General features: G+C 39.5%; 2 long non-coding RNA genes across 2 annotated transcripts; both read right to left on the reverse strand.

Annotated features, from left to right (window-relative positions):
- Positions 1-11036: 11036 nt before the first annotated feature.
- LOC144792340 (uncharacterized) lies at positions 11037-33884 on the reverse strand. Its single transcript, XR_013602540.1, has 4 exons — positions 32903-33884; positions 20587-20721; positions 12589-14651; positions 11037-12533 (listed from the first exon to the last, which is right to left on the reverse strand). It is a non-coding gene; the product is annotated as an uncharacterized LOC144792340 (long non-coding RNA).
- A 91-nt stretch (positions 33885-33975) lies between these two features.
- LOC144792341 (uncharacterized) lies at positions 33976-43215 on the reverse strand. The gene is made up of 4 exons (XR_013602541.1): positions 43118-43215; positions 41988-42027; positions 34419-34479; positions 33976-34112 (listed from the first exon to the last, which is right to left on the reverse strand). It is a non-coding gene; the product is annotated as an uncharacterized LOC144792341 (long non-coding RNA).
- Between the last annotated feature and the right edge of the window lie 28874 nt (positions 43216-72089).

The raw sequence follows: 72089 nt of genomic DNA on the forward strand, positions 1-72089 counted from the left end.
TTCAATATACATTAAAATGACTATAACCTGCTACCCAAGCCATTCTTGAAGCTTTGGGGGACTGGATCAGTTTAGGTTGTCCCGCTTGTAGAAATGTGATGATTAGTAATTGTGTGTTATTATCATTGGCAGACTGGCAGGGACAATGTGTGGTGCAATCCGCAGCGGTCGCCTGACGCGAGCCCTTGCATTTATGCTTTTACAAATTAAGCATTTGTTATCATCACGGGGATCTAGTTTTTCATGTTCTTCTGCAGTAGTGGCTGGCAGGGGAGGGCAGTGAAAGGGCAATGTGGTGGGGGGAAGGAAACTAAAAAAAGAATAAAAAAATACCACTTACCTTTTTGATGGCTGCCGCCTCTCCTCCGTCTCGCTCAGCTTCCTTCTTCCTGCAGTACCGGCAGCAGGAAGCACTTAGCTGCCTGACTTCCCTGAGCCAATCATAAAGCTGCAATGCAGAGTTGTGATTGGTCTAAACACCGTCGTTCAGCGCTGAGATGGGGTCAGGGAGGCTTTGCATGTTCCTCACCAGTCTGTGTAATGCAGCCTGGTGGGGAACATGCAAAGTGTGCATGACTGTTTGGTCGGCCAAAGAATGCCGGCCAAACAGGCTTGTGCACTTAGGGAGTGTGCAAACCACTCCTCCCCCTGTGCCATCAGTTCGCCCCACCCTAACTCACCCTACAGCTAAAAAAAATATAAAGATAATAACAACGTTATTATCATTTTATTTTTGCTGCTCTGCTCTGAGAGCAGTGGGGCGATGCTCCTTCTATCTTGCAGAGGAGACGCCCCTGTCGTGCTGTCTTTCTAAAGTAGCATTTCTCATTTTGGCTTCCCTAACTGAGACTACACTGATGTTACCCAAAATTTTACAAAATAGAAGTGAAGCTGGAATTATGTTTCATCAAGAGCTGCAGGACAAAAAAAGATGTTTACGATGTTGAACATAATAAGAAGAACAGAAGCTGGAAGAACAATGTTGTTACTGCTTTTTGAATATTTTATTTTGTATTGCTGTCAATGTTATATCCCCACCACTTACACGGAAATAGAAAAATAAAATTGAACGTTAATAGGTTTAGCATTGCATCGATAATTCAAAACATCAAGCATTCAGCATGCATAGGCTTAGAAATATTCTATACAAATATTTGCATTAATCAAGGCTTCCAAACAATCTTCTAAAGACCGCAGGTTCAGCTAACAACTGTAAATGTAGAAATTGCACCCCTGCTTAAAGTAAAAGTTTTCATACAAGTCAGTCTTATTTGTATTAATATTAACTTTCTCTGTACCAGAAATTCTTTTTCCTGGAGAAATCACTTCACATTCATCACATTCATCTCATGAAATCACATATGGCACTGTTTGGGTGGTGTTATACCCAGTTTGCACGTAAGCCCCCACAGTCCTGATTTAGAGTTGGGTAGCAAAAGAAACACCTAAAGTTTCTAGGAGGAGGGGATTCTTGGCAATGGCAGCCAATGGAAAATCAATGATGGACGTCTCTTGAATGGCTTATGGCTATCTAGTTAAAGCAAGTAACGATTTGAATTATTGAATTCTGGATCTTTGAGTATCTGCATTAAGTAAGGTTTGATAGACATTAGATTTTGGCAGAATACTTAATCAAATGATAAAAATCTCCTGCGAACAATCTTGAATTATATGTGCTCTGATTACATACACCCTAATGATTTCATTTATGACTCACCAATGCTCTCAGCTAGGTTCTTGCTATTTAAATACCATCTAAATGTGCATTCATACAAGCAGAGATGTACTTTTCAAGAGTCATTAAGTTTTCGAATGTGCAATTCCTTTCCAGCTTTAGTGAGCTATTTCTCTCAAACATGTAATTAATCATGTAGAAGCCTATGAAATTTTAGAAATGTTTACACACACACACATATTTGTATTTGTTTACTTCTTTCTAAAACAAGTAGCTTAGATCTACCTTGCTGCAAATCGGAGTAGAGAAACGGTTGTTTGATGTTACTTTCATTTTTTATGACTTTTTATTTCCAGCACAGAGATCAGAATAGCAACGTCTACAATCATCAATTGCAACAGAGCCACTCCCTATTCAGAAACACTACTCTAAATTAATTTGCATTTCTATGGACATTTAATTTAATCCTATATCAAACACTGCTGTGCGCTGAAGGAACTTAATTTACAAACTAATTGGAACATCAAGACAGAAGAATTATCTATAAAAAATCAAAGCAATATTTAATTTTCTGGTTTCAGTAACATACAATGATAGATGTATAGAAATTCATTGTTAAAAGCGTCTGTTGGCTGGGAGGGTACTCCATCACAATGGCAACGGTGTACCCTTCCTGCCAAAACAGTTGTTCGCCCATCCAATTTAAATGTGGGTGAACCATAGGTTTCATCACAGCAGAGACTACTCAGTCTCCACCATGATTATACCCCTCCAACGGTTCTGTGGAGTAAGGGCCGTGAGAGGCAGACATCTAATTCCGCACACCTAATTTAGATGGGTGGAATCAGAGGTCAGTTTTGCCCGTCACTGCCAGAAAAGCCCTGGCAGTAAGGGACAGTGAAAACTGCTAAATGCTGCCCTTGCTATGTGAGAGTGCTCCCATGGTGAGGGAAGTCTTTTTTTCAATTTTCAAAAAGGAATTTCCGTTTCTTGTTTATCCTTTTTGAAAATTAAAAAGAAAACTGTTTAGTGCAAGGCTCCCTCATGTTGAAAAAAGCAAAAAAAGGAACCTCTGCAATGGGTGCTCCAGCCAATGCTTCAGAAATGAGCAGCTTGGTGGTCATTTCTAAATTAGGCGAGCATTCAAAGCACAGTTAGAATATTGTGACAAGCAAGTCTTTTAGATATGCAGGTATTTGCCTATACTTAGGACTTACGAAGTATTGTTGGATGCCATTGAAGGTAATAATCTCAACCTTATATTTCACTGCAGTAGTTATGCATACTTAACCAATGACTCTTACAGACAGCTTTGGTAAAAGGATCTCAAATTGTATGTTTAAGAATGCAGAAACTATTTTTCTAGTCACAAACCAAGTCAAAATTGATATTACCATACTTAGGCCCTCATTATGATTGAGGTCGGATGGACCGCGGACCCCCATCGTATCGGGCAGGTGACCGTCTGGCAATGATCAGCCGTACACCCGGGCCTATTACAATCACACTGCCATGCAAGCAGTCGGAAAGTGCATTTATCTTTTGGGACTTGTGCAGTAGAAAAAGCCCTTTTGAGCACATCCATGCACCATGTGCCACGTGCCAGGAGGTGCCTAGCACACAGTGCATGGATGTGGGGGGCACTACATGTGCCTCCCAGTCCACTTAGCAGTGGCTCACTGGGGCCCCCCGACGTCCGTTTCCATTTGCTTTTTCATGGCGGTGGGATCATTGTAGGGATAGGATTCTGAGCGCCACTTTGATGGGATCTTGGATCCTGTCAGGGGTGGTGGCTCACCCCCCCTCCGCCCCCCACCCCAATGTATGCGCTTCAACTGCCGGTACTGTAATTTGGCAGTCAGGCTGATGGCTGGGAAGTCAGACAGACCACCACTGACAGCCTGTCGATGCCAATACCCCCTTCGTAATGAGGCCCTTAGAGGGCTGTGCAAATCTAAATAAACTAATTCACTTTTTCCACTTCTCCATTTGTGAGTAGGAGTCCATATCACACAATTCTCCAAATTCTGGTCTTTCACTGTGGCCACAAACAAATGTCAGTTCTTGTGAAAATCTGCTGATATTTGACCTCGTGGGAAATGTTGCTTGGCAGCAAAATAGAGAGTAAATAATGAGCATTGGCTAATCTTTAGTGCAGAGAAGGGCTCTGTGAGTACACAAATGGTTACAGAACGTTTTGCTGATAAAGTGTGTGTCTAATATTTGTACATCGGTGAACCAGCTTCAGATTCATCTACAATTCCTTCCCATGCCATCCATAACTTGTGACATTCCAAATGAGAACAAAAACATCCAGGTAAATGATCACTCAAGGATGACTAAAGCATCAACATAATTACCATTTATCGATTTGTATTTCATTTCAACAATTTCCCTACTCCCACAACTGTTCACTTCACTTTATGCCTGGCATCATGCTTGGCCTTGACCGGCATTCAAGTATTTCAATTCATGTTATGGTGATGTTAGCTGGACAGGTTTTGTAAACACCTCATGCTGCAGATTAGTGCTTTAGAGAATAGTATACTGAGGAATACTGATCATATTATGTTAAGCATATAATAAAACTACACTTCCTTGCCAGTTTCTCTTCTAAGCAAATCAATGATGTAGTATCATAAAATAAAACATAAGTCAATAGGCAGACATTGACACACTGACACAAACGAATATGTTATTCACTTTTCAAACTCACTTTATGCAATTATAAAAAAAATATTTTACTGATTTCCAGCTGCTTTCAATAAACATTCTACAGATTGTTACAAAATAGTTTCAATATTCGGGATTCTCTAAATCAGTTTTCAAAATGTTTAGGTACATAGTTTATTGTGGAGAGCGATTAGGAATACATCATTATCACAAACCTTTTAGTAAAGCCTGCAATCGTCTAAATTTCAGCAGGGAATGTAATATGTCCCAAAAATGTATTACTGGTAGGAAAGGTGTTTTTGTAAACAAAGTAGAACATAAATGAGTACACGATGCAAAGGTTATTATGGTTCATTGACACTAATGTTCTGGAAATACTTTTGGCCAATGTCTCGTAACTTTTGTTCCTTTACCTTTAAACACATGCCAGTAAATACATCCTGAACACAAACATGGTTACAGACTTCGTTCTAAACCTTGCTTAAAACTTATCATACTTGTTCAAGTCAGGCATTGATGACCTTGTTATTTATTAATGCTTTGCCGATCATTGGGGTAAAGGATCTTGTTACTTGCCAGAGGCAGAAGAGGATGTCATAGGACAATTGCATAGCACGCCCAGCATGGTAAATAAACATTCTTTAATATCAGTAATAACATCTCAAATTGTGGCATTGAAGTTATTGAAGCCATCCATTTATAAACAAAAAAAACTGAAAATTAACTGACTTTCCTATTCAAGAGTAATAAAGAGATATTTTATTCAAATAAATAATTTGGTGTGAGGTAAGTTGTGTAAAGTTCTGTATTTTAACCGCGACATTACTTTTCTGTTTTCCCTTCAGTTCTATGGACCAAAAATACAAAAAACTTTCTACTCATAATTGATAAACCCACATATAAATATATTTTTCATGTACTTTGATGATTTCAGTCATTTTCTTCGGTTGTTTTGTACTGTCAGACAGGAGTTGATACTGGTTTCTTTTCATTTTATAAATTTTCCTTCTCGTCATTCCTGAGTTTTTTCCTGCCTCCCTTTTCCAGAACCAATTAAACACACTGACTTGACATGATCTTAAGCTGAGCTTCAATGAAGTGTAACGTAGCACTGTCCAAAATCAGATAAGAAAATCTTTCCCCAAAACTTTATTTTGAAGTTCATGGAGCAAGATATTTGACCTCATCAACCAAATAATAAATCGCAAAGATGTTCTCCCCCAGCCTTCACCCCTTGTTCGCTTTACAATTAGACATCATTCAACCTTGCTTAGTGTAATCTAATCCACTTTTCATGAATTCTACTTTTTTGCTCGCTCTTTCCTAAATGTAACAATTGTACCTTTAAATGCCACTAAACCAATCAGTGCTAAATATTATATAAATAATTGCCGCTACTTTATTAAATACCATTTATAGTCCCTACAAGTACAACCATAAGTGTCTACATACTTGCAACTACCATACAAAATTAAGTATTTTTAAAATAGTATTATGATTGTGGGTCTGTATCTACATAGTATACCTTATTATCCAAAACACAAATAAATATCAATAACATTTTCTTACAGACAGGATATAATAAAATACATTTGATAAATCTAGCATTATCAGTTTTAGTGATTTAAGTATTGTTACAATGAAAACAGATTAAATGTAACAGATACACTTATATAAAGTATTAAATGGTCAGGCCACTAGGATCTTAACTACATGTAAAATTATTTCTTTAGTAAGTACCATGTAAGCTAACAAATCCAAATGAAATTCGACCTAGTGACATACATTTCAATGCTTGGTAAAGAGAAAATATTAACTATTTTAATTTGCTTTCCAACTGAAGTATCAGTACAATGCTATTATATAAGAAATGCTGAGATCATTTTGACAGGATACTAACACTCATGTAGTTTCAGATGACTTATGGATCGGTTCTTCTTTATCCCATGGCACCTCTCCATCTAGTCTAATCTCCTTAATGCCTTTAGTTAATGGAAGAGACACAATTTGTTCATAAGCAGAGAAAGTAGAATCATCAATTCTTCCCTTTCTTCTAGCTATTACATCTTTACAGAAGCTAGTTGGTCTCAACATTCTCTATGGCTTTTTTCTATCCCTTTCATACATTTCAGACATTTTCATGCAAGTGTTTCATACCATCATCAACTCTGTTACTGTATCATGCCCCCCCTCAAAGAGGTAAAAGAGTTTTCTTTGTCAACCACAGTTTAAATTCATAAATACAACCATGTCTAATATCTCTGTTCCTTCCACCCTTCAGAAACATTATCTTCTAAGACCTTACTCTTTATTTTATTTAATGAAGTGCTCACATTCAAGAGTCACAAGACGTATTAAGCCTTCTATATACTAGTTTGGATCATACTTAAAAATGTGTCTATTCTTTATGCTTTCCATCCCTTATCTCCAATAGTTAACTTCACATCATGTAAGGCAATGAGGTCAGTGCAATGTTAGTAGTAGTAGGAGTAGTACTAGTACTCCATAAAAAAAGTTTAAGATAGATATTTAGTGATGTTAGTTTTCTTTATTAATCAGTAATATTGACAGGAAATACATTGTTAATCATGTTAGGACACCACACAATGTTAGATTGCTGTCACACATTGGGGATGCAATATTGTCCTGGAATGCTACAGTGTACTACATGGGTCATTGGCAATTAAAGAATGTTGATTTAAAGTAAATGTGTAGCAATATTATTTTTATTTTAGAGCTTAGTGAACTAGTAAATTGTTTTTTGTAATCCAAATAATTAATGTTATTCATGGAGTTGGAAAGTGTACAGATGTACAAATTACAAGAACATAACATATGCTTTTAGTTGGGAGACTATGGGAGGTGTTGTGCCATCAACTGATATCTCACATATTAGAGGTATCCAGTCTCCCTAGAATTCCAATGAACAACCATGTTGTCAGTACAGCTTTATGCACATGTCTGTGCAACCTGTGTCATAACACCAAATATATTGCTGTGGGCCAATACAGTAACCCTAGAGCATGAACAATTGTTGAAAAAGAAACAGAGACCATGCGAGCAGGACAGAGGAGCTTTAACATCAGCACACGTTTTACTAATGGTGCAACCATTATCTATAAGGGATATACAATAATGAATGGTTGGTTAATGTAATCAAAAAGGTTTTTGGGAGGTCACAGTGAAACAAAATCCAGGTAATATGAGTGAAATGGCCTCATTTCTTTAGACTCTGCTAACTAATGCTGTGCCTGACATCTTAGATTCAGAACTAAAATATAAACACAGGTCGATTGATCACAGACAGTCTGGTACCAGAGACAATGTTGCATCCCAAATTATGTTTTTAGCCAAAGCAGAAGGGAGTAGTTCATGTTAGTAGAAAAATACAAGCAACTAATTGAACCAAAAGCAAAAGTGTTAGTGTCTCAGACAGTAACATTAGTAAGAAGCATCCTTAAAACATACAATTATACCTTAAAAGGTGCAACAATTAAGAGGGCCTAATTCATAAAAGAAATCTTATAAAAAGTTGTAGAAACTTTATTTTTATAAGCAGATAAAAGTACACCTTTTTTCCACACTATCTGTAAATATTTTGAGGGCAAAACGGAGTGATTGGACCATGAGCCTGTGACTATGGAGCTCTGTCCGTGGCTGCCATTATTCTATATCTTTACAAGTGTCTTTGATCTTTTAGGGCCTATGCCCAAAGAGGTGCGCTTCTTCAGATTTTATTTCCATAGCTCAAAGATGAGCATAAAGATATGTAGGCAAAATGTACAATTGTTGATTTTTGAGTTACTACGCTTCGCTTTTTTTTTAGAAATAATCATTAAATCTTTTAGAATTTACTCTAGGTGATAGCGATCTAAATATTTTTCTCAAAAATGATATATCAGAAATATAACCCAATAGTTTTCACATTAAATTATTTTGCCTTTTTTTCCTGCTGGTGCATCACGGTATATAAAAATATTAATTGTTTGAGCACAAATTTGTAATGGTGCATGCATGTTTGAAATTCTGAAAACTTCTCTTTGACCTGAAGGAACTAATGGCAGATTAGATCATTCTGATCTTTTAAGGCTATACTTGCTTCTTAAAATCTCAGAACAAAGCCCTATTACACTAAACTGTTTACATAAAATTACTTTGATTGGCAAACTTAGAGATGTGGATCAAAAATGGGTTCACATCGGAAATCTTTACATCAAATGCTGGCTAGGCACAACTTGTCTAGTTGGAATACTGTGTAATGCTGCAATTAGATGTGCATATGCTATTGTCAAAAGGAAATCATGCTATGACTAATGAAGTTCTATAAATAAATGCTAGGATATGATATTGTAAACTGGCAGGAAAGCTGACAGCATGAACATTATATGAGATAGAGACTACTTAAGTAGAAATTCATGATTTCTGCATGATATGATAATACTACAGAAAACATTCACCCTGTTGAACATAACATGCAATTGAGGGCATATGCTAGTAAACACCATTGTTTTCTCGGTGAGCTTTGCTGCATAACAGCAGCATATATATTAAATGCTGCTTATGTTGCCATGGGTTTGACATTTCATTTCCAAACAGCTGCAGTGCTACATCATTACACAGAACAGTTTAGAGAATGGTTCTATCTGCTCTTGGTCATTTTTAATTAGCAATTTAGGTTATTTTTAAACTGAGCCTCTCCATTTATTTCCACATACAACAGTGAAATGCACTAGCTTCCCAGCACAAGGGAAGACAATCACATGAAACCTCGTTCTTCACAAAGAAAATATTATCATTGGACTGAAAAAATGCACACTGCACCTCAGAGGAAGCACAATCCCCATGGTTTTTACAGGCAGCAGAACAACCTTTGTAGCATCACAGAATTACTTTTTATGGATTAGGCCTTTCAAACAGATCTTATGGATAGTTAGGTGTGAGAACATGTTTTTTCTGTGAATTAGTGGTTAGTTTTCTGTTAGTAAGAAGTCATCCCTAAGGATTGTGAGTAAAAATTAGCTAGAGAAGCATGGTTACACTGTAAGTCATGGTTAATATTGTAAAATATACTACTTACCGTACACTGGAAAGAGTAGATTTGTTACTGAGGAATGCTTTCTGTCATTGGGCTTCACATATTTAAACTTAGGGGCCCAGAAACCCACATACATACATAAAAAAAATTATACATTTCTATATACTAAAACATGGATCAAATGCCACCAGAACCTGAAAGCACACCTCATAGTTTAGCGTTCTAGATGCACTGAAACAAAATGCTATTTCATAATACCATTGAACATTGGGCAACCTAGAGCTTTCAATAAAAAAAGCACAGTGTTGCAGCAAAGTTAAAACAGCAGCACACTTTGTTTACATGGGTAATGCTACTTAATGGTACATATGTGGACTATCACCAATGTGACAGCGAAAGGTGAGACAGTCTAGTTTCGCTTTTCTTCTGCCATGTGAAGATCAATGCCAATTGAGATGCCCCCAACCTACAAAGACCATTTTAATGATAGCACGAGAGTAGAGAAATTCATTTCATCATTTATTTTGCTAAAACTCAATGAGTGACATATAATGTATAACACGACACCTTAAAATGGTGTCTTTTACCAGAAAAGCCACTGATGAAAACAAACCAATTTACAGGAAGCACACCTAAATCAGGCAACCAGTAAGTAATGCCTTAATTAATTCAGAAAACGAGAATTTCACTTGTAAATGCACAAAAAGACCCTTCAATAATGTCACTGGCCATTGTTATTTTAGGCTTAAGGCTCTAAAAGGAGGGTCCTTGTATGATAATTTATTAGATAATTTATTTTGGCTGGTGTTAAATGTTTTAGGAAAAATAAGCTGTTCTGCAATTGGTAAAGTCATTGATTGATCTAATTATGTATAAACAGATTGTCTATTGAATGAGCAACTATGTGTTTTTTCAATCTTTGCGCCAATATTTCTTAGTGTGTTACCTTCATGCACATCAGTGTGTTTCAGTGATAACTTGTCTGGTATTAAAGACAGAAACAGCATGTTGCTGAGAAATGATAGGTAAAATTTCATTTAAAAAGTGTCATTTGTGTCATATTAATATTACAATCCCAAACTATTAAAATTATTCAGGATGGACTAATGGAGAATTTATAATAGAATAGGTCAAAGACTACTGTGATAAAAAGGAATAAACCAGTGTGTAGATATCACTTGTTTTACTGTTTTAATATTTGTAGATGATTGTGCTGCCATAGTTTTCATCCATTTAGATACCATTTATGGTTGGGCTGTATGTAATCTGATTTTCCCTTTGAGTCTAACACTGCACATACACTAACTGCAGTAGACCACACTGGTTTACTTACTTTTGATTACATGAATAACTAAATAAACCACCTGGAACGGCATAGAAATGATGAGGTCCCCATTGTTCATATAGCATTCAGAATAGCATATAATTGTTTACAGTGCATTTTAAAATGTGTTAGTACTGTGTTAAGATATTAGTAAACTGATTAGTAAAGTGTGTTAGTAAATAAAATACGTCTTACATTTCGATCATTTCCACTCAGTTAGAATACATACTGGACATATAAAAAAGGTAAATAGGAAAGAAAATGCCACAAAGTTAGTGCACACTCTAAAACAGCCAGTAGAATTAGAAAGGTGTTAGTAACAAAAAATAGAGAATTAAAAGAAGGCTTTATTTGCCTTCCAGGGTTAGTAAAAGTTCAGACAACACTGGTTAGTACAGCATGCTTTAGTTTCTTGTTAGTTGGTTAGTTCATTTACTTGGTTAGTCAGTTTGCAAGTGAAGCAGTAAACATTCCACATAAATTGTAAGTTTTGTTAGCCAGGGTTATTCATAAGGAGACTCAGTGAAGAATTACTGTGTGTCTTCTTTTGTTAGTATGTTAATATGCATGCAGTTCTCAAGAAATTAATTAACAGGTTTTATGTAAACGTACACTTTTTGTTATATTACAATGCTTTGGAAATGATGCTCTTTGAGAATAGGAAGTATAGGATCCTATAGGTTAGCCAGTTGAGTGAGCCACACTGTTAAAAAATTACTTATTTCATTTTTTTTAAACTAAAAATATCTTTTTTCCGGGTAGCTTTTTGCTTTGCTCACTTTACTGCTGTTACATTAATGGCATGACTTACTATTTCTTTCAGTGTATTTCTTAGCATTTTTTCCCAATGGCCCTGGCTGGTGTATAAATACATAAAGCAAACACTGTTTATATGAGGTGCAGAAAATTTCCTGGCTGGAAATCTAGACCTTTGTAAATGTTTCAAAAATACCAGGAAACCCATCCTTCGAGAAACAGAAACTAGTAAACCACACCACCAAAAACAGCAAAGAAGAGTAAGAAAAGCTCAAAAAAGGTAACATTTCAAATGTATAAGCAGGTTAGATAAGGCTTATCATATGTTTATATCATGAGGCGGGAAATTAAGTCAGTACCATATTATGGACACTGGGGTTTTTATAGTGATTTTGAATCTAATTTACTTTTAAAAACTAAAACTTTGTTTGGTGGTCTGAGCTCTATAGAGGTGTGGTGTAAAGTAAATAAAGAAACACAGTATGATCTCCCTAACTCACCAGTGATTATGTAGGGTGGACTAGTGAAATGGGGATCCTCCACTTTGATGTAAGAAGATCCTCAAAAGGCACCTGTGTTATGAGGGACTGTGAGTCAGACACAGTGTGGAAAATTCTTTCAAAGGGCTAGTTCTAAAGTTACAACTGTAGCAAAGATAAGTAACATATGAGTTGTCTAATGCATATCAGTTGTGATATTCGTTTTGTAGACAACCATAAAATTAAACAAGCAGTGGCTTAGGTGCTTATGTTGTAAACACACATTAACAAATCAATGGAAAATTACGTTCCTTTCATTAATTTCTATTGATCAATTTTGAATACCTGTCATGTTTCCTGATGACAAAATTAATGATCCAATAGTTACAAGCTTCAAGTGACATTTAAGCTCAACTTCCCCTGAGGTATTTAATAGTGAACCATCCAACAACAGAAAATGCAGGTAACTCTCTCTCTCTCTCTCTCTCTACATGGCACATTTCCACCAGCCACCATTAACCGCATGCGTGCGGCGGTTTTTCCCGCTGTATGCGGCATTTTTCAAATTACCGCGATTCATGACGAGCTCAGCTCGTCATCAGCACACGGCAGGTAATGCTGATGACGAGCTGAGCTCGTCATCAGCATGGAAGGGGTTAATATGATTGCTTGAGGTAATTTCGGCAATGCCATTAATTCTGAAAAGTGGGACTGACTGTGCTGGTAAGTGCATATTGTGATGTATATTTGATGGTAAGCAAAGTAAGATTCACAACACATCTCTTTAGTCCCATTATGTAAGAGGATAAATACATTGTGAAGAAAAGTGTCACTGTTGCAAGGAAAGTGCGGTAGAATGTATGACATATGTAACTTATTTTTGCTGTCGCACACTACATTCATTGGATTTCAGGTGTGTTTGTGTAAATCTACCTAAACATTATTCACTTATACATAATGAATTGAATTCTCAGATTCACTAGAATGAAATAGACAAACCGTATTCTTTAAATCCAGCAACTTGAATTCATTAAGGTATCAGAGAACTCACTGCCATGTGTATGATAAATTCTTCAGTGTTCCTCTATTTGTTGTGCTAGATTGCTTAGCTATATATTCCTATAGTTGGAAACAATTGTATATGGTAAGGTGAAATAATTTTTAGTTCAATGGGCTGTTATGAATGAAAGGTATGCAAAGCCTTGATGTACACTTGCCTGTAGAGTTTTTGGCTCAAGAAAACTAATGCTTCCTTTTAAATGAATTATTATGACCTGCAAAATCATGTCAATGAAATTCCCCATGCTTCAATCAAAGAATTTCTAAGAAAGATTGAATTGTTTGCTAACTCAGGGAGTGGTCTCTTTTTCATGTTTTATACCTTATTAATTGTAGAATATCGATCCATTTACTCCTTTAATATGGTCATGTAAATGTGGCTACACCTGATAATTTCATTTTCAAACTACTTGGGAAATTTTACAACTGTTTACTACTGTAATGTTGTGAAGAGCGACAGAGTTTTCATAAACTATCTTTCACACAACTTATCATGAAAGGTGGCATGTTAGTGAAGGGCCCTGTTGAATACATGCAGTCCTTGTACTGAGAATATAATCAATTCTGTCTTGCTTGATTTACCATGCATCCCCATACCTGATTACAACTATGAAGGCTGGCTTCAAAACTACTATATATTTGACTTTCCTTCTTTAAATACTAATGATCAATGTGAATGGCTTGAAGGCGTCAACACTTGATAATCAATCAAAATCGCCCTCAAACTTTATAGTGCAAAATTATACTCATCCTTCACCTCAACCTTTATAGTGGCAAATTATAATAAACGTCATCCTCAAACTTTTCAACGCATAATCATAATACAATCCCACATCAACCTTCATAGCTCTGAATCATAATCAGCCTAAATCTCCATCCTACCAAACCATAATAAAGTTCTCGCTCAACCTTCACAGTGCAGAATCATATCAACCCCCACCTCAACCTTAATCTTCATCCTAATGAATCATAATAAACTTCCTATGCAACCTTCACAGTGCAGAAACATAATTGATGTACTCTTCAATGTAATAGTGTGTAATCGTAATACACCCCCCTAAACCTTCATTCTGTGGCATATTAATTAATCACCAACCCAACCTCTGTACTGAGGAACCCGAATTACTCTCCAACTCTCGCATGTTTACAAGGTAGATCAACATATTCAAAAGAACTCCGAGAGAACAGGTGTATCCTTCAGGGCCTGTAGCGACTGTGTTTCAACAAAGGTGCAGCATTGCTGCCCAAATCATCTGCATCTCTCCATGAAAAGCACTGCATTAAGCTGTTGTTTTCATTCTCGTTCGGGATTTGTGCCAAAGGTTTTTTAAAATGCTTCCCACACAATATTATCTTGCTTTAATATATGTGAGCAATTTATACCAAATGGGTTACTTTCTCTTTGCGGTTTTTCAGGTGCATGAACTACTTTCATTGTGGTCATTCTCAAAAGGGCATTAACAGATAGAGCTCCTATGAACAATAGTAAAGACATCTCCTTAACATCAGGGAGAAGCATCCGATTGTGTTTGATATCCTGTGTGACTGATGACGGATTTCAAGTCTTTTTCACCTGAGTTTCATCACACTGGACCGCCAGAGTTCAGCACAATGGCTTCCGAAACAACTATCCACAGGAGGAGGGCATTTCTGAGGAAAGAAAACACAAACATGCAATTTATGGAGATGTATTTTTATTTGCTACAGCATATTTCTTTCACGTCTAGCTAATTCTCCATGCTTTTAATTTAATTTCCACTATCTGTTCAACACAGGCGTTCTAAACACGGGCTGATTGGTGAAAGAAGTGGCAATTAAATGTCACAAATGCGCAGACTTCCGTCCTGAAGCCTTTAATCATCGTATTGATTAGTGCTCCCTAGAAAAAAGATAATTGGGTTAGGGAATTCAGGATTCTAGCACTTCTCTTTTTCACATTTGATCGACAACAGGAAGAGAGAACTTGCGTTTGCCCTCCCTATTTAGTATGCTCGATGGAAAAAAAATGACACCTTCTAAATCAGCTATAAACATGCAATCTGGGGTAATGTGCAACTGTCAAGGCGCAAATTGGCAACTGATTAGAAAAATGCAGAGAAAGGCTCCAGGCTCTTTTGATTCTAAAATAAGAAAATTATACTCTGCAATGAGTCAGGCTCTCAGTACAATGGATGAAAGCTGCTTAACTGGGCCCTTAGGGAAGGTGAATAAGAGTTAAAAGGGAGACCGGATCAATGCATTGTAATAAAGGCATGCTCATTTAACACACGTTTTGCTAGGGAAATGTATTTTTAAAATGATTGTCAAATTAAATATTTAAATATATATTTGATAGCAGTGTTCAACGTTGATCAAACAACACAGAAACAGCCAAGAGACAAAAAGGGATTTTTAAATAGAATGATGGGCCATTATTTTGTTGCTTTTTTTAGTTTAACTAAAATACGTTAGCTGCTAAAATGGAATGTAGAATTCTTTTATACTTCAGGACCATCCCTAAATCAGTGACATGCAAAACCTTATTTGGCACATGACAAAATGTCCTCCTTTTCCGACGATCCAAGACATTTATCATGTGTCTGTGCCAAACATTACTAACTATACCAACATATGCATTAATTCACGGAAAACCTACAGTTAAAAACTGAGCTATGCTTCTGGCTCAAATGCCCACAAACACTGAAAATCACCACTTATGGTATGCAGTGCACACAACACACGACATAACTGATGTTTCCAGCCCTGTTTAACTCTTGCATTTTTTCAACTGCCATTGGAAAAGTTCATGTTTTGGCATGGCAGGCAGCAGCAATTACAGTGAGTGTTGTGTAGATTGCATTCTATATCTAGCAAATTTCAATGGGTTTGCACTTTGGAGCTCAATCTTTACCTCAGATTTTAGCTGCATTTTTTTCAGTGGATGTATTGGATTTTTAATGAACCACTTTATTTTCAGCATCTTTGCACATGGTCTTTTGGTGTGCACAGCAGAGGTTGGGCTCAGGCCTGGAGTGCAGCCATGCCCTACACCTAACCTGATGTGGGCGGTCATCTATTTTGCACTAAGCCTTTGTGCATGCACAGCAGGATTGGGTGCAGAGCATGTCCTCTTGCAAGGCCCTGTTGCTAAACACCTGTAGAGGGCCAATACCTGTTGTGCACAGCATTCAGATGTTAGCCGCAAGAGTTGAGTACAAAGCCTGGGAGGTTGCCAAGCCCTGTGCCTAACTTGTCATAGGTGTTAAACCCTTGCTGCATGGACTTCAGATCTGCGCAGTGGGGATTGCTGATAGCATGGTCTTCAGCCAGGCCCTGCACCCAACCTATAGTTGACAGTCATACCCTGCAGTGCATGGGAGTATCCCTACAAAGCCTGACCCTGTTTTTTTCTATTGAAAATTGAGTAATCACAGATCTCAGAGCTAGGTTTGCAGTCTCCCTATGACTCAAAAGTTCTATAAACCCTGATCATGTATTGATTACCGAGGTCAAGCTTCTATACATTAACTCTCTTTAAACAGGTTCGCAGTTCCAAAGCCACAACAGCGAACTCCCAAATTGTGATGCATGTGATAGTGAAGCTTGCTCTGGATTCATCAAGCTTGCCACCTAAAATGGCATACTGAGGCAGGTCCCATGGGATCCAGACAAAATTTTAGGTGGCAAGGTTTGCAAATCTCGAAAATTATTCATAGGCACCGCAAAATATTTTATTTCTACTTTTTTATTTAAACCATGGAGGTCCATTTGAGGCGCTTATTATATTCAAATTAAAACACAGCAGAAATGGCATTGAATTATGTTCTCAGGATCAGACTGAATATAGTTCTGCAGTCTCATATTTGAATGGCAAGAGCTCACAATGATTGGGTTTGCAGAGTTGTAAAAAGCTTAGAACAGAATTTGGGGGCAATAGAGGATAGTTAATATTCCCCAAAATTGTGGATCATTATGAACTTTTTTCGGTGTGGTTTAAAGGAGCAGAAATCCTGTATTTCAGGTCTACACACATTTTAAATTAAGAAAACCAGGTTCAAGAGTTTAGGGGGTTCCAATTCTTAGTACATTTCCACAATGTTTGCTTTATGAAAATGTCTACAGCACACTTTGTCCAGTGCCCACACATGTATTCTAATGTTTCTTATTCCTCCTGTGTCACCCGGAACTATGATTATTTATTTCTGACGGTTAAGCAACAACAGTTGTTTACCTTCTGATCTCCTATGTCCTCTCTGGGTCCACAGCTACTAACATCTTTGATTTGTGGCACTTTAGACTCCATAAAAGCAGGGCACATGGCATGAGCAGAAAACGTAATTTGTGGTTGTGAATGAAGGTATGGGAAGGTCAGGAAACTGCCTTATATAGCTTTAGAATGCAAGTGTTCTATCCCAGGAAACATCCTCATGGAAGTGAGAATAACTCTTCTCCTTTTGGAAAAGGTATTTACATATTCTTACTTCACACACTTAAAGGTCTGTGGGCGCAGCTTATCATTTTATAGAGAAAATCATTCCCATGCTGACATTCTCTGTGAGTCATACTCATATCCCAAGTAGTTTGGCTTATATCTGCTATAGCTACATACCTGATTTCCATATGTTTCAATACTGATCTTGAGATCACTTCCTGTTTGTGTGCTCTTTTCACTCTTCTGCAAGATTTAAGGCACATACAAAAATAATAAAACGGTGAAAGAAAGAACCAACCTTTTGTCAGTGACCTATTGCTGGTTTTAATGTGAAAAAAGAAGAATCCCATTTCAGGGTTGTTAGGACTGTGATCTTAGTGTACAGCACATCCCAGGAAGTCTCAAAGTGATGTCAATTATCTTATACATTGGAGCAGGGCCAGTACTGATTTACATAAGGTAGGCCAATCTCTAGAGTAGCATAGTGGGAGAAAAACGGTGGGTTGGAATGCTACTGTGAGTGATTACCAGTATTTAGACTATTTGCAAGCATTTCTTCCATCACTCATTTGTGTGTTTGAAGACATTGCTACAACACAAATCATATAATATGTGCTTTTGCATATGGGCTACTAGTTTAATCAATTGTAACAAAAATCACATAAGAATTGTAGCAAAGATATATGTATTAGAAGAAGTCTAAAATGGAAGCACAGTACAGACACTGGGGGTTTGGTACAGGCAGAAGATCCTCACATGCATAACCTCACAATGTCCTCATCTTTAAAATGTGGGAGCTCTACTTAGATCTGGGGTGAACATTCTTTCAAGGTAGAAGAATAATGAGAGCCTCTATATGTTTTGATGGACATTCCAAATCTTTATTTAACAGTAGAGCTTGCAACTTTTAAAGAAATGAACCTTACTCAAAGATGAAGGAAGTTACCTTGAATTCACAACCCCTGTGATCTGTATTCAATTGTAACATAAAATGAATACTACTAGCTCTCTAGTCTGAAGAAGAAACAACATCAGACTGTTAGAAATCAGGGAGTGAGGATAACTGAAGAACAAGTATGATTAGCTTATGGGTACCTCCCATTAAAAACAGCTGGCACCTGTGCAGCCCCTAGGAAATCCTGCTTTACCTGTTGGATGAAAACTGGAAGGTTAGATACAAACTCTATAATAATTCCCTCCCCCAGAGACTCTTTGAGGGACTTTTGGAAGCAGCTGGCATAACAGATCCTAGGGAACATTTGGGTCTTAGTCTGTTGGGGGTCTGCTCCCAATACTGTATTTTGCCTGGTGCCCATGTGCCTGTAAGCTGACAGTTAGCTTGCAACCAAGGCATTTCCAGCTGATATAAAAAGAAAGAAAGCATCAATGGACCTGTATCAGTTTGAGGCGGCTGTGGAAAAATACCCCCAAAAATGTGTTCAAGAGAACTTGTTTAGCCATGAACAGAAGGGAAATAACTAGCTCTTTGAAACATTAGTTTACATTAAAAGTTCGAATTTGTGGAGTAAAACAGGCAACGTGGCCAGCTGTGGATGACTCTGTGGACACAAGAGCATTCTTTCAACCAAAGCACAGCCTTGACAGACTCATGAACAGCATAATTCTGTTAAAAAAACTCAACTCTATAAAAGCTGCTGACTAAGATGTTGAGACAAATGTATCATACTTTAAGCTTCCCAATTCAGATATAGCCTTCTGGGTAAAAGTACTGACTCAACCGATACTTTAGAGCTGCCACATATAGAACTGATCAAGGGACAGTCTACCATGCATTTGAAATATCCTTTTCCTGATCATTGATCTTTAGACTTGATGTCTGGAGTTCACCAAAGGTTACTTTACAACGCATCTGAATGCTCTGTGGCACACCTTCAGTATAGCATCCAGATTTGCCTATCTGGAAGACTTTTTCATCCCAAAAACTATAATACATGCAAATATGCACCCAGTGACCAGTGCCGACTATCTTATTGTATCTAACCGAATACCCTCAAAACTGAGCATGAAAAGGTTGCTATATTACTTTTATACTCTCTGGAGTGGGAATAGTAATGTTTACCCCTACGCTATTCAGCGCTTTCTCTATTGTTGAACTCTCTGGAGTGGGAATAGTAATTTTTACCCCTACGCTATCCAACGCTTTCCCTACTGTTGCACTCTCTGGAGTGGGAATAGTAATTTTTACCCCTACGTTATCCAACGCTTTCCCTACTGTTGCACCCTCTGGAGTGGGAATAGTAATTTTTACCCCTACGCTATCCAACGCTTTCTCTACTGTTGCACTCTCTGGAGTGGGAATAGTAATTTTTACCCCTACGGTATCCAACGCTTTCCCCACTGTTGCACTCACTGGAGTGGGAATAGTAATTTTTACCCCTACGCTATCCAACGCTTTCCCTACTGTTGCCTTCACTGGAGTGGGAATAGTAGTTTTTACCCCTACGCTATCCAACGTTTACCCTACTGTTGCAGTTGCTGGAGTGGTAATAGTAAATGTTACCCTCCCGCTATCCTACGGTAAAAATATTGTATATTTTTTATTAATATTATGTTAATATACATGTGTTAATAAATTATATTGTATGTTTATTTTTTTTAACCTAAATTCATTTTTTAATAATTTTAAAGGTATTTAAGTATTTTTAAGTATGTTTTAGTTAATTAAAGTTATTATTTCATTAATTTTAAATTACCTTTAAGACGTTTGAAAAAAATTATATTTTGACTAACTATATACTTTTATTCGATATTTTTGTACTTACCTGTTTGTAGATAGGACTTCGATATTTTTGCTTTCTATATTTTTACTTTGATATTTTGGGTATTCTATATTTGTGTATTCTATATTTTGTCAGTGATCCGTATAGAGTATATAGGTCCCTCCCTGAGTACCCTCAGTCAGACCAATATACCAAGATACAGCCCTTAAATCAAATGTGATTTTTTTTTTAAATGAGCCCTTAATGTGTTCATAAGCTCAAGGAATTGGCATCTGTCTGGATGACATATGTCACTCAAAGTAGTCACCATGGAGCCTCACTTTCACAGTAGTGCTTTTTGTTACTATAAATACTGAGCTGAACCAAACAAAACACGATCAGCCACACCTATGACTAGCATTTTAGCAACATCAAATCTGAAGCAATACCTTACCTTATATGACTTCCTCTGTTTCTTGCTCTTCACAGCTTAGAAGACAGATTCACTCTTTTAGCAACCAGTCCTTCTTGGTATCATGCGTTGTATGAATGAGGATGTCATCTTACTCTTCTTTCTTTTCAACTGCCGCTAGAAGTAGAATCATATCACCATACGTTACACACTTTGGCATGAAAAACACTAAGGCTGCCAAGAGTTCTTTAGAGCAATGAGGAATGTTAATCATTTAACCAATTGGCGGAGAAATTTTTTACTAATTACAGTATTTTTTTCTAAACTGTAGTGCCGCACAGTGTCAAGAAGGTGACTCGTTGGTTTATTGTAAAACAACAAAATAAATAAATGAAAGATTTGCCTGTTGACTGACACGTGACGATGAAGTGCTGCCATTACTTGATTGGCATTGTGTTATGGCTTATCCATACTACCATGCATATTCAAAACAAAATAAAGAGAATTTTAGCCTAATGAATAACAAACTTTAGAAAATCATAAACATGTGCACATAAATCATTATTCAATTAATTCATTAAAAGGCTAAATGTTTCGGGTGGGTGGTGTGCTACACTAAAAGTATTAGGTGTACGTTAATGCAAAGTATGCACTGCAGTAAACAAGATCAGGGAATTTGCAGTGGATTTGAAAATTGCCACTTTTTCAAAGTACAAATAATTATTTGTTTTCTGTAGGTCTTGTGCAGCACTTTATAGAGGAAGGATGTCCTGACAGAAGATACCATAGCTCTCTCTTGTTTTCCTAAATCTTCAGTTCATTTTCAATAGATACTATTAGGATGAATGTACTATAGTGCGTTATTTCATAGGCTGATGATTAAAATAAGCCCAGTCGGTGTTGTAGGCATCATAGAATGGATTCACTTCCCACTATGAATCAGTGAAGATGAGTGAGACGTTGAGAAATCTATTCCTCCTTGCAATCCACATTCACATATACCTTAGTCTAGGCCCGTCCGATCTGTTTATGTTTTAAATATATCCATGCTTGTGATTTGGAATTTCAGACACAACTAGCATCTTCACCCTTTCACAATAGTGATATGGCTAAAGTCTTTAAACATGGGACGCATATGGTTGGTTACCTCAAACAATGCTCTCAGAACCTCCCTGTTCACACTGTGCTCATGATTGAATAGGACACAGTTGACAATTTACTGGGTTTTAGTGCTTTGAATCTCACTTGGAAATTTTCCAAAACTCGCTCTTCTGCTTTGGGTCAGAAAAGGTTGGGAGGGATGCCTATTTGTTTATACTAAAAGGGTTATATTACTCTCAGAGTAGAAAACCTTTGTTAACAATGTTACACAACATTGAGACATTGTGGACAGAGGGCATTGGGGCCCCCTGTGAGAGGCCAGTTGGCCTGGGGTTAGTTGGTAAGGTGCTGTGTGCATTTTATCTGAGTTACTGTGATGCCTAATGGTATGCTAGTGAGGACTATTGTGGAATGTGATTTTTGCTGGTGATACCTAATGCATAAGATGTTTATGCTAATGAGGTTTGGGCCTAATGTGCTAATGCCTAATGTCATGCTATGATGTTTTGGGTGAGTACCTATTTGCTCACAGTGTTTATGCTTAGGAGGTTACTGCATAATGTGTTTATGCTGGTGAGGCCCATTGTGTAATGGCTATTTTTTATATAACCTTGTGTGGAGTTCCTTTTGTGGTGTGCCTAGTGTGTTGCTGCTGTGTGTGTGTGTGTGGGTTGCACAACCGCTTTACACATTGCCTCTGGGATAAGCCTGACTGCTCGTGCCAAGCTACCAAGGGGGTGAGCAGGGGTTATCTTCAGCTTGTAACTCCCTTGCCCTGACTAGAGTGGTGGTGTCTGCCTGGCTTTGGCGCAAGCCTTAGCCAACCAGAAATCCCATTTCTAACACCTCCTATCAGAGCAGGCTCTGCTCCTGACCTCCTGAGAGCATAGGCCTTCACTCCTGGGGGTCAGAACCCCGTGGTGGCTGGCTGGTCAGAACCAGTTAGCCAGCAGGCACACTGGCGGTGGGTAGGTTTTCAGGGGGCACCTCTAAAGTGCACTCTGGGTGCATGTTTTAATAAATGCATCAATGGAATCAGTGAGTTTATTAATACAAGATGTTTGATATCAAACATCTTTGATTTCCTTGAAGCCATCATGTAGCTGGGGAACTCATTTTTAACCAGTGTCCAGCACATCTATTTCCAATGGCTTCCCTGGTCACTTGTACTGGCAGTAATTGAACTGGCCAGAACAGGGTCATATCTGCCCACACATATAGTATAGTGAGCCTGCCTTGAGACTGTAAGGCCTTCTGTAAGAGTGACTTACCTATACTGCATTTAGTATTTGCAGACACGGCACACAGGGCTATGTGCCATGTTGTATTTTCACTTTTGTCTGCAGCAAGACATGCAGCTCGCAATGGCAGTCTGCATGGGGTTTTCTGAAGGGTCCCTTAGGGTGGCACAATTCCTACTTAACCCCTTATAAACCCTCTTTGGTACCTAATGCCCTATGTATCAATGGTACCATGTATTGAGGATTTACAGAGGGTGCTAGTGGTATTGCCAATTGGGGTACAATTGCACAGTTTAGGGACAGAGATCTGGCTCTGGGGACCTGGTAAACAGGGACCCAGTGCACTTTCTGTCAAAATTGCATCTAATACCAGGCACAAAGTGGGAGTGACAATGTCAAAAAGGGGCACTTTCCTGCAGTGTGCCTGTACGTTTCTGATTGCAATACTACACAGACATTATACAAGCTTATTTCTTTTGGATTTGATTTGATTTGATTTGATTTATAGTTTTATAGAGCGCAAGAATGCCCATGGGCGTCTTGGCGCTATGACAAATCAGAGAACTCCGGGTCGACAGTACAGAGTCTAGCAGGCAGAAAAGAGCCATGTTTTCACTGCTTTTCTAAAGGAGAGCAGGGATGGACTGTCTTTAATAGAGATTGGGAGAAGGTTCCATACCATTGCTGTTTGTAATAAAATACTTCTTCCTCCCCGTCTGGCCCGTCTGTGTTTAGGAACCTGGATTAAATTGGCCTGGCTTGATCTAAGAAGCCTGGAAGGTTCGTACAGTTTAAGATGGTTTTTTAAAAACTGCGAGCCGGATCCGTGATGCGCCTTGTAAGCTAGGCATAGCGATTTGAACTGCACTCTTTTGGTGATGGGGAGCCAATGAAGGGCTCTCAATTTATGGGCAATTGGTTCATGTTTGGAATGTCAAGCACCAGCCTTGCGGCTGCATTCTGCAGGCGTTGTAATTTTGCTAGAATTTGACCTTGGCCCCTGCGTACAAGGCATTCCCATAGTCTATCCTAGACAAGGCCAGGGCAGTCACCACCGTGTTCCGAGCATCTTCTAGAATGTAAGGCAGAAGTATCCTAATCATTTCCAGTATAAACCAGACTGATGAAGCCAGTTTGCTGGCCTGAGCATCAAATGAGAGTTTGATGTCTAGCGTCATACCCAGCTTTTTCACCTTTTCTACTGGAGCTGGACAGTTTCTAAGGTTGTCTGGCCACCACTCCAGGGACCATGTATTAGGATCAGCCCCTAGGACCAGTACCTCACTTTTATCCCCATTTAGCTTCAAGCAGTTATTCAGCATCCATTGTTTGACTTGTGTCATACATGATCTGAATTTATTCGCTGTCTCTTTAACATCCTTGCTAATAGACACCACTATCTGGGTGTCGACGGCATAGGAAACTGGAATGAAACCACTTTCCCTTATGATTCCTGCTAATGGAGCTACATACAAATTAAAAAGGGTAGTGCTTAGTGATGACCCCTGGGGCACCCCACACGGTGACCTAAATGATTTGGATCTTGCCTCCCCCAACTCTACTGTGAAAGTTCTGTTACATAAATAGAATGCAATAGAGAGCGTGCCGAGCTATGACCTCCGACTTCAGCTAGGCGGGTCAAGAGTGTCTCATGGCTAACCGTATCGAAGGCCGCCGAGAGGTCCAAAGGAACCAAGGCGGCCTTCCCTCCGTCATCCAGAACACTCCTGAGTTCTTCCACCGCCATTAGCAGTGCAGTTTCTGTCCCAAGTCCCTCTCCGAAGCCAAATTGTGAGTGGTCTAATATGTTTCCCTCCGAGAAGAATTGGGACAGTTGCCTGTTCAGAAGTTTCTCCAAAGTTTTTGTGGCGAAGGGTATCCTGGCAATAGGTCTGTAATTGCCCGGTTCTTCGGGGTCTAAATTCGATTTTTTTAACAATGGCATCACCGAGGTAGTTTTAACATATGTTTGGGACCCCCTCTATGTCTACTTTATCGGTCAGGGAAAGAGAGGAACAGCAAAAGCAAAATATAAACAAAATTCCCTCACGACCTCTATACTAAAAGTGATAGCCACTTCTATATTTTTACAATTGTTATTTCACACAGTATGGCAACATCCACTTATTTTCATTTGTGTTTTTTATTTTTTATTTTTTAAGTACAAAATCGCATTCGTCATTTTTTCATTTATAACATATATATTTTCAATAATTCATTTAATAAGACACATAGTGATTTGTTTAAGACAATAAAAAATACTTTGTCACTCCGTGCAGAAAAACATATAAGAATAAACAATTTAATCAGTTTCACAACACCCAAGCTCTCTCATTCATACTCCATTCGCTCCTTATTCTGCGTCTGAGGGATCGCAGATTGAGACGCGATATAACTACGCGAGGTCGACGCGTTTCGGTGGTAAGAAACCACCTTCCTCAGGACCTTCTGGCAGAATAGACAGGTATTCATAAACCAACAATAACCACTGCACGGTATGATATCTGTAACAATAAAAATATGTATATTTGTATCATGAACCTTACAGATTTATTCACTTTGATACATTTAAGTACCACACTTAAAGTTGCCCTGTGTTTTCAACAGAAGCTAACATTTCATATTAATGATTCTAATACTTTTTATCTGACAGATTTGAGACATATGCAGTTTGACAGTACCCGTCTTCAACATGGTTAATTATGTCCTAGAGAAACATAGAAAAAGTAGGAAAAGGGAGAAAGAATTCCTTAAATTTCTATAAAAAAAGACAAACTTTTCATTTTGGGGACTTATTTGTCATGTGTATACTAAGTTTTCTCAAGCGTACTAATCAGTGGCTCAAAATTCTATTATAGATGCTAGGTTAAGAAATTAGTCCAACAAAGGTGTTTACATGTTCTTAACCAAAAAAAATTCTTGGGGAGAACCCTGGTTTGGTCACCCAATCATGACATAAGAATGTAAAGTTCTTTAGACGATCCTACGTTGAGTAAAAAAAAACACTTTGTATCAATGCCTATTGATTAGAAAGTCATGACAGAACTAAGTGTCAGATATGTTTGTCAACGCTTACCACGCACTAAAGCCAACTATTTCTCAATGAGTTATCGACTTCAAAGTATGTCTTGAGTTTTTTTCTTTTTTTCTCTTCGGCAAGTCAAGGTTTTCTGAAAGAAACCAACAATTTTCTAAGGAATATATCTATAAAAATCTCTATAGTTTAGTAGGATATATTGCACTACTACTGACCTTCTTAACGCACTTGTATCATCAAGGGAAAGGGCCTCTTCTTGCACCTATTTTGTTCACGTATCTCCCTTCTGTGTTTTTTCCACATCTATTTTGAGTTTTTCGATGACTGAAACCAACAGAATGCTAGTGATTAGAAGCTACTCAAGAGTTTAGTAAGTCGACTCTTAAGTAAAGCATGGTATGCCCGTTTAGTTAACCAAACAAGGGGAAAGTTTTTTGTCAGATAGTAACCTCCCCATTAATCTAAATGCGCTACTCGATAACAATGAATCCTGGTACACCCCGCCTAACAAAGAAACTAGACGCTACATTGAATTCTTTCTAGAATGCACCACTTTAATTCTGTATAGGCGAGACAGGACGAGAATTTAGACAACGATTCAGTGAACATAAATCGTCAGTGAGAACTAACAAGATGACAGCACCCTTGACCCAACACTGCATTGACTTAAATCATAGAGAAACAGAATTAAAGTGGTGCATTCTAGAAAGAATTCAATGCAGAAAAGGGGAACAACCAGAGAGAACCAGGAAAAAACGAGAATGTTACTGGATTTTTTTCTTTGATAGTGTCAAAAGAGGTCTTAACGAAAATATATCTTGGTATGTGACAGAATGAGTCTATTATGTCAAACATTGTTAATACAAGAAAGTACGGCTGGGTCGCATCAGGAATCATTCTGATGACATAGACAAGAAAAATGTCATGAGGTGTATATAATGTAGAGAATAATTTTTGGGACCCAATCAAGAACTGGATCTGACATTTCATATATAAACTTTTATCAATAAGATATCTCTATATTACTTTTAGAGATGAAACCAAGTAAGACCAAAAGTTTGGAGAAATATCCTCCACATTTTTACTTATAGGCTGAGACACCTTCGGGATCTTTGTATCATATGTAGAGTCCCAGCAGGGTATTTCCCTGTAGAACTATAATGACCTACATTTCTGTCAACGTACTATTTAGGTATCCAACAAGTTCTCTCGTTCCAAGATAGGCACCACTTAATAATGGCGCCCAACCACACCACCCCGTTCAGTGCGCGTTTTGTCAGCCTCCTTGTAAATAGTCAGATCTGAATACAGTAAACACGCTTAATATCTCTCATTGGTTATGTGAGAAGTAAATGGAGATATTGGGGGTTTCAATTCATAAGAAGGACGTATGCGGAGTAATAAGAGATAGAAGGATATATACTTAAATTTTTTTTTAATTTGAATACATTTTTCGAGAATTGTAAAACGGAATACAATCAGAATATCCAGCAGACTTTTAGTCGCTAACACGATCAAAAATACGATTGTAATAAAAAACATAGAGAAAAGGAAAAAACGCCACTTAATAATGGCTGCCATTATCGTGATCATGTGACTAAAATAGTATACAAGACGGTATAGGTACAAACATCACTATATTCCTTTAATACTTTACTTCGTTCTACTTAAAAAAGGAAAAAAGGACCCCAAGACGGAAAAGTAGCAATATACTAATAAGTTCTGAATATCCAAGCCATTTTTGGTAGCAAGACCACTTAATAATGGCGACCATTATGGCGATCATGTGACCGCATACTTTGGCGCCAAATAATTGGTATTTAAAAAGAGACGCGATTCGAAGGATCTCTGGCCCACGCTACGTAACGAAGAGATGCCGGCGGAATCGAGATAATGACCAAGTCCGAGTAAGAGCTAGTAAGTAGTACCCAGGGACTAGCCTTTAAATCGTGTAAGCAATGCCGAGATAGAGAGCGTAGCGTCTAGTTTCTTTGTTAGGCGGGGTGTACCAGGATTCATTGTTATCGAGTAGCGCATTTAGATTAATGGGGAGGTTACTATCTGACAAAAAACTTTCCCCTTGTTTGGTTAACTAAACGGGCATACCATGCTTTACTTAAGAGTCGACTTACTAAACTCTTGAGTAGCTTCTAATCACTAGCATTCTGTTGGTTTCAGTCATCGAAAAACTCAAAATAGATGTGGACAAAACACAGAAGGGAGATACGTGAACAAAATAGGTGCAAGAAGAGGCCCTTTCCCTTGATGATACAAGTGCGTTAAGAAGGTCAGTAGTAGTGCAATATATCCTACTAAACTATAGAGATTTTTATAGATATATTCCTTAGAAAATTGTTGGTTTCTTTCAGAAAACCTTGACTTGCCGAAGGGAAAAAAAGAAAAAAACTCAAGACATACTTTGAAGTCGATAACTCATTGAGAAATAGTTGGCTTTAGTGCGTGGTAAGCGTTGACAAACATATCTGACACTTAGTTCTGTCATGACTTTCTAATCAATAGGCATTGATACAAAGTGTTTTTTTTTACTCAACGTAGGATCGTCTAAAGAACTTTACATTCTTATGTCATGATTGGGTGACCGAACCAGGGTTCTCCCCAAGAAAATGTTTTGGGTAAGAACATGTAAACACCTTTGTTGGTCTAATTTCTTAACCTAGCATCTATAATAGAATTTTGAGCCACTGATTAGTACGCTTGAGAAAACTTAGTATACACATGACAAATAAGTCCCCAAAATGAAAAGTTTGTCTTTTTTTATAGAAATTTAAGGAATTCTTTCTCCCTTTTCCTACTTTTTCTATGTTTCTCTAGGACATAATTAACCATGTTGAAGACGGGTACTGTCAAACTGCATATGTCTCAAATCTGTCAGATAAAAAGTATTAGAATCATTTATATGAAATGTTAGCTTCTGTTGAAAACACAGGGCAACTTTAAGTGTGGTACTTAAATGTATCAAAGTGAATAAATCTGTAAGGTTCATGATACAAATATACATATTTTTATTGTTACAGATATCATACCGTGCAGTGGTTATTGTTGGTTTAAGAATACCTGTCTATTCTGCCAGAAGGTCCTGAGGAAGGTGGTTTCTTACCACCGAAACGCGTCGACCTCGCGTAGTTATATCGCGTCTCAATCTGCGATCCCTCAGATGCAAAATAAGGAGCGAATGGAGTATGAATGAGAGAGCTTGGGTGTTGTGAAACTGATTAAATTGTTTATTCTTATATGTTTTTCTGCACGGAGTGACAAAGTATTTTTTATTGTCTTAAACAAATCACTATGTGTCTTATTAAATGAATTATTGAAAATATATATGTTATAAATGAAAAAATGACGAATGCGATTTTGTACTTAAAAAATTAAAAATAAAAAACACAAATGAAAATAAGTGGATGTTGCCATACTGTGTGAAATAACAATTGTAAAAATATAGAAGTGGCTATCACTTTTAGTATAGAGGTCGTGAGGGAATTTTGTTTATATATCACCGAGGTAGTTTTCCATGCGTCTGGAAAAATCTCAGACTTTAGTATTTGTATGAACAGTTTCTCTAGTTGTGTACTTAGCAGCTCGGGAAAAATCTGCATCAATTTAGGTGGACAAGGGTCCATTGGGCTACCTGATCTGGTGGTCTTCACTGCTTGCAGAATCTGATCTGCTGAGGGTGGTATGAATTGAAACCATGGGCCCTGAGATATCCTCGGGGGTTCTTTGTTTGGTTCTAAGGTTGCCTGAGCGGGTGTACCTTTATCGATTTTTTTTAAAGGAGTCATATACCGATGATACTTTATTGACGAAAAATTCACCCAGAGTATTGCAAAAATCCAAGGTCATTGCTACCGTACTACTGTTATCTATTTTTGTTAGTTTTTTTACTGTGGCAAAAAGAGCTATGCTGGAGTTTTTTGTCTCGTTAATTTTTCGTGTAAAGTAACTGCTTTTTTCTACAATAATCAGATTTTTATAAACGACCAATGGAGACTATGGAGAACACTGTTATTGACATTGAGTTTCTACACTTTGATTCAATACAAAAAAATGAGTGTTTGGTGAATAACATTTTTATAGTGTCTGGTGAATGTGATAGAATTATTTTATTTTCTTAAAGCCTATCGTGTATTGTGCTAGAAGTACTTTTTTATAAATGTACATGTGTGCTGAAATGCCATACAGCTAAACAGTAAAGCCATAGTGTAGCCATTTGAAATTCTATTAACAATCATGATGACATATGAGTTTTCTTTCATTGCAGTAAAATTAGGTAATGCTGTGTCATAATGTGACCCTTCATTATTGCATATTTATAGTGGCCACAGTTTAAGGCAGGATGATTAGCTACAGATTTTAGCATATTCATTTATAGTAGGTTAAGCCCACCTTTAAAAGGCGTTAATGCAAACCCAATCAGGATACAAAGAACAACAGGTACCTAATGCAAAACACTACACAATTCCAAATTCTGTGTTAAGTGAATGTAAATAATCCTGTGGTTAAGCATGAAGATGTGCAGAAGAGGTACTGAAATTCAATATGAATGAAATTAGAGCTAGATTTCACATATCCCATGGATTGATTGAAATATAATACTTCCTTAGTATACATAGAGAAACGTCCTTCCATTTTATAACTGAAAAGACTCATTTTTTATTTAATTAATGCCACACTTGTTCTCCTGACACAAGTGTCATCTGTGCTCTTCCTATGCAACGTTTTAACACATCCCTTGTTTTTAAACTTTTGGCATTTGTTATTTGAATGAGTGTAAGGATATTGGCATTCTCAACCAAATTGTCTGTGGCTCAGCGCATCTGACCATATATACTACAAACTAGACCTTGAATGTTTTGATCCCTGGTCTCTATCCCAATAGGGATAGGCTCTTTGTCGGCTCTTAGCAGTTATACATTGTCTGTGATGACTATATTCTGAAATTTTAATTTAAAATGATAAACTTCTTGCGCTTCATATAGCTGCTTCATCTTTTACTCTACCCTACCTGTAAAGATATTCAGTTACTCCTCCCTCATTCATGTAGCAGACAGGCTGAGTTCGCCATTACGGAATGGCAGACACCTAAAATTTGGTGAATTATGACCAGTTATGTTTTCTGAGTCTCGCTTTTGCTGAATTAGAAATCTCCAGAGAACTGAGGCCAGGGGCCTGCCATAAACACATAGTATAATAAATTGGGTTGGGATTATACAAGATCTCACTCAGATGACCAGGGTATGAATAGTCCTTTAAGGAAAGCACTGTCCATCAATATAGTGGTAACAGTTGTCACTTCTTAAAATGTTTTACCTAAATCCTCAGTACAGAGATTGATAGTGGCATTCTTGACTGGAGAATTTTCCATCAGTATTGCCCCGTTTGTGCATTTTGTTGATATTAGAAGAGCAACATACTTTTATTCAACAGGTTTGATGTCGGTATTATTTAAATGACTTGCGTCTACACTATGCATTGAGTATATATTTAAGGAACCAGTTGCTCAAACAGTGTTATAAACAAAGATACTCATAATATTCGAATAAGATATGATGAAAGCCAATTGAGCAATGTGAGTGTTAGCAGGGACTGATGTGGCACAAGATATGTGGAGATTTAACGTGGATCGTGATGCATGATACATGATGCAATTAGCAATTAGTATATTAGAAAGTTAGAAATGTTTCAAAGAAATGGCATGCTAGAAGGAGCATGAGATTAGCACAAAGTGGAGGGGTTCATTGTCCTCTAACTGAATCGTCATGTGTTGCTCTCCGGAAGTCTTGGATCAAACCCAAGACGCAATCACGCTGATAATATCTATTTCCTGTAACTGTATACCACTATAATGGGTAGTAAATAATGTTCAAAGCTATATTTACTTTGTGCTTACCAGCATAATTTAACACCATTAAAAAGTCAGCAGTCTTCCTAATGGTTTGTAAAGAATACTCAGCTCTTGTCTTTTGTAACACTAAATGTAGAAAAGCTAAGTCAAAGCGGCTTCTGCAGACACCTATAATGTAGGAGACACGTTGCTTTTGAATTTTAAGACAATAAAACATTTTTGTATATGGTTATTGTTGTAGGTAAGTCCAACAGCTGTTAAACTATTATGGAAATAAGAATATATTTTTATATAATGTATCTGGTTTTGCTAGAAGACATTATCATTGGAGGTTTGCGTGTCCAGACACTATGCATTCTTAGATATAAATAAAGACAATTGCATGATGTGACACGTTGTTCCATTATAGTCTTTTACATGGCATCAAATGATGCTTTTAATTGCTCATTACTACTGCCTGCTGCCATACATTCTATCAAAAGAACACCAGCATCACCCTACACAGTGGCATTGTCAACTGCAGGTATCATCTGGTTGGTGGTTTTCAAAGAGCTATAGGTACGTCCACATTTTAATGCATCTAATTTTCAAAAAGTAAAGAAAAGTATGGACTGAGAGATGGGTGACCAATACTGGTTTCTTAATCACAGATGTCTATGGCTATATATTATGATGCCATAGTATAATATATACAAAAGTATGTTATGATAACATGAAGTAAATTAGTATAAAGTTTAAACCTGCTGCTACACTAGGTTCTTGTATTCATCCAACCTGTTTATAAGATTGCCTTAACATACAAACTGTGCACAACAATTTATCTTTACTCCATATCGTCAAAAATTAGTTCATGAGTTTAGAGGAGAAAGTTCAAATACATCAATAACACATTAAAACAAACAGGCAGTCTTACTATGTTGTTGACGAACATATGAAAAATAAGACAGATGAACAACCCACATTTGGGTTATTAATTATATGTTAGGCAGTGCGCTGATTAATAATATTACTAGTAATTTCATTTAGTACTGGCATAGTACGTGAAATGTCTTTAATAAATTAAAACACTTTGAATATACATTGTTGCAGCATAGAATGCACCTTTGTATGCCTTACCTGATAGCATATGAAATGACAATCACTAACACAAGCCTGTCCTTCCCAGCTATATAAGCCCATGATTTCGATTGTTATCCACTTCTGTATCTCATCGGAAGGAAGAAGCTGAGGGAAAGAAAGAAAACAAAGCAACAAACGCAGCAAGAGCAGCACATGCAACATATTCTGTTTTATATTAAAATAAATGTGAGAGTGTTCTACCGACAGTCAAAATATGTATAAGTAGTTATACTTTCTGTTTAGCAAAGTCACCTGGTATTTATCTTTCACAATGCAAAAGCACTTTGAGTTCATGTTGGAAGATACCAACCAGACCAATTTAGACTATATAAATATGAAGAAAGATACTGGCATCCCTAAATTGCCTTTGTATAAAGCCTTACGTTAACATTGGTAAACACAAATCTCCATCAAATACTATGAGCAAGGATTTCGAAATAACAAATACTATGAGCAAGGATTTCGAAATAACACAATCAAGGCCAGAAGCAAGAGCTGGAGGAGATGATTATAAATAGTTGCAATACTCCAACCTTGATGCCAGTTGCACCGAAGAACTATAGATGAACGAGAGTAAAAGAGTATGAACTATCTCAACAACCATTTCTTGCCTTTCCCACCGACAATTCTCACCTGGATAATGCCACAGGGTGTGTTTTGAAATTCACTATAGTAATCTGGCCTGCTGGAATTACCCAAGGACTTGGACAGTTTTCATATTTTATGCATCATTAAATCAAGAGTTGGTAAATTTTGAAATACACAACACCAAATTATTCTAGCCAACATTTAACAAAATTCTGGAATCTGGAACTCTGGTTTGCTAGAGTGAAATATAAAAAATTTAAATCTTAGATAATGAACTCAAATGCTAAAGTAGTCTAGACCATCACAGGTGTGTTCTAGATCAGCAGCACATACTAGCTTGTCACTTGTTAATGGGACATTCTGAATTATTCAACAAGTTACAACTCTTAGGAATTGTTGCTGCAGGAATTTATTGCTGTATTATATTGCAAGCAGATGCCAATCTGTATTGAGCATTTGAGTATCTTTATGGTTTTGGGGCACAACTACTTTCCTTGATCACCAATCTACGATAAGTAGGTGTACCTTCATGGGCGCAGAAATACAATCTGAATCAAGCACTTGGCTGTTAATCAGAATAGTTGCTGTATTCGTTCTGTGTCTTGTGTATCTAACAGATCTGAATAAAAAAATGGAGACTTGATTATTAACAAACATAGCATCTCCAAAAGACTGTGATCCACAAACTACAAGGATCAGTACATTGTGATGATTTCTCAAACTATTATACAGTACTGTCCATAGATGTAGAGAGGTTTTGATTGCATATTTCATTATTCTCGGCTATGCCGACTCAATATATGTACCAAATGTATACTAAAGCCAGTATAAACAAAACACTGTGCACCTCTTCCGTTTCCTTTGTTTGTCAAACTGAAGCATAAACTTGGTATTCAATTTAACGATAAGGAATAATTTCCCTTACCATATCACGTGTTGTTTGCCCCATTTTCAATTGAACAATTTCCTGAAGCGCACAGCATTTTCTAAGGAGCAAACAAGATATTTTCATGTAACATTCCTTGATTTTTCAAATCTCATTTCATGCATGATTTGATCAAATATTAGTACAGGATAAAATTATGAGGGCAGAGTCACATATATACATGTACACATATGTAAGGATAATTTTTCTCTGTGCAAATGTGTGGATGCATATTGCACACAGTGCCGAATTTGCAATGGGTACCTGTTTGTAGGAGAGGCAAACCAAGGGATGTGCAACATGTTGCAGCCCAGCACTCTCTGAATACTAAAGTAGCAGAGGCACACCGACAGATTTGGTATTTATTGACTCCCATGACTCTTATCATGGCACGGAAAATGGTTGGCTAAGGTAGGCGGTCCATCACCCACTACCCTCTTGGGACTGGTAATACATTTCCCAGAAGTCACCTTAAAGTTCACATGAGGAAATAAGTAGAATTGTATTTCTATCTCTATTATAGGTATAGAAATGGAATTCTGTACAATCGCACGTCTTGCATAGCTCCTGATTTATTTGTGTCTACAATATAAATGTATACCTTGTCCACAACACATGTTGTTCTCTTCCAAGCCTGGGCTTACAAATAGGAAGGACAAGGGGAGTTAATGCAGCGATTGGTGCATCGTACTGTACAGGTGACCCTGGTTCTGTGCATTGGACATTTTTTATTCCACCCTAAGCATACATTCTGCAAATTCTAAAACTACGTGAGAGACTGACTTACATGGCTTTTAGGACAAAAGCAGTGCCCAACAGACTGGGATCTGTGATGAGAATGACTGAGAAACTGAGCCTACCCTGGAGCCAGGAAATCCCATATCCAATAGGCAGCGGCCAACACTGATGGTTCCTCAATAGCCCTGTTTACTCGACACTTGAAATTAGACTTTGATTTCAGTTTTCCTGTCAATCCAGAAGTCACAATTCTTACGAATTTAGAATCCTAGTTCTTTTTGGATGGTGTTGTTTCGAGTTTCAAAGATTTTGACGAGTTCACAGCTCCTAGGGCTCTAACCCACTGTGCTATCCTCCTTTGAATTAAAGGCCACTGAGAGTTTAGAACAGAGGTCACATACTTCATAATACACTTGACACATTTGTAATATTCAGTCTGATATCTATAGTTATTAAGAACCGGAAATCATAGTAAAGACCAAAGGCCTAAATGATTTCAGTAATTACAAATGGCTTGTGACTTCTGGTTCATTGGATTACAGTGTCTTTGGACTCCAATTTTATTTGGACTATAGTGCCGTACAGTGTAACTTCTAAAAAAAAAACTTTTAAGGGACATAACTCCACTCCCCAAAGTGCTAGGGCCTTTTTATAATTTAGTGTTGTGGACAATTGTAACACCCCTGCTTCAGTAATAGCTTTGCAAAACAATTATTATTTTAAATAGCAATAGCTGTATCAGGACTATTAATGTATTGAGTGTGATTATTGGGTCATGCTGCCTTTCACTTCCAAATCTACTACCCCTTCCTGGAGAAACCTTGAGAGCTGAAGCTAGCTATACCTGGAGAGCCACATTAACACACTGAGCAACTTTCCAATCTAGTGGCTGTGCCTTAAGGCTTGAGGCCCCATGATGCCAGTGGTAACCGATAGTACCATCACAGACAATCATCATAAACCAATGATTTCTCCAAGAACCAGAGTAAAGGCCTCACAGCAACTGCACAGTGCAGTAGAGGGCAGGCAGTGGAATTGTTCCTTTCCTCTGACTGATTTTATTTTGTAAATGTTGGTATAAGCGTCCCACTATACTTAACGTTTATTTGAGAAAAAATGATAAAAACAATAAATAAATGATTACTGAACCAATAAATGTAAAACATAATACTGATACCAACATTGGGCAATTAATTTTACACTTATAGACATTCTAACAAATAAAATGTATTCTATCACTTTTTCAAAATATTTATTTAATTCTGGTGTGTCTATACCATTAAACTAACTTTGATTTTTTTGTGAGAATAGGTTTGAGAGTACAACAGCTTGAAAAGCATAGATTAGGGTCTCAGGTGTCACTACCTTATTGTCCTAACCTAATTACTGTGGGGTTTTAATGGTTGGGAGAACCAAATGAATGTGTTGCTTGTTGTGACATAGACCTTTGGTAAGGGCGTGTGTGAATTAATCCCTTTGTCTTGCTCCTGTGATGTGCATTAAAACCTAGCAAGGTTTTTATAAATGTTCTTTGTTTGAGTAAGGACTGTCTACTACGAAGTATTCAGTACTGTTATATTAAAATGATATAGGATTGTTTTTTTGCTTTTTAAATCTTTTTCATTTTTTGAGGGGCATATGTTTGCAATAAAAACAAATGTAACCATAGCACCAGCTTGTCATGGCCCAGACTAATTACGCTTGCCAATGCTTGTTTTTAACTTGCAAAAGTACTGAAAAAATAAGCGGTCTTCTTGCTACCATTTCTACTTTTCTCAAACTGTTGACTTTCTACTGGTGTGTCTAATATATTATAATGACTTTTCATTCTTTGTGAGCCAGCTTTCAGAATATGATAGTTTAGATATCAGCGATTAGAATTGTCAGGCAACATTAACTTACTAAACTAATTGGGATAACGTAATGAATGCACTGTATGCTAGGATATTGGTGCTTGATAAGGCCACTTTGCTATGTGTCCGTATCCATGGTTGGATTTCTAAAATGCACTACCAACTTGAAATTGTCAGCAGGGGAATAAGTGATAGAGGGAGTGATTTTCTAAATGAATGAGTGATCGTTGAATGGGTAAGTGGCACTAATAAAGCATGGGAGTGCAAACTGCTTTTTCTATGGCCACATCCCATCTGAGGAAAAGCCATGAAGGGTCATAGATTCTTTAGAAGGCAGATTGCACTGCTTCGCAGGGGACTTGGGAAGAAAGTTTCAGAATTACGCAAATCCTAAAAAATACATCATATTGATATAGTGTTTAACATGAGAATCTAAGCGCTACATAAAAAGGGAAAGGATTTGACGTTTTCCTAGTCATTCAGGTTTTTACAATTCTCCACAAAACCTGTCAGTACAAAGTCTATAAAATTCGAATACCCACTGTAAGTATGCAACGCGTTTGCCCTTTCAGAACTCTTTGAGAATGAAAGGCATTGATATGGAAATTTTGCATTCTTCTGTAGTAAACAGGTGGGTCCGAAAATGCCATCCTGAGTACAATGCAAGCGAAACTTTCAGGGTTTCACTTCAGTTAATAATAAGTTGCCACGTCTGTCAACCGAGAAACTCCTGTGTTCAGGCGAACTCAATACTCTGATGCCCATTAGGCAAAATGGAAATAAGTATTTTCTAAATCAGCACTTGTGACTAAACGATTTAATATATATACCAGTATTTAGTTGAATAGGGTGTGTGTGGGATAAATGCACGTGGTGGCAAGCAGTTTACACAAAGAGGGGGCATAATTTTGCGTAGTTCAGCAGTTTTTGTAATGTGAGAAATAATCATGTTGGCCCGGTGCGGATGCGGTCTTACTCCAGGATAAAATGCATTGGTTAGATAACGATGGTAGATGGTATATGAAATGTCTGTGGTACATAACAAACTATGTCCCTCTGAATGTGCTTGCGTGCAGCCACCTTCCTGATAGGAGAGAATCTAGCACAATGGCATGAGCATCCTCTCAAGACTGCCGTTCAGGAGAGACTTACACAGATGTTCCCCTTTCTTAGGTCGAGAACACAAGAGCCATTAAGTTGGATGATAAACTGCTTATTATATACCTACATAGAGACAAATGTATTTCTAGTGAGTCCTATATGAATAGAGGTTATTATTGTGCCAATATTAGCTGAAAATGTTTGACATGGCACATAGCTACTAGGCCGTGGCGTAAAATTCTGCTCAGCTTGATTTTCCCACTCCACGTAGCCAGTGGAGTTCTGAAAAACTTAAGTAGAACATCTACTTGAGAGGAAGAAAGAAGCAGCGCCCTCTTGTGCTGTGCATGGTGCCGTTGGTGCTGCTTTTCCAGTACGGAACAATCTGAAAACTCCCCCCAGGCCAAAGAGAGAGTGAGGTGCATTGCAGAGCACCTTACTGCCCCTTAGAGTTACATTTTGCACCATGTGAATCAAATACATATACTTACACCTCTTAAGCTAATTTCAAAAATACCTATGAAACATCCTCAAAGCTATATTTTTGGTGTTGGTTCTTCCTTTAAACTGGCATGAAACGCATGGAACTAATTCTGTTTTAGCACAGGTGCCAACAATTGATTGGTAAATGGCTATTGTTGTACCACATCCATGCGTTTCCGGTCTCCTAATACAGGACACGTGAGGACAGCCACAGATAAGATGCTACTGGTAATGTAATAATTGTATGCCAAATGCAACAGCGAAATGCCATAAGTGTTATATGTATATATGTATTTTGTTAAAGAAAATCAATAAAAAATATATATATATTTTTTAAAGAAATAGTTGCAGTTCGTGTTGCCGAGGGAAAAGCCATCATCTTCCTGCCTGCTCGACTATTACTGAAATTTACAGAGACAGAGAAGCAATTCAAAGAAAACAATCTTCATCTAGGTGGGTCTGTTTTGATGTTGATGCTGAGACTGACTGGCTTAGCAGGTCTTCTAGAAGGCTCTCGGCTATTCTTCTCCAGGAAAGTACCATCAAAGGGATACAAGGCATACTATTTCTTGAAGAAAGCGACTTTACAAACCATTTCCGAACATCTCACGTCATATCCTGTTGAGCCAAATATTCTAAAGGCATGTGTGGTCTCAGTGGCACTAAATCAGTGAAGATGAAGTGCCCTCCGCTTAAATAGTACAATATATGGGTTTAACAGTTGTGCCCATAAAAACTCAATAAAATTGTATTTAGTGCTGGAGCATAAATAGACAGAGATTGGAGATAGACAGACAGACAGACAGACAGACAGACAGACAGACAGACAGATAGATAGATAGATAGATAGATAGATAGATAGATAGATAGATAGATAGATAGATAGATAGATAGATAGATAGATAGATCATGCAACTTTTTTTATCAGTCAATCAAGAAGCTAAAATAGATATTTATAAAACAGGTATGATGCATTGATGCAATCTACGCGAGTAAGTGAGGGTGCTTTCGAAACATGGGCTGATCCCTGTTTTTTTTCTGGCTTGTCGATGAAGAGTTAAATAGTCACTCAAGAGGGAAATTGTCCTGGCATTCTGGCTGCAATGAGCTGCCAGGGATCAGCTGACGTGACTCGGAACCACAAGGCCTGGACTCCAGTTCCCGGGGGATTTCTTCCTTATAGGCAGGGTCTGAGAAGAAACTCTCATTCCTGCTAATAGGGTCCCTGGTGACTGGGGTAAGGCCTCATCTCAGATTCACGCCTTGTGGGCTTCAGCACAAAGCCCTGGCTGTCAGCCTTGCACAGTGGCTAGAAAATACATATTGACTGCAGTTCACACCGGATAGAAAGACTTGTATTTGACAATCTCTTACCCATGATGTGTAATTCAAAGAGAAACCTTTTCACGCCGAGAACTATGCTATTGGAAACCATGCTGTTCCTGTCTCTCGTATTTTGCTGATGCAAACCAATTAAAGGTGCAACTGCAGACATTTACATATCGTTATGATGAATAATGCATTTGTCAAATTGGATACTTAAATTCATTTATTTGGTGTTGGCTTTCCTCTTCTTGATGGGTGTCAAATTACTGCTATCTTTAAAACAATTAATATTTATAATATACCAGCTCTCACATATGCTGCCCAAAAATAAGACTACATAGTTAAGCATTGTAAGAGCTCATAGCTTGCTTCTAAGCAACCCAGTGGCCGCAAATACAAGAACCAAGGCCCTGGTAGGTGAGGTGCTTTGCCCAGGTTCACACATGGTCAAGCTAGAAAGCCATAACCAGAACCTGGGATTTGGATGATAATGTTCTGTGAACTTGCCATAATAAACCACATTGAGTTCCACGAATGTCAAATGTTGCAGCCTCAATGTTTAAATGTCCAACAACATGGAGAGTGCTAGAGACACATAAAGCTCAAATGCTTTCAGATTGCATTAGCCAGAATTCAGTTGTTAATTTAGGAGAAATAAACGAAGTGCTTGTTTAGATTAAACAATAAAAATATAAAATACTGTTAAGTGACCTTTGATGCTTTAGCAGATCTATTTTTTTGGTAATTTATAAAGCACAATATTTTAAAAGAAGAAATAAATAGCTCTAGATTTCATGCTATTTGAAATGTAAGAGGGCATGAACTAAAAGGGGATGTTTGATATGCCTTCTATTTTTCATGAAAAGGGTAGTTTGAAGTGGAGGGAGGCAGGTGAGAGGATGTTGAGGGTGCTATAGGATGAAAGGTACTAGTAACCCTTACTTTGGTGTTTTGTGTGACCTTTATTTTGCTGAAGCTTGATGAACCTCTCATGCTAATGTTCTGCATTTAAACTTGTATAGTTCTCTATTGATTATAAATATCGGAGCTTCTTTGTCAGATGATCAGAGTTATTTCACATATCAGGGTGTGCACAATTGGCGTATTGGTTAAGATCCAAGGGACATTTTTTGTAATTATTGTTTTTAATAGATTTGAAATGACCACACATTGTATGTAAATGGAGCATGCACAATGCAGTTGTAGGCTAATGCATGTAATGCATAGTACTTCTCAGACACTGCCGGCTGAGGCGCGTGTGCCCAGAAATAAAGCAGCAATAGTCGATTTGTAAAGAGAGAGATACCGTTTTTGGTGAGGAACACTTATGTCTACTCTGCGCCACTTCTAGCTGGAGTGCTCAAGTGCATCGTTGAACATTGTCTGCTCTGGGTGACGACGCCAGGTCTGGAGGTGGCTTGAACAGCAGCCCAGTCAGAAACCCCAGTCATCATCCGTTTTGAATGAAGCCTGCCTGCTTTCTTTTTTTCCTAAGTCTGAATTTGTGTGACACCACCCATTTCACAGACACCAGGGTCAATCACAGCCAGTGAAGCCCCTCTTCGTGTGACCACCCTGACTAGTGCAGGGATGTGGGAAACAACATTCTATTATGTATTTCGCGTTAAAAACACCACATAACTGTAAGAAAACATTAAACATGCGAGCGTGTTCCCTGTGTCGCCATGAACTAATGAAGGTTAATATAGATACTTGTGACTCCTCAAACATTGATTACAGTCACTTCATTGCATTTGTACATGCACATCTTTTAAAAAATAAAACAGCAGCATTTGCTTTCTTTGAATTAAACAAAATAAGTAACCATGAAGATATTTTCTCGAAACGTTGTAATATTTGACATTTCTATATTTTATGCCAGAAATGGAAAGTCTAGAGGAAAGCACGCAGGGTGTGCCTGCATTTTTCCGCGTTTGTGCTGTTTACTACGTATTTATCAATCACTGTAAGAAAATGGAGGTGTTGTAACTAAAGGGAGGGGGAGGGGCGGCTCCTCTAATGACAGTTCCATCTCAGTTTATAGCAGCAGAAGCACTCTTTGATTTACCTGCCTCCTGGATTAGCTTCACACGGGCACACATCAGTTTCTGCAAAACAAAATGCCAAAGAATGGTTCAGTAGTTAATAATGGAGTGAAATTGGGTGTTTCGTAAAATGGTGCCGTCTTGTGCATCAGAGTTTTCCTGGCTTCAACACATCTCTGCTATTGTTGGGAGTGGGGGAGGGGACGCTTGATGGACTGCACTTCCTTACTGCAATTAAAAGGGAAACTAAAGGGGGGATTATCAAAATCCAGATCTCATAAAACTGAAGATAAGACTGTAAGCCTTTGGCACATCATGTGAAGCACATTATGCAGTGCTTCTGCACCCAGATCCTTTTATTTATTCTCGTAAACATTTACTTTTAACAATATCATATATTAAAAAATATAATGCCTTTAAACAGCTTCAACTATCACCCTTTAGTCACTACGCAAACCTATCCTAGCAATACCCACCCCCCTCGTTTAAGTACAAGTCGTCGCATGCACTGATGATACTTTAGACTTTTAAGAAAAAAGAATAGAAATGCTGCTTTTTTAAATACGTGACATTGTCAAATACATTATTTTAATAGCGAACACAAAAATGCGTTCCTGCAATGGAAGCCAAAAAGCGTGTCCTGAAATTAACTGTTTCACTCAATAGGGGGGCTGCGTGAACAGTAGCCTCTACCTGCATGAAGGCAGCCTTTTTTAATTTTAATTACATTTCTTTTTTCTATTTTGTACGGTGTGGAAAACGATCAGAGTACACATAAAAGGAAAAAAAATACATGTATTACTTCATGTCCTACGTGTCCCTGGTTTTTACAGCTTTATGTGGCAGCCATTTCTTCTGGCGCTTTTGAAGATGGAAACACTGTTTATTGTAAAGAAACGGGACTGTGAAAACTGCTGTGCAACGCTCGCATCATGTCCGCTATCACTGCCCCAATCGTCTGATAAGGGGCAGCTCGCCCTTCTTTCGAATAATTGCTGTTTTCTTGCCACCCCCTGCTAAGTTACAATACACCGGTAACATTAAACCACCGGACACATCATTTCTGTCGCGATACCTAGCTGTTAAATACACAAATTGAATACACAGCAATTTAAACACAGGAAAACGAATGGGAGGAAAAGCGCATCCTTACCTGGTTCGGGAGAGAGGGATGCTCCCAGCCCTGGCTGCAGCGAGGTGTGCTGGCTGCTCCTTTGTGCAGAAGACTCTCTGGGTGCGAAAGCAGTGGGCGATGAAGAGGAGAAAAAGAGGGCGGACTTCAAGCTCCGCCCCTTTCTTGGGACCGACCCTCCCTCCGAGAGCCGTGGCGAGGGCCGGGCCTTTCTGTGTGCCTGTCGAGCACAGAAACAATCTGCTGCCGCTTCAATTAAATTTTAATGCTCAGAAAAAAGTCACCTTCATTCTGCCCCCGAGCTTATGTTATGTAATGAAGCGCGCGCATCCCACTCAAGGAAGGGGGGGCGTTTGTTTACCTGTCGGGGGATCGGGGCCCGAGCCGGACGTGTGCCACATACAATGAGGAGGTTTTTCGGACGCACACAAAGCCCGGTGCTCTCCAAGGCCGGCTCGGGCCATTGCTTGACAATCAGAAGTAATTAGAGTCGGTGTGAATGAAGGGGGATGACTGAAAAGCTCCGAATGATCAACCCATCTGTACATTGTTGAATGGACTGTGTCGAAAACCAGCTGCTGGCTTATCCAACAAAGGCGGCGCTCGCCATTCTTCACCTTCTGCTGGAGCCTGGAGTTAAGTGCCATCTGCGCTGCCATGGCAACTGGGTTTAAACTAAACGCAGGGTCATTTAAATATGGGAGGCTACTACTGTTGGCACCATTTGACACTTTCAATAGCCACCGGGGCGTAGGTTCTAGTCTTCAACATAAGGACAAACTATTTATGCAGATGCCTTTTATGCCGATGGTCTGGCCCCTATGCATGTATTAAGCGAAGCAGGCAAGTAATGCAGTCAAAATCCCAATATTTGCATTCGGAAAACTATAACAGGGTGCAGATGCTGGCAACAAATGTGATTATTTTTAAGCAACACGGAATCTGTGGTCCATTCTAAAGAACAGAAAGCCCTATCTGGCGTCTCAAAGAAGTGTTAACAGTCTAGAGAAAAGGAGAGGATGGAAGGATATAGTAATTCTCTCTAAAGCAGGACAGGTTGGCCTTTCCTTTGCCAATCCGCAGCCTACATTTTGGTGCATGCAGCCTCAATTTTCAGCGATGTTTACGAGGTTTATAAGCAAGGTCGAAAACCTGAAATCGTTCGTTATTTTCCCTAACAACATTTATTTTGCTTGCAATGTTACTGCTTATGTTTTATTATAAATCACTCAACACAAAGCTGCGTGAAAACATGCAGCTTTCGTTATGCAATTTGCAGAAAATAGTAGAGCACCATATTTATAAAGCGTCATGCTCCAATGGTGTCATTAGCCAAGCTTGTTACGTAGTAAATATGCAATGTTTGGCTAACACTCAACAAGACTTAGTATTGCACATGGTACCTGGGGTTTCGTATTCAAGTCAAACCCTTGATTTCATGTGGGTTTGTGTGGAATCCTAGGGTTGTCTGTGCTGTTTCTCCACCATTATGCTTCCTCATAGAATTTATCAGGGAGTTGGTGTAGAGGTGGGCGAGCCAACAAAATTAACAGGGAGGGTAGAGCCAGAGCTGAAACAAGGGTCTGGCTTGGCTCTTAGAGGCCTTGCACAAACCGAGCCCTAAAACAATTTGCTATGTAAATCATACAACAAACATCACATAAAATATAATAAAGCGTCTTCAAAATTCAAAAAAGTTTATTTTTTAGCAAGTGAAAGCTTTGACATTAATACGTCATAGTATGGCAGTACACTGAGAAGTACTTATTACATCTGATAATTTTTAAACATGAGCTATTAGTGAACTAAGAAGGCAAGTCAGTTGCCATGTAAACCTTGTACATAGCTCAGATTATTATAGAACAACGTTACTGACTATTAAACATAATAGGTTTTTCTGAACTCACATTTTTAAAAGAGTTTTCATAATTGATCATTAAGAAAAAGGAGTTTTGGTGAAATACAATATTTGTCAAACATCACACATTTTGAGTGAGGACGCCACAAATTATCTAGGTATTCTGGTTTCACTTAGTAAAAATCAGCCACTAAATGGGTATCTATTTGTGTTGGACATGGCTCCTTCTTAGGGGATTTTGCTTAAACATTTAGCTTTTTCTGCTCCTCGTTTTTGCTGATTCTCTTTTCGTGGGAATAGGACTCAGGCACTTTCTCAATGTAATGCAATATGAAAGCATGCACACCCTTCCTACCCATGCTAGGAAGTGGTGCTTATTTGGTTGGTTTAGGTGTTGTACATGTGAGCACCCTGTAAAAAGGTACACCAGGGCAAGTACTGCACTGACTGATGAAGGGACGCAGCACTGATTATGTCACCCTCCAGAATAGGCTTTGAAATATGTATCAAGCCTGCCATCGCAGGCCAGTATGTGTGCAGTTGTGGCTATGCTCAGGTTGGCATGTCCAACTCATTAGCCAACCCTGAGTAGGCCTTCCATTACCACTAGAGCACCCGTAGGGTAAGCCCTGAGCTTTGAAGCAAGTGGTAGGTGAAATGCAGGCCAGGTACACGTGAGTTCCCTGCCCGGGTAGTGAAGAACCCCCATGTGGGTTTTTCCTACCTAGACAAACAGCTCTTCAAATGGGACAACACCAGGGTTTTGCATAATCTCTTTTAGTGGCCTTAGGGCTCTGGGCACCTTTCCACTGTAAATGCTGTGTGAAAGTTTGCACGTCCTTCCTACACGTTAGGAAATGGTGCTTAGCTAATGTTTTTAAACATGCCTCAATCCTACCAATCCTGGCATGTGTGTACGCACTTGCACTCATGATGTTTTTAAATGTGTGTCAAGCCTGCCATTGCAGACCTGTGCATGCACACCTGCACTTCTGCTGAGGTTGGACTTTCTAAACCCCTGACCAATCCTAAGGGGACCTTCCACTACCACTAGGGTGCCCCTGGGGTCAGTCTTAAGGGATGAAGAAAGTGAGAGGTGAAAGACAGGGCAGGTAGACATGTGTGTTCCCTGCCCAGTTGGTGAAGAATACCCATGTGTGTCTTCATTACCGATTAGGTTTGCTCTTCCCATAGGTGAACATGGGCGAATGGTTGAAATTACTTCAAGCTGCAATAGTGGCTTACATTGGAGCAGCCTCATAATGTCTCCTATCATTGGATTCACAACGACAACCACTCTCCTGTGATAAAGTGGGATTTGTCATTAATAGCTTAGAAATGCTACTTCTAGGATGTGTGTATTTCTCTGCTCTGAAACTCTTTGTGGGCCTTTTAGTCTGACTCCAGTCCACACTGGAGGCCAGGGGATTACATCACTGCCATCCTCAGAGACAGCTATAAACATTGGGCATGCAACTGGAATGACAGACCTCTGCCATTTGAGTGCCTAACTGACTGGTTTGAAGGAAGACGTTTTGACACTTAGCCTCTGGGAGCCACATCATGGCCCCACTAAAGATTAAGATCTGCATTCCATGGTCCCATGGCAGACAGAACTGACATTTAGGGGAGACATCTATGGTTCAAAGGGAAACCCTCTTAACCACCCCATCTTCAAAGGCAGTCTACAGAATAGCCACTGGTGCCATACTTCAGCAGGGTAGAGATACACTTATGGGGATGTGGGACCGGAGATCCTGGAACTGTGTGGTGCACACTTCCAGAGACATCTGTTGAGTACAAGAAGGATTCCTGCCATTGGAAGGGACTGTGCCCCCTTCCTGAATAGTGGCTGGTCTGGGCTGACCTGCTGCAGTGTGGCACCTTGAAGTGTGCTCTCCAAGGGGTTGTTGGCTTGCCCCCTGTTCTCTTGTGGATGTCTCAGGGACATCAAAGACTTCCTGCAACGGACCCACACCATCTACATGTCAGACCTAGAGAGCGGTGCCCTCTTGAGGGCCCACATTTACTGCTGGATCTCAAGTAATAGCACAGTGTCAGGTGGAATTAAGTATTGTACCTGGAGACCTGATTGCCTTGTGCGGAGCCCCAAAAGTTCTGCCTGCATCTAAGGAGTGTGGTCCCTGCATCGTAGGGCCTCAACACACATAAAGCATCTTGTTGGTGGTGAGTGGATTCCCCGGTTGCAGGACATCACTTGGCCCACTTCGTTCATCATGCTGCATCTCTCTCATGCAACACGATGACTGCATGCTAATTGCATGCGGTGTCCGATTCACAGGTTGCAACCCTCGGAGTTGAGGACGTACCCGTAGTAGTGCCTCATTCTACCTCATGCAGCACTACTGAATTTGCCTCTGTGTGACTGGAATTCTCTGTTGCAACTTCTTTCAACGCACACCAGACATTGTACCTCGTTTCCAGGGAGCTACGGAATTTGCAACTCTTCTTGTGTGTGACTGGAATTGTCTGGTGCGACTCAGATCAATGTGCACCAGACGTTGTGCCTCATTTCCTGGGAGGTAATGAGTTTGCAGCTCTTCATTGTGTGGGCTCTGGGACTGTCTGGAGCGACTCATTTCAACATGCACAAGACGCTGAGACTCATTTCCAGGGAGGTGCAGAGGAGCGAATTTGTGTCCGTGGTGCCTGGATTGCCCAGGTGCTACTTTGATCAATGTGTTTTTAGGTTTCGCCTCGCCGAAAGGATGCGCAGCAGACTTTCTGCGCAAGGCGAAATCTTTAGTTCTAGAGTAGTGTGTGTAGTACCAGCCCCTCTGTTCCATTGGCTAGCTCCATAAATGGAGGCTAGCCATTGGAACAGAGATCTGTCCGTCAATTGCGGAGCAGATTCGGGGGCGTTCCGGCCATTTTTACTCATCCTGCCCCTTTTGTCACGTCAGTGCGGCGGTGGGCGGGGTTTATTTTTTTTACTCGTCGAGGTTTCATTTGGTCATTCTGCGGCCGACCGCCGCCGGAGGAAGTCCAGGTGAGTGCCTTTCTTGCCGTTCCCTCCCCCCTCCCGCTGTCCGTTCATCTCCCGCCCACCCTCCCGCTGTCCGTTCCTTTCCCGCCCCCCCTCCCGCTGTCCGTTCCTTTCCTGCCCCCCCTCCCGCTGTCCGATCCTTTCCTGCCCCCCCTCCCGCTGTCCATTCCTTTCCCGCCCCCCTCCCGCTGTCCGTGCCTTTCCTTGTTTCACTTCTGTTAAAACGTTAACTTTTATTTGTACCAAGTTCGCCCTTGTCATGTGTGCAGGTCCTGCGCAGCTTTGTGTGATCTCTTCTGCAACGCGTGAGCCTCCTATGTTGAGTGAGATGTCGTCGGCAGCACCCGCTGCCCACAAACAGCAGCCAGCATTCCTCCTGCCTCATCTGTCTCACGCGCACCCTTTGTTAACCTTGGTTCTGCACACAGAACACAGAGGCACGACAGTGAGGTGACTATCATAAAGCATTCTGTGGGTTGTGCATAGCCTATTTGGAAAATGGCATATACCATGACAACCCATAAGTATTAACATCTCCTGACAGCAACATTTGAGAATTCCTATGCAATATTTAACTCTGTGGCCCGGCCCTTAATATTATAAGCAAAGAGGACAAATAAAAGAACGACATAGCTAAAACGTATAAAGGTAGTCTTGGAGTAAACTCTCAATGTGAATGAAATTCCATGTGTAGTTGAAAACGTGATTAATAGTGTGCCCGACTGCTGTACATGACAAAGACTAGTTCAAGATTGCCGTTCTCTTCGCGGGTTGCCCGCAGGGGAGGGAAGGGGGGCGGCCGCGGCCGTCGAGCACGCCAGTCCGCTGTCTGTGGGAGCCTGGGAGGAGAGGATGGGCAGTGCCGTGTTCCGTACAGGAGGCCAGTCTGAGGTGAGCGTGCATACTAGTGCATAGGAGTGGTGCAGTCTGACTGGATGGGCACTGCAAAGCCTAGCAGCGGTTGGGGCCAGAGTCACATCGGAATGCAATGAGGCGGAGGGGTTATACATACCTACACAAAGAAGAAAAATGCATCAGCATCACCCGTTACGAACATATTGGAAAACAGGGATTTTATCCCCGGTTTGCTGGTTTCGCTGCCAAAAACATACCCACTGGTTCTCATCTCATGTCAAGTGGGGCACGCGGAAAAAATGTTGTTTGACTACTGTTGATAGGCAGAGGGGCTATGAAGATAGAATTCTATTCAAATAAGGAAGAGTCTATTTATTTCCCCTTTCCCTGCTTGTTTCCAGTCCCAACAGAAATAGTAGAGCGACTGTCTAAGTCCACTCTAGTTACTGTGCATACATTCCGGTTTGCAGGGCTTTAAGTGGAGCGGGTCCCTTCGTATAAGACTCGGCAGTAATTGAAAACGGAATTTGAAATGGGTCCCAATTAAGAGGTCATTAACTTTACTGTTATGGAACTGATCGATTTCGCAACAATAACTGTAAAAATAATGAAGGTAATGCATGTCAGTGAGTGATGTATGCATACCTTGTTTTTACACTACGAACCAAGCCGAAAAAAGGCTGCAGAGCGCTGTACATAGCTAAAGACCAGCATGAAGGCAGTGAGTGACGTGAGAGGAACCTGGAGTGGGGACGGTGAATGAATTGTGATCAGTTTTTAATTTGGAAACAAATAAATGCCAGGGCTCCCGTCAGGAGGCAGCTTGCACCAGCCCATTTCTCCCGTTAGCGCCGCCTAAAACAGAACCAACTACTAGCCATGAAAGTGGAGAGAGGATGCCACGTAACGGCCAGAGCTGCCTACTTCGGAGCAGGGGAGCCAGGTTCGAGTCTCGTCGTCAGCTCAACATATTGTGATTATGGGCAGATCACTTAAGAAGTGTCCTTAACTGGTGCACGTGAAAAGCCCTGGTGTTCATTATTAAGTTCCGGTACTGAGCACTGAAAACCACCGGCTCAAATTAAGCATGGATTGTGATGTAGTGTTCTTCAAAGAGGTGAATCTTCAAGTCTTTTCTAAATTCGAGCAGTTTAGGGACGTTCTCATGTATACAGGAATGTTGTTCCTGATCCAGGAATGATGGATAAAAAAAGTCCTGCTGTCTTGTTTTTTCTTTTTTACACCTCCTGTGTGTGTGTGTGCCTTTGTGTGTGTGTGGCTCTGTGTGTATGTGTGGGTGCAAATGCAATAGGTCTCACATTTGCAAGAGATTTAGCTAATGGCAATGTAAATGACAATGCCATTTATTTATCTGTTTTCAAAACCAACACATAAATACAAATGTTGTCATTTACAATGCCAATAGCTCTAACTTTTGCAAAGGTGAAACCATTGCATTGTAAATGCTTGTTTACAGGTGCCTTATTCTTCCAAAAGGATCTCCTGCTTCACCCCCCATTCATTGATTGTTCTTTGTGTACTCTCTTTGCGGTGGACTAACTGTCCTCTCCTCACCCGACCCTGATGACTTTGTGTTGCAAGGCAGTATTGCTCGGAATGGGTCGGAAGAGTGAGAGTAATGGACTGGGCTAAAGAACACTTCCAAGAGCGATCAGAAGTGGGTCATGAGACTATGTGATCCCCCTTTGTTTCACAGAACTGGGCCAGTGCTGGAAAACCACTGTGGAACCCTTTAATTTAACACATATTGCCCTTAGTCCACTTCTGCTCTGCATACTGTGGGTGAACTTACCAAGTAGTGGCCAAACCTCCATTTGTTGACTGCTGCCTAATTAGCACTGCTACTTTCCTCCACCTGCTTCTCTGAGACTCTGACTAGGTGTGACTCTGACCGCAATCAGCCTAGAATCAGTGAGACAGATTTTATCTCCAGCCTGTGGGTGTAGGGTAGTCGGGGTGAGGTTAATGGTGGAAGAGGGCTTGGTTCACTGGGTCTGGATTTGCATTATCAACTGATCTGCCGGATATCAGTTGCACCACATTAAGGTGCTGTGTGCGATTGTGCTCCATAGGGATCTGCCTGATATCCATGGCACTGAGACACTGTGCGTGTGCAGGAGTGACTGCCTGTGATTAATTATAATACTTAACAAGCAGGGCCTTTTTGTGGCAACGTTTAGCACCACATAAGTGATGGAGGGGTAAAATAGGATCTTTCCCAAGTGTGCATATCACTGATGTCAATTTAACACAGTTGGGCCTAGTACTGCTGGTGATATTTCTGAATCTGATTTATGCTCAGAAATATAGGATGTTCATGTTGTGTTAGTTAATGTGTGTGTCAAATACAAACCGTATCTACATACACCATGTGTGACGTCTCTTTTGTGGCCCTCAGTGTATTTATTGTGTGAGAGTGCTGTGCCACTGCTTTAAGCATTGCTTCTGTGATAAGCCTGACTACTCAGTGCCAAGCTACCCATACGTGAGCCCAGGTTACACAGTAAGTGTATTTATCCTCCCCTGATGGGAGTGATAGATTCTGCCTGGCTAGGGCCTCACCTCAGCCAACCAGAGTGTGCCAGCTCCTACAATTTGTCTTTCCTTTTTTAATGTTAACACTTTATTTTTGACTTCTTTGTGCATTTTTCTAAAGTTTTAATATAGTGAAAACTAGACCCAAAAGTATTAGTACTTTACATGAGCACGAGTTACATCACGCAAAGTCACATTCATCTTTTGTAGGCATAGGGAGACTAAGTGAAGTAACACGAAAAATTGGAGGGTCTAAAAGACCAGAGGCTGAGTCCGTAAGATCCTTACTAAGATGCCACACTTATTGGATTGCACAAGATCAGTCCAAGTGGTCACATGACACTAGCTGTGGAGTCGATATCCTATCCGACCACCCACTTGGCGGAGCTTCGTCATATAGGACAACTGGAACCAGGGTGGTGCGTCAAGGCCCAGATGAATTGGCCATAGAGCCCACACTTCTGGTTCGAACGGTGAGAGTGTCCATGCCACTACATGGTACTGGTCGTGTGCAGTGCAAACAAAAATAGTGAGTGAGTGATGTTAAAATGGCATTCCTGGCAAAAAAAATAAAAAAATTTATTAGTATTCACCAGGACGTCAGGTTAAAAACAAGTGTAGAACAGTGTGAAAAAATCACTGTTGCTTAGCTATGTTGTAGAGGCGGCCAACATGTTTCTGCCAACTGGTGTGACTACACCGGCATTCTTCAGGGCCTTATAGATAAGCTGTTGCTACTGCATGAAAAACACGCTAATTTTTTCTTTATGAAGTGAAAAAGACAGACCTAGAATCCTAAAAAGACTGTCAAAACTACTCGTGTGGTCACATTGACCATCCTACCGTATCCCCTTGTGCCAATATCTCGAAGGCGGATACACTCCCATCAGTCTGTGGGAGGCCTCCCCTTCGGCTTCGCATTCAGCCGAGAGGTACCGACGGAGAGAGCGGGGCCTCATTCTCCGAGCCGTTGCCGGGTGAGGTGAGGTTTGACTCCCACAGACTGATGGGAGTGTATCCGCCTTCGAGATATTGGCACAAGGGGATACGGTAGGATGGTCAATGTGACCACACGAGTAGTTTTGACAGTCTTTTTAGGATTCTAGGTCTGTCTTTTTCACTTCATAAAGAAAAAATTAGCGTGTTTTTCATGCAGTAGCAACAGCTTATCTATAAGGCCCTGAAGAATGCCGGTGTAGTCACACCAGTTGGCAGAAACACGTTGGCCGCCTCTACAACATAGCTAAGCAACAGTGATTTTTTCACACTGTTCTACACTTGTTTTTAACCTGACGTCCTGGTGAATACTAATAAAACATTTTTTTTTTTTTGCCAGGAATGCCATTTTAACATCACTCACTCACTATTTTTGTTTGCACTGCACACGACCAGTACCATGTAGTGGCATGGACACTCTCACCGTTCGAACCAGAAGTGTGGGCTCTATGGCCAATTCATCTGGGCCTTGACGCACCACCCTGGTTCCAGTTGTCCTATATGACGAAGCTCCGCCAAGTGGGTGGTCGGATAGGATATCGACTCCACAGCTAGTGTCATGTGACCACTTGGACTGATCTTGTGCAATCCAATAAGTGTGGCATCTTAGTAAGGATCTTACGGACTCAGCCTCTGGTCTTTTAGACCCTCCAATTTTTCGTGTTATTTCATAGTCTTAATAGGGGTGTTTGAATTTGGAGGGTCTATAAATATTAATCCCCTTGACCCCTCCCAACTTGTTGTTTTTCAGACTAAGTGAAGTGTCTAGATTCACAGAATGTTGAGCTGACAGTAAGAAGTGAATCAGGTTCTCATGTTCCAAAGTCATCAGATCTGACCATACAGTAACATCCAGGGTAGCGTGAGAACAGCAGGCAGACACCTTATGAATGCTCGGCTCATTATGGGCTTGAGGTTACAACAGGACCTTAGACTCAGCCTGAGCCAGGCTGCAGGCTTGAAAATAGCTCTAACTATCAGTGGCTCTCTCCCTTCTAAGTTAATGGTATGGAACACAGAGGGATGTCGCACTGCACTCGCCTGAACTTTGGGAAGAAAATCTTTTTTACACCAAGAATGATTAGCGCTGCTATTTGCTCCACTTCTTTTCTATGGATAGCAATGATTTGTGTTTTTCAGCAGCTCACTAACAGTACATCAGGAAATCTTCTCTGAGTTTAGAAGAAGGGAGAGTAAATTGTTTATAGGAAGATAATGCTTCTGTCACCAGTAGGAAAATACTTTTTGCATAAAGTTACAGATTAATGTGGAACATATTTTGAAAAAACTGTGCTGAATCAATTTGTAAACCTTTGTTTTAATCAGCCTGTATTCATGAACTGTACAGAGAATCTACTTAATAGCAGGCAATTATAGGAAAAATCATTTGGCATCACATTATTAGTTTGCAAGAATCTATGGGGCACATGCATCATTGAGACATTTTGTACTTCTTAATTTGCGAAAAAATAACGAATCGCAAATTAAGAATTGCAAAATGCTATGCATCATTTTTTTCGGTATTCATTTGTGATTCGGTAAAAATCGCAATTTTTACCGAATCCCAAATACATACCGAATTCTTAAGTTAATTTTCGCAATTCCCATTGATTCCTATGGGCCAAAAGGCCCATAGGAGTCAATGGGAAGGCATTAGCAAATTGCGAGTGGCACTTTGAAAATTTCATGGGTGCAGGGGGGGGGTCCAAAGGACCCCCCCATGCACCCCTGAAATGTATTTTTCGCATCATGTTTCACACACACATGTCCTAAGGACATGTGTGTCCGTAACATGAATGTTGAAAAAAAAGCATTTTCAGCATTTTAAACACTTTTTCCAAATTTACCGAGTGGTTCAACCACTCGGTAAATTTGACACCCTAATTGCGATTTTGCACTTTTAAAAGTAATGATGCATTGCTTTAAAGAAATCGCACATTTGCGACTTCTTAAAAGCAATCGCTATTTTAGAACTCGCAAATATGTTACGAATTCTAAAATTGCTTCATGCATCCCAAAAAGCACTTTTGGAATCGCTAACGGCCGATTTTAAGGAATCGCACCGTTTGCGACTCCAAAAATGCTTGATGCATGTGGGCCTATATGCTTTACTATAGAAATAGAGGTAGAGGATTAACTGATCCCCTGAGCATGCAGAGCACTGCCTTATAATAAAAGGGATTTCAAGAAATAGCTTCAAGGTTCGTATAACAGAGAATGGTCCTGCACTATGCAGGTGTAGGCACACCAGTCCCTTGAAAATGAGGAAATACCTAATAGCCTTTCCCATTAGCTAATTGAGGAACGTACACAGAGACGTTGTATTACAAGTGCATTGTATACTATGGCACTTGTGAAAGTAAAACTTCAGATGGGGTAGAACCTGGTTTCTGTAGCTGATCCACAGTCCATCACACCTGGCTTAAAATTGCACTGTGTGCCAGGCTCATCCCCGAGTTCTCCCTGGGTCTCCCCCACTCTCTAGGCCGAGAGGGGGGCAGGCACGGCCAATGCTGGGGAACGGATGTCTGATCCAGGCACTCTCAGCACGTAGTATCATGTCAGGCTGATGCCGGAGGGTTCCCTGCAGCACCTGCTCCCACTCAGACATGGTTGGTGCTGGCCTGCCAATGCAGAGCGTCTCAGCAGGGTCCATTTGTTGATCTGACAGGCCAGTCGGCCTGGGAGAGGGGGGGAGACAGGGGAACCCAGAGAAAAGCCTGGCACACAAGGGCACCGGAGGAGTGGAGCAGGCAGTCTGTAGGACCAAACCAGGTGTCAAGCCTGTTTTTCTGCGATATCTCCTCTACATTTGACAGGACTACATTCTTTAGAAATATGGATTGGGCAGTACTTGATAAAGGAGGATTTTGATCGCAGTTTCACTTTGTGATCACTGATGAAGTACTGTTGAAATTGACGAAATGTGTTGGCTGGGCTCAGAAAACATTTTTTGAAGAATAACATTCTATACAATACATATTCGCTCCAATAACCTCAATAGACTGGATGGAGAAGTGATACACACATGTATTTTTAATGGACTCATTTTTTGATATTTTGTTAATGTAGGATGTCTTTATTCTTTGGATGCTCCCCTTTACAGTGCAATTTTTTGGGATACTGTAAAGGGAGTCTTGTGGCATTGGGACCCCAGGGGTGGAAGCATACTTTTTGCTTACTATATTGAAATACTCACTTGTGTGGTAGTTCTGTGCCATTACTACTCAATTGTGTTTAGCATCTCTATTCCTCCTGCTGTCATGTCAAAGAGCCCACCAGGCAAGAAAATACCCTCCAAAAGGAGATACACCAGGGCTCAACATCTTATCAGGGGTATCACACCCAGCCACAAAACAGCTTCACTACAAGGCAGCTTGAGCATATGTGGAAGGTGACAGGTCCCGCAAAAGGAAGAGATCAAAGGAAGGAGGATGACCTCAGGAATCATTCCCTCAACTTAGATGTCTCTTACCAGGCTCTTTCTGTGTATGACAAATCTGTGTATGAGTGGTAAAGATGTATATTGGTCCCCATTCTTACAAAACCGAGAATATAGATCATAGTGTACCACAAAATAGAAAGTACAGACCCTTTCTGAAAAAACAGATTTTTTTATGAATCTATGGGCTAATTTGTTCTGGTCTACATCTGGTGAACTGTGTCCCCCTGAAAATGAGTATAGGAGTTTGCCCCCACCAGCAAAGGTCCACAAGTCTTTCCATTATCAAACCAGTTAGCTCAGTTAGATGGGGAGTGCCTAACTGGTCAGCTGCATGTTGTGGCACCTTGTCACCTTCCAAATACCGAAAACCAAGAGTATAGCTCCCTATAAAGCATGCAGAAAGCAGACAGTCCATGTGCACTCCATTTTAACCTCAGCTGCAGTAATCCTTTCATGCTACCATCTGTTGCTCCCTTAGACCCTTAAAGGGACATTCAAGTGATTAGAGGAAGAAAACAAGCATTTACAATGCAATGGTCTCGGCATTATTAAAGGTAGAGCTATTGGCATTGCTCATGACATTTTTTTTCATGTAAAAAAAAATATTGTATTGTCATTTACAATGGCAATAGGTGAGCATTAGAGAGTAGTAGAAAGTATTCACGGACACAGAGCCGTGCACACACACACAGACAGAGCCGCACACACACACACAGACAGAGCCGCGCCCACACACACAGACAGAGCCGCGCACACACACACACAGACAGAGCCACACACACACACAGAGCCACGCACACACACACACAGACAGAGCCACACACACACACAGACAGAGCCACGAATACACACACAGATAGAGCCGTCTGTCTGTGTGTGTGTGCGTGGCTCTGTCTGTGTGTGTGTGCGTGGCTCTGTGTCCGGGAATACTCTCTACTACTGTCTATTGCTCACCTATTGCCATTGTAAATGACAATACCATTTATTTATGTTTTAAAAGAAAATGAAAAAAAATGTCATGAGCAATGCCAATAGCTCTACCTTTAATAATGCCGAGACCATTGCATTGTAAATGCTTGTTTCCGGTTTTGGCTTTTGGACAGTGCAAACTTTAGATTTTAGGGGAGGGCTCTGATGGTGGATGAAAGAGGGCGTGGGGAGGGGCTGGAGGGTGCATTCCTGACACAACGACCCCATTCCCTTTATAAGCAGAGGAAGAGACCGAGAGATGGACACAGAGGCACAGTGCAGAGGCCAGGAGGAGTGAGAAGACCGAAGCAGAGAGCAGACAGACAGACAGACGCGACTGAGGTGCTGCGATGGGAGACTGGTCTAGTCAAGGAGAGACCCCCGAATGGGAAGATTCGGACTGCAGTCACAGAGAGGTCCCCGATTGGTGAGTACCTGTTTCTCAGACGCGCACTCATGCCCCGGAATTAGTACTTGTTGTTCCTATAGCATTTACCGCCTTCCTGTTTCTAAGCGCTATCAGTTGTTGCAGCTAAGGGAACACATCATGGAGTTCCACTTGTTCATGCTTTATATACCTCCATACATCTGTACTGTTTCTAACCGCTAATACTTGTTGCAGCTTAGCTAGCAGAATTGGAGGTCTGTATCCAAAAGTGGCTTTCCTAAAATGTCGTTGTGTGTGATGCAGAAGAGCTGGTTTATTTATGTTCTCTGGGATCCACTATCTGCATATTTAAGCGCTAGGCCTTAATACTAATTTTACAATTTATCAAGACATCTCCCTCATAAGTGCATAAGGTCCGCCGTAGCCGGTAGTCTATTAAATAGGGCACCATTTACGCAGCGGCCCATAGTACGACTGCCAAGAGTACTAATATGTGCATTTACCACTGTTATGTCTGCACTGGTGTTTCATGGCCCTAGGAGTACCGAGAATGGTGTACAGGACTGAGTTTGCAGTGAAATACTTTATTTTAAATCTACCGCCGCTGGGCCCTGGGCGGAGGAGGTCTGCGCAGGCCTCGTTTATCCCCTTTACAACTTTGCACCTTTCAACGGACACCCTCCGGCACGCGGGCACGGACACACTCACGAGCCGCAGTGTGGTGCACTTCTGAAAGGAGGAGACACGCATGAGGGCGCAGCTCCCTCAGACGGTTTATGCGCAAAGGCCACGACCCCCGGTTCTGCTCTGCATCGGTGCGCAGGAGAGTGTTCAGAGCAGGGCAGTTGGTGAGGATTGTGAAGGCCCCAGCAGACAGTTTATGGCAGCCTTTTTATTTATTTATTTATTTATGGTCTTGTATCGCGCATGAAACAGCCCCGAAGGGGTATCTCCGCGCGTAGCTTGCATGAATTGGGCAGACTGTAGTAAGTGAGGTGACAAAGAGAGTGGCCATGTTATTCGTATGAGAACAGGTGAGTTTTTAATTTTTTCCTAAAGGAAAAGAGATTGGAAGTTAGCCTCAACTGAGGTGGAAGAGAATTCCACAACAAGGGGCCTTTATAGGAGGGGGCACCTTTGAAATTTATCACAGCCTCGGCAAAAATAGTGAGATCAAAGGCAGGTGGGAGGGGTATGGATGGAACCCGCCACTGTACCCAATGACGTCCCGTGGTTCACCCCATCTCACACCGCCCCGTAGCCTGGCTGTTAGCCCGTAGTTGTTCTTCTGTACATTTGAGAATTGTGCACAGAGGTAGCTGCTTGTTCTTCTGTTCTTTGCCCCCATGACCCCCGAGACCTTGGGTAGCAAGGCCATGACAGAGATATCTAATTTACACCCATGACACACATGTGCACACCCAGACCACAGCCCTGGCCGCGTTTGGGGCAAAACTGGGAGAAGCGCCATATTACACAAGGATATTAAAGTGCTTTTGCCGCTCTTAACATACACACTGTATGCACTCTCACGTAGGGGCCTTTTAAGGATTTTGCGTGCCCTGGGCCAGATGTATTTCGGGGGCCCCTGATTGAACCGGATTTTAATTTATTATACAATTTCAGCTCGTTTGCCATATTTAGCCAGGTCCCTAACAGTGCAAAGGAACACTGTGCAAATTCAAAAAATATGTTTTCATAAAATTTTCACTGATAGTGCCGTGTTTTCGATATCGTAAACGGTAAGAAAAAAATATTACAAAAAGAAACTAACATGGAATCGCTCCTATCAGCTCCAACTGGTGGTGTAAAGCAGTGTCCTGGAACCCTACAACTCTCAAGGCCATATTTTGCCTGAAAAAAGTATTTAAAACTTGACATGCTGCCCTCATCCGTTTTGCGGTTAGCACACAGCACCACCCTGCTGACCAGTCCTTGGGATATGAACAACATGCACTGAATGATGAGGGTGAAAATTAAATGCTCTTAACGTGCTTGTGCTTCCCCCTACATGTTAGCCCCGTACCTTACATGCTGCCATCGTCAGTTTAGCGGTTAACTCAAGGCACCAGCCTGCTGAAATGAACAACTCCCATACCTTGTGAGAGCAACCTATTGAAATGCTTAGCTGCCCGCCGTGAAAAAAAAAGAGCTGGGGGAAGATAACGAGCCTGCTGGGATCCCTCTGTCCTCCCCGTGAACCCCTGCGCCCTGCGCCTGTGAGCTCCATGCCTGCCCGACATTCCGACGCGCGCCTTGGGATTGGATCGCGCGCGTGAGCTGTCTACGTTACAAGCTCACACGCGCGACCCAATCCCAAGGCGCGCGTCGGAATCCGCCTCCGCCATAGACAATGCTGCGCGCGTGGCCAGCTCTTGTCTCCACTCCTTGTCGGGTCTTGTCGGCTGAGCCGACGACTATGGTTCTCTGGCTAGAACACGCTTTGCGCTCTTCTAGCCGAGACCCAAAAAGGATGTTATCTTTTTAGAAAGTTCCAGGATGACAGTGCATGTATTAATTGCCAAACACCTGATAGTTGAACATGTTGACTAACAACTTTTGAAATTTAAAAATTTCCAGTAAACATCAGAATGTGTGAAAAAACTATCAAGTAGTTTCTTCTCACACATGGAGTAGTAGGTGTGAAGAGCATGACCTACCTGACGTCCAAAGTAAATTCAGATGCAGAACAAATAGCCAAGGTTCTGTATTTATTCCTTGTTGTGACTTGACTCATTCTAAACAATATACATAAGTGTGTGTGTGTGTGTGTATGCACTTATATATAGATATATTTGTACATCAAATGGAAGCCCTCACAGGTTCCCAATAATCCTTTTTTTCAGTTGAAACGACAGACGCATTTTGACAACAAAAAGTCTTTCTTAATGCCTATAGCGTGTATTCACTTTGAAGCAGTCGTTTTTGTAGGGCCTCTATCGCTCCCATTATTTAAAAGGTTGTCCACAAAAATTCAAACAATGCTCTGTCAGCATGGACTTGTCACCATTCATGCTAAGTCAAACACGCTGTTATGGACTTGATAAATCTTGAGTACATTTATTCCGCCACATTGGTCACATAATGCATTTCACATTACTTGATCCACGCTGGCCAGATAGAGCTTAAAGTGAACAGGAGCGATTCCACTTTCAATTATTTGATTGCCCTTGTTCTGCCACAGATTGCCACATCAGAACAGACGAACCCAGAAAAGCACTGGTTTAGTAACTGTGCTTTACATTTTGTAATGTTGACTGAGTATCACCAGACATGCACCCTCTTCTCGACACATGGCGGTTCCGGTGGGATTTCGATTTCACCAAAACCACATTGAAACCGCCAAGCACTACACTAACAAACAGGTCCCTTCCATGCGTGCAAGTGGCTGCACCCAATTTAAAATTGGCCACCTTTTAGAAGTACTTACTGGTATCCAATAATAAATTTTATTCAGTTGAAATGGCAGATGTGTTTCAACAACAATATGTCTTTCTCAATGCCCATAGCGTGGATTCACTTTTTAAAAAAAAAATTATTTATGCAGAAACACATGAGTCGGTTGGTACAGAAACACAAAAAGAAAAACAGCAAAAAAGGAAGACAATTTTGACGAACAAGTACATCTCCAACTCTTGACACTTTGAAGCATACAATACAAAAATGTGAATGAACAAAATTGTATAGGAGAACAGAAATAGGAAAAAAAAACTGTTGCTAAGTATACTTTTCATGGAGGCAATCTTAATTAAATCCAACAAGAAATAATAAATAATCTAGATAAATCCCCCCAGTTACATCTCCAGATAATTTGTAACTAACCCCCAAATCTGTTCCCCGATCTTCTTTCTGCGGGAGCTCTTTAAGGCATAGAGACTATGCTCCATATTGTGTATCCAAAAGAACCGAGACCGCCAAGCTTCAAAAGCGGGCGGTTCTTGTTGCAACCATGCAGATGCAATACATAACCTGTACACTGCAGTCACTAAGAAGATAAGTTTAACATGTTTCTTCGGGATGCTAGTACTCACTGTGCCCATTTCAACACCCAATAATATCTGCGTTGCTGATAATTGTATCTGACTACCCACAATTGCCGAGACACATTTTTCTATCTGAGACAACAAGGGAGCTAACACAGTGCATGTACAGAAAATGTGAACATCATCCGCTGAGATGAACCCACACCAAAAGCATTTACCTATTGCATCTCCCGACCATTTGGACACCTTATCTGGGGTATAATATAGATTATAGATTGATTTGAAATGTTGAGCCACCAACTTTGCCGACAAGAATAAATCTTTGGCCATATCTAATGAAGTTTCTATTTGAATGTCCTGTCTGCCTAGTTTAGCACACCATTTACTGTTCTGTTGCTCTAGATCATTTTCTTTAGTGTCTAACAAATGTTTATATAAAGCTCCAATCCTTACCCCTTTCATAATGTCTTCAATCAGAGAATTCGGTTTAAAGTTACCTCCCATACCCATTTAATAATTATGAATCTGTAGATATATTGCGAAATGGTCTCTAGGGAGAGAATATTGTTCTCGTAATTGTTCAAAAGATTTACAATAACTAGCATCATACAAATCCCCCACCACTCTAATGCCTTTCTCCATCGAATTGAGTACAATTCTATCCCACACGTCTAAAGGTAGAAAAAACGATGATGAGAATGGAGTGTACCACGTTATTTTCCCAAGGCCCAATAGCCTCCTAACTATATGCCAAACCTTATATGCAGCTGTCATTGTCTTAAAACGGGCGCGTTTGTAGTAACTTTGTTCTAGATACTTAAATAAACAGTTTTTAACTTTTACCCCCAGCAACATTTGATAGATCGATGGACAATCTGCAGGTCTTGCTGGATCTTCGCCGGTTAATAGAATTCCCATTCCTTGCAACATACACGCATAATAATTAAGTGTGAAATCCGGTACCGACCAACCCCCCACATTTCTTGGCAGAATCAGGAAACGCCTAGCCCTTCTAGCCTTCCCTCCAGACCACATAAAGCGCATACATAATGTCTGCAGTTGTTCCAAACTGGTCTTAGGGACTTCTAGGGGTATACATCGGAAAAAATATAAAATTTGAGGAAGAATCAGCATTTGTAATAAGTTGCATCGTCCCACTAATGAAAGATGTAAGCATTCTGCCTGATCTACTTTTTTCTGAACACTGACTAAGAGCTGGTCCCAATTAACTTTAACTAAAGAAGTTGTACAAGCTCGCAACGTGACTCCCAAATATACCACCTCCTGACATAGTCTAGAATCGGTGTAGCTCGGTATATTTATACTAAGTAGCTGGGTTTTTGCTGAATTTAATTTGTATCCCGATGATTTACCAAATTCTACGGCCAAATGCTCTATAGCCTGCATTGTCATGATGGGTTTAGACGTGGCCACTGCCACGTCGTCAGCATATGCTAACACCTTAACCTGATATGTATGTACCTTTATCGGAGTAATATTACCATTAGAGTCCAGCATTCTTAAAAAAGGCTCAATGGATTCACTTTGAAGTACCCTTTAATGAATTACTGTATTATATATATATAAATAAAACGTCTTTAAACATTTGGTTTTTCAGTGAATTTCTAAGTTTTTTTAACATTTTATTTCCTAAGTATTATGTCCCTGTAACCTTTGATTATATACATGACCAAAGGATACAGGGATGTTATACTTAGGAAATAAAATGTTTAAAACAATTGTTTCTCACCAAAATGCGCTTCGTCTTTTAGCCTTTGTCAATGTCGGATAACCCAGCATTTCAAAAGTGTTTAATCTCTTACAATCATTCACATTGGTTGGCAGTGACAGTCATAGAAACAAAAAACAGATTATATACATAAATACACAGCCTGGAAATGTGGCAACCATCTTTAAATGGTTCAAAAATATTCTAAAATTCATATTTGATAACATTTCATTTGATTCCAATTGATCCAGAGGCATTCTAATGATTATATTTCTTTAATCATTTTCACCCTCATCAAATGAAATCTTCAGCGTTATTGCTGCCAATTAATTTTGTGTGCAACAGATTAATTGAATATACACAAATTGTATACCTTGATCCTTTTCATCTGATTAATTGGACTATAATTAATTTTAAAAAGTATGTATGTCAAAAACATGATTTTAAAACAATTCCATTTCACTCACTACTGTGCCCTGAATGGGCAAATCTCTCAATCCTCCCATGAATTTCTTAGTGTTGTCTATGATTGGTACACTTTATATAGATGTCCCCTTAAAAACTTAACACAGAAATAATTTTTTATTGGCCACTTCTTATTCCCACATACAGAAAAGCAAATCCCTGTTCAAGTAGTCGCAGGCTAGGATTGCTGTAAGAGAGCTGAACAGGGGTGTGGGGCTAGTCTGATACTCAGCACATTGTCCAATGGACACAACAGACAATAATGCAGGGCTGAAACTAATCAAATTCACACAACATATAAAAGTAAAAAACGCTAGTACTAAACTGATTATAAATTTGTACACAATTTATTAGGAAACCTCCCAACTGGGTTACAGTCTAAAAAAATGCAACAGCATATACAGTATAAAAAACCATTAAAAAATGGCAACCTTATAAAATTTATACAGTCAAAGTATTGTAAACAAGTCGACGCGGCGTTTCGGTGTTATTGGTCTTGACACCTTCTTCAGGACACAAACATTTGACTTCTTTATCTTTTTATCTTGATTTGAGGAAGCTTTTCAATTGCTATCACTCTTTCTGATTGTCATATCACCAAGGTATCTTCATGATATTCCATACACAAACGAAAAATCTTATGTTGCGGACTGAGGATTGTCGGTATGCACGGAGGAACCACCGTTGCTGCTAAAGGGTGCTCCTAATGGTGTTGGATTTAACTCATCCCTTTGGAGTCTTTATCTTTAAAATCTCGTCCCTTTACATGTGGGTAGAGATTCAGGTTAAAACTATCCGAGAATTCTCAATTTGTTCCGGTCTTTTCTCATGTATAACCCGGAAAAAACGTAATCTTATTCATTCAAGTCGGCCTCCCTGTTCCTCCGTGTCCTCCTCCTTCGCGTCAGTCGTCAAATGTGTTTAATCTCTTACAATCATTCACATTGGTTGGCAGTGACAGTCATAGAAACAAAAAACAGATTATATACATAAATACACAGCCTGGAAATGTGGCAACCATCTTTAAATGGTTCAAAAATATTCTAAAATTCATATTTGATAACATTTCATTTGATTCCAATTGATCCAGAGGCATTCTAATGATTATATTTCTTTAATCATTTTCACCCTCATCAAATGAAATCCTCAGCGTTATTGCTGCCAATTAATTTTGTGTGCAACAGATTAATTGAATATACACAAATTGTATACCTTGATCGTTTTCATCTGATTAATTGGACTATAATTAATTTTAAAAAGTATGTATGTCAAAAACATGATTTTAAAACAATTCCATTTCACTCACTACTGTGCCCTGAATGGGCAAATCTCTCAATCCTCCCATGAATTTCTTAGTGTTGTCTATGATTGGTACACTTTATATAGATGTCCCCTTAAAAACTTAACACAGAAATAATTTTTTATTGGCCACTTCTTATTCCCAACATTTGTTTTACTGTTCCTTCCACTATCCTACATGAATCCACATCTCTTCATCACTATTAAGTCCTCTTGGTGTCATGGCCTACATTTCAAATTGTATAACTAGATACAAGTTGTCGCAATTTGCGAACCCTGTCTCCTCTCCTCTCGTCACTTGGAACTTGGTCTAAGATGAAAAATCACAAGAGAGTTCTATTCCCTTGATGTTCTGTTTGGAAGTGTGTGGCCACGGGGTATGTAGTATCACCATTCGTTATTGTACGCATATTCTCTAATGCTCAATTTTTTGCTGTGTCTACAGTACTTCTAATGTATTTTCTCTCACATGGATATACTAGACAGTATAATACAAAGCTGAAGTTACGGTTCAGAAATTTTGTGATGGACTTGTTTTTCTTTCTTCCTGGTATGTTATAATCCTTGACTTTGGTACTTTGTGTATATGCTTTGCACTGCATGCATGGATAAAAACAGTACTTTTAGGCTTTTCATCCTTCTTTTTCACAAAGTGATTGTACTCCAGGAGATCTTTCACATAGGTACATTTTCTGTCTGTTACCTGTGGCCTCATTAACAATGTGGGACCTATAATCTGATCTGACTGTAAGATATTCCAATTATGTTTCACCATATTACAGTGATGTACTGAATTAGCTGAATAGTCAGTAATCAGTCTGACCACTTTCCCTTCCTGTTTTTCCTTATTTATGTTTTTTTTCAGTAATGTTTGTCTACTGGTCAGCTGGACTTTTTGTGCTGCTTGCTCCAAGGATTTCTTGGGGTACCTTCTCATTTTAAACCTAGATTGGACCTCCTTCTCAGCTTGTGTGTAGGTGCTGAAGGAAGAACAATTTTCTTTAATACATAGCAGTTCCCCAAAAGGTATGCTCTTTATTAGACTTTGTGGATGCTGACTGCTGGCGTCTAGGATTGAATTGCCAGAAGTCGCTTTCTATATAATATTGTTTGGAGCTTGCCATCCTGCACATATACTTTCAGATCTTAGAATGGTACAGATGTGTCACTGATCTGATTTGTGAAATGAAGATTTAAGGTATTCTTATTTAATATATCAATGTATTCCTTATCTGCCTCATAAGAACCCATCCATATGAAAAACTGATCATCAATATAGCGTGCCCTGAGGGCCACGCTACCCACCCATCTCCCCAGGACACATGCTTCTCGCACCAGTCCACCTGTCCACGAACAAGTTTCTGTAACTGGAGGTGAAGCACGTGCCCATTGCATTTCCCTGCTTTTGCTATATAGCTGTCATGAGAAAAGGAAAAAGTTTTTATTCAGTCAAAATGTTATGTTATAAAATCATTGCATTATGCTCTTGATTTTTGAGTGTCCTATTTCTCAAGACGTGTTCCACTACTATTAGCCCTTCCTCATGAGAGATAACAGTTTAAAGACTTGTAATATCTAGAATGATCATATCAAAATAGTCCTTCCATTGTACATCTTCGATAATCCTCATGAAGTCAGTTGCAGCATTTATATAGGAGTTTAAGTGCTTGACAAATTGAGATAGAAAATAATCTAAATACACTGACAAATTTTATAACAAGCTCCCCTTCGAAGATACAATGAGGTGGCCTGGTGGCACCTCTGAGTTCTTGTGTATTTTTGGGCGATGGTAGAATGTCAGTATACATGGATATTCCACCATGAAGAACTGATTTTCTTCTTCATCTAAAGTTCCCCAAGCCTTCCAATTGTATGACCAGTTTTTAGAAGTCTTGCACACTTTTTACATATTTCTCCTTTGTAATTGGTTGTTTATAAATTCTTTCTCTCAATTGTCTTAGAGCCTTTTGTGAGTATTGCTCCTTAGTCGGCAGGATTATATTGCCCCCCTTCTCTGAAGGTTTTATGACCAGTGTACCATCATTTTTTAGGGTGAATACTGCATCACACTTTTTCTTTGTCTAATTATTACCAGCTTTGTGTTGTTTGTGTATTATGGGTTCTGAAATTATCAAATTCCTTAATGACAGCCTCATGGAAGCAATCTATTGCATCATTTGGGGTTTTAGGAATGAATCGTGATTTTGGTTTAAAATGGCTTTTTCCAGCTTCTTGTACAATACCAGCTTGATGTGATATCTGTACTGTTCTCTGCAATGTCCCTTCAGGCAGCACCATTGTTCTTCCTTCCAATTCCTGTAATGTTTCCAAAGCTTGTAAATCTTGCCCTGTCAAAATGTCCGTGGGTTACATGGTAGTGGTCTCTGAGTCAGTACTTCTTTAGGATGCATAATGATTTTTTAGCTCCATTTGTCAGGGACTTAAGCTCCATATAAATGGTAAAACCGACATAAGGCGGATTATCGAAGATTTACAATGGGAGGATGATTTCTATATTATCATTCTAGATAACAAGTCTTTATACTTGCATCTCTCATGTGGAAGGGCTAAAATGCAGTGGTACATTTCTTGACAAATAGGCAACTCAAACATCAAGAGCATTATGCAATGATTTTAGAACTTATAGCATTTTGTCTGAATGACAACATTTAACTTTTTTCAGCACAGCTATGTAGACAAAAGCAGGGAACTGCGATGGGCACTTGTTTCGCCTCCAGTTATGCAAAATTGTTAGATGGCTGGTGGGAGAAGTACATGGTCTGGGCATATGGGAATGACAGATGGGTGGATATATCGATGATCTGTTTTAATATGGAGGGGTTCTCATGAGTTAGCTGAGGAATTTATTGATAGATTAAATGATAATACCGTAAATCTTAATTTCACAAGTCAGATCAGGGACACCTCTGTGCCATCCTTAGATCTAACAGTATACGTGCAGGATGGCAAGCTCCAAACAACATTATATAGAAAGCTGACTACTGGCATTTCAATCCTACATGTCAGCAGTCAGCTTCCACAAAGTCTAATAAAGAGCATACCATTTGGGGATCTAGTACATATTAAACAAAATTGTTCTTCCTCCATCACCTACACACAAGCTGAGAAGGAGGCCCTATCTAGGTGTAAAATGAGAGGATACCCCAAGAAAACTTCGGAGCAAACAGCACAAAGAGTGCAGCCGACCATTAGACAAATATTACTGAAGAAAAACATAAATAAAGAACAACAGGAAGGGAATGTGAGCAGACTGATTACTGACTATTCAGCTAATTCAGTACATATCTATACTATGCTGAAACATAATTGGACTATCTTACATTCAGATCAGATTATGGGTCCTACATTGTCAACAAGGCCACAGGTAACATATAGAAAAAGTACCTGTGTGAAAGACCTCCTAGTAGAGTCACTTTGTGAAAAAGAAGGTTGAAAAACCTAAAATGACTGGTTTTTATCTATGCATGCAGTGCAAAACATGCAAAGAAAGTACCATAATCAAAGATTATGAAGTACCAAGAAGTAAGAAAACCAAGCCCATCACATAATTGCTGAACGTTCATTCCAGTTTTGTAATATACTGCCACATTAATGGGCTGTGTATAGTACGTTTTTTATATTTATGACTGTTACTTTCAACCAATATGAATGATTTTAAGAGAATACATACATTTCAAATGCTGGTTTATCTAACATTGACCAAGGCTAGAAACCGAAACGCTTTGTCAGAGTTGCACTATATGAACCTGGCTCATTAAAAATATTTAAGCAAATTTCTGCAAGTGTGTGATAATTTTTGTGAGAAACTAATATATATATATATATATATATATATATATATATATATATATATATATATATATATATTCACTGAAAAAACCATAGGTTATAGACCATATATAGTTAGGAATTAGCATTTACAAAACCTTGAAAATTCACTGAAAAAACCATAGGTTTCAGGCCTTATATAGATAGGAATTAGCATTTAAAAAACCTTTAAAATTCATTCAAAAAACTATAAGTTTTAGGGGTGTTATAGTTAGCTGGACATTTCACTCATACAAAACCATTGAAATTGCTCCTATATAGTTAGTTGTACTAACTATATTTCGCGCACCCGCAATCCACTGCTGATGATGTCACATATTACATCATTCATGACATGGTCAGTGACATCACTGATGACATCTCAAATGACATCACTGATGACATCATCCAGTGAATGTGGTTTGCTTCGTTATTTAAACATGCATTATATATATAGCAATTTGCATTGAAGAATGAGTGGATATATAAAAATAAATATTTGGATGGAGGATTTAGTATCAGTGTAATTGACTGTTTACTTGACCAATTTATAGTGTCTCACTAAATATAGTGGATAGTGACTAAACTGTTTGAATATCTGTATCACTTTGTCAGTTGTTGTGTAAACTGGTTCTCCAGTTGGTTACTAGCTATGTGAAAGTCTATATTAGTTATTGATTAGTTAACTGAGTATTTGTATGGGAGAGTGAATGTGTGTGTGGTTCGGTGGGGGGTGTGTGACTGCCCAAAGATGTGTGAATAGTTGATTCACTAGATATATGAAGTTAAAACTACATGTTCTAACAGTTGTTTGGGTGAATGCATATCTTTATGGGTGTGGTGATGAGCAAATATATTTCTCAATGGTACATGTCCAATAAACTAGAAAAATAAAAGGCAGTGTATGTGTCAGTTGTTGTATATAAATAAGTATACATAAGACTCAATGATTGTGTGAGTGACTGTATGGATAACTTTATACTTGTAATGATTTTATAATTCACTAAGTATGACTTACTATCTAAATGAATAGATGAAGTTGTGTTTGTATAAGTGTGTAGCCAAGTAAATATGTAAGTATGATCCATTGTTTGCATAAGTGAGTAGGATGACTTCATATGTGAATAGGATGTGTGCTGGTGTGTAATGTCGATTTAGGTGTATAAGTATTTTTGATAGTGTTCTATTGTTCATTGACAGCATGTATGAGTGAATCTACAGGTAAGTGATTAGATGTGTGTATACATCTATGAATCACTGAGTGGGTTTTTAGATACTTGTATTGCTGTAACAATGAATTCAAATATGATACTCTGTATTTTACAAAGAGTGATGAAAGATTTTACTAGTGTATGAAAAGGTGTATGTGATTGTCACGTGGATGATGTCATCAGTGATGTCATCAGTGATGTCATTTGAGATGTCATCAGTGATGTCACTGACCATGTCATGAATGATGTAATATGTGACATCATCAGCAGTGGATTGCGGGTGCGCGAAATATAGTTAGTACAACTAACTATATAGGAGCAATTTCAATGGTTTTGTATGAGTGAAATGTCCAGCTAACTATAACACCCCTAAAACTTATAGTTTTTTGAATGAATTTTAAAGGTTTTTTAAATGCTAATTCCTATCTATATAAGGCCTGAAACCTATGGTTTTTTCAGTGAATTTTCAAGGTTTTGTAAATGCTAATTCCTAACTATATATGGTCTATAACCTATGGTTTTTTCAGTGAATTTCATTGGTTTTTTAAAAGCTAATATCTATAGCTGTAAAATGTATTCTTCTTTAAATCCAAAAATATATTTTATATGTTTATTAATAATTTTTTTTTAATATTTTTTTTGTTTCGCTCCCGGTCCGCGAACCGGGAAGCTTCCCGTTAGCTCAATTCGATTCCGCGATCCGGTCCGCGAACCGGTAACAAATCAACATAGTTACGGTATCGCGTTGCCGCGTAATGCGTCTTATGACGTACGGCGTTAGCGCACCCGGAAGTGCCCCGGGGCGCGGACCGAGGCGCGAAACGCAACTCCCCGGAAGCGATCCGCGGCGCGAAAGCGCGACGTATCGCGTTGCCGCGAAATGCGTCTTGTGACGTACTGCGTTAGCGCACCCGGAAGTGTCCCCGGGCGCGGACCGAGGCGCGAAGCGCAGCGAACCGGAAGCTAACCGGGGAGCGTTCCGCAGCGCGTAACATGAAAGTTAGAGTCATGTGACTTGTTAATAAAGCTTTTCATTGGTTCATTTCACTTTTAGTTTCATAATTATGGAAGGCTAGGTCAGGTGACCTAAAAATAACACTTTTCATTGGTTGAGAAGTATTGTTTTTTCCAAATGATGAAAACCCCTCCTTCTTTCCTCACTCTGACTTTCATCATTGTGAGAGGAAGACCTTTATTAATACTTGAGAAATGACTTCAGTACTTGCTTCAGCTGGTGCACCCCCACCACCACCTCCACCTCCTCATGGGAAGAGAGGACCACCTCCCCAGGTGATCACCAACACAGAGGAGGAAGAGGAAGACCTAGAGGAAGAGGAGAGAGAAGAACCACAGTTCTTGGAAGAGGTGCCCCGGGTTTCCCATAGGAAAGCCAGTTTCATCTGGCAGTTTTATTCAATCCCTCCAGGGCAAAAGAAAGTGAATGCGAGGTATGTGACCTGCCTCATCTGCAAAGAGAAATTATCAAGAGGGACTGATAAAAAGTATAGCTATGGGAACTATACCATGCATCGGCACATGACCAGGAAGCATCCACTTAATTACAGCCGGGCGGAAATACGGGATATGGAACAAAACCCAACAGCAACTCCTGTGGCCAGGTCAACATCGTCAATATCATTGACACCAGCAGAGGCACGGGAAACTGTGCCAAACATCCAAGAGAATTTTGGGCACATGAAACATACTTGTATGCACTGTGGTGCGTTGATATCATGTGGTAACATGAGTATTAATGCCATCAACCTGGCTTATGACAATCATAATTGCCCTAACCGCCCCCAGTAATTTTTTTTTGCTCCTGTTGAGCCCTTTTCAACGCCTGTTTTTTGTTGTTCCCCCCCCCCAAAAAAACCCAAAAAAAATATAAAATCGTTCAAAAAATACAAAAAAAAACAAAAAATGTTCAAAAAATACAAAAAAAATATAAAACAACAAAAATATAAAAAAAAAAGTTCTTTTCAGAACTACCTTCCCTTTCCAAAAAAATTGCTAGAATGTTTAGCACTCTGGCAAGCTCTATTTCTTTTGGTTCGCTTCCGGTTTAGCTTCCCGGTACGCGTACCGGGAGCTAACCAAAAAAAAAACTTTTTAAAAAAAAAGAGTAAGTATAAGGAAAGTAAACAGAGAGTGATGTTTCAAGAAAGACAGCTATAGGGAGTAAAGAAGAGATACTATTTAATAGATCTATTTACCAAAGAACAGACAGAAGATGGTATAATTGTGAAAAACAAAATAGATAACGAATTGAAAGAAAAACAAGCATTGGCATAGCCAATAGGTATCGACTTTTGGACCTTCTAAGTCTTTAGTTATGCAGCATAATATCCTTGGTGCAGCAACATCAACTGTTGCATGGCTAAACACGTATAAGGTCCCAAAGGCA

This window comes from Lissotriton helveticus, chromosome 11 (assembly GCF_964261635.1).
Source record: "Lissotriton helveticus chromosome 11, aLisHel1.1, whole genome shotgun sequence".
NCBI classification, from domain to species: domain Eukaryota; kingdom Metazoa; phylum Chordata; class Amphibia; order Caudata; family Salamandridae; genus Lissotriton; species Lissotriton helveticus.